Genomic DNA, 72089 nt, shown 5'->3' with positions numbered 1-72089 from the left:
AATCTAGCAAAACCTATCAATTGGCTATAATTTTCTATCCCTTTGCTTTACGCATTCAGCGCCTGGGTGAATAAAAGGAAACTTTTTTAAAAAATGTTCACACTATTTAGCATTTTCCTATATTATTTTCACCATCCTCTCAGGACCATATTCAACGTTACTCACAAGCATGTGAATTAAAACCAGGACAGATGTTCCACGGGGAAGAACGATCCACAGAGAAGCTTCAAGGAAAGAGGATAGTTAACCCTTTCCTTTCAATCTTTTTCTCCAAGACGATTCTCCTGATAGGTTCTCAATGTGGTGTTTGCAAGATTAAACGTGCATTGGACTGATTTGTGAAGAAAAGATGCCGAAGATGTTGCCAAAGGAGAAAGGGAACTGCACTTGGGGGGTGGAGACCCAGAGGTGGTTCTGGCTAGCCTTGTACAGAACACCCAGACTGGGAGAACTATCCTGCATGCAATGTTCAGGTTACCCAGAACTGTCTGAATTTCCTTCAGGGTGCACTTTTTCCTCTCTACCACCCATTTCCAGTAGACACATGGACATGGCTTTGTCTACACAATACTAGCTCCTGAATTTAAATCCCAGGAGGCAAAAATCCCCTAGAAAGGTGAATGGAAAAGAAGCAGAAGGCAGACTGAACATTGCACTTAGCAGCATTTTTTTGTCCCCCACTTGATGCCAATGGTGCACACCTGGGGCAGGGTGCCCCCCCCCCGCCCCATGGTAGCTATGTGACTGAGTCCAGAAACCAGGTCCCTCCTTTTCCACATTTGAACCTGGGGAGAGCCCCAAGCACATTTCACAAGCATGTTCATATTTGCATTTTGAGTGCTGGCACCTGCTCTGATTATATACGCAGCAAACCCTGCGTAAGTGCTCACATGTTGGAAGCAATTTATACCTTTCGAACTCATCTTGTCTGCTGGCAAGGGGGCCAACCATCACTAGCCAAATTCACTCATGTATTAAGTTTCAATGGGCCTTTTTCTTATGGAATGAGTGTGTGCCATGTCCTCGTATGAGGATGACTCACCAGACAACTGGCCAGTAACTGCCACCTGCCTCCTTCCCAAGGAACACTGCTTCCTTCTCTGCTTGACCTGGTATTTCCTGACTTGTATTGTTGAGGCAGCATGGTCATCCTCTGATGCACTCAAAGAAGCCTCCCAGCATGGTGCAGTGGTTAAGAGCAGGTGGATTCAAACCTGGAGAACAGAGTTTGACTCCCCATTCTTCTATCTGAGTGGCAGAGGCTTATCTGGTGAACCAGATGTATTTCTGCACTCCTACATTCTTGCTGGATGACCTTGGCCAAGTCACAGTTCTTTGGATCTCTTTCAACCCCACCTACCTCACAAGATGTCTGTTGTGGGGAGAGGAAGGGAAAGGAGTTTCTAAGCCACACTGAATCTCCTTACAGGAGAGGAAGGTGGGGTATAAATCCAAATTCTTCTTTTTCTTCCCTGGAAGGGGAACAGGGCCTCCTGCACTTGCCAGGCCCCCAAGGCTCCTGCTGGCCTGATGATGCCACATGACACTCCAGCTGGTCCATCCTTTCTGATGAAGACACCAAACACCTCCATATCACCAGGCTACTGGACCCCTTTTGAAAAGAAATCGGCTGTCATTCCTCAGTGGCTGAAACCAACATAACCCCCAGGCAGCCTGCCCCTGGTCCCCGCTTCCTGGGAGCCCATGGACTGGAAGGGCCTGCTGGTAAAGAGCCCCTAACACCCTCCTTAAACCAAACCCAGTGAGGAGCTACTAGCTGCACCGCTCCTCCAGGGTCACAGCTGCAGCTGGTGAATGCTCCCTGCTGGAACAAGCCACCTGCTTCCTATCGTGGAGGGCAGCTGAGCCTCAGCAATTCCTTTACCAAGAGAGTGGGGATAGCCAAGCAGGAAAGATCTGCGGATGAGAAGTTCTGGGAAGTCCACAGAGGTACTGAGCAACAGGCCAGAGGCCGGAGAGTTTGCTCTTTTAAGTCTTGCCAAGCCCAAGAAGGAGGAGGAGGAGGAGGAGGAGGAGGAGGAGGTGGTGGTGGTGGTGGTGGTGGTGGTGGTGGTGGTGGTTGGATTTATATCCCCCCTTTCTCTCCTGCAGGAGACTCAAAGGGGCTTACAATCTCCTTCCCCTTCCCCCCTCACAACAAACACCCTGTGAGGTAGGTGGGGCTGAGAGAGCTCCGAGAAGCTGTGACTAGCCCAAGGTCACCCAGCTGGCATGTGTGGGAGTGCACAGGCTAATCTGAATTCCCCAGATAAGCTTCCACAGCTCAGGCGGCAGAGCTGGGAATCAAACCCGGTTCCTCCAGATTAGATACACGAGCTCTTAACCTCCTACGCCACTGCTGCTCCTCCCCATCCCACCAGCCTCCCACAGGAAGACTGTTTTTACACATTAGATTTTTTATTTATTTTACTTATTTATTTATTTTACTTATTTATAAATAAAGCATACATAGAAAGATTAAGAAAAAATCCCGATCTGGTCCCCCCCTCCCTCTATAATAGTAATACAAAATGAAAAGAAGAAAAAACACATGCACAAACACCTGCACATATATCTGGTGACTTCCAACTACCTCACTAAGGATCCAAGCATAATTCTAACTCTGTGATTATAATTAATATCTTTTTTTTTCACTTTTAGTTCTTCTTATAAAGTTGTCTTAATCCAATATGCTGTTTTCATTTAAGTCTCGAATCCTGCCATTGTTTCTCTGTTTGTATATGTTTTCAATAAGTAGTCCACAAAGGATTTCTAGTCTTTCAAAAAACTGTCCATATTCTTGTCTCTGATAACCAGTCTCTTGACCAGCAAGCTGCCTCTAACAGTCCTGTGGGACAATGGGACTGGTACATTTGCAGCCCTTCTGCTCAGCTCCCTCCCAGATGGCAAAAATGGCTTGTGGGTGAGTTGGAGCCACCTTTGTCTGTCAAGCATGTTCATCCTGAGGTGTTTAATATACCTAGTTAACTTTCAACTGACATATTTTTGTTATTGAATGCAATTTCCTCATGGTGTAGATTCCTACCAAATGATGTTTCTTGTATCACTGTTGGGGGAAAATCACTTTTCTTTAGAATTTTTAAGTAATTTCAATTAGGTTTTCATTTACTAAAATTGACTGCAATTGTTCTGTCAAGTGATTTTAAAACTAATTTCGATGTTATATATGTATTAGAGGGGGGGGAGAGAGATTTCAGTCTTCATCAGATTTCATTGAGATGTCCAAATTCCTAAAAATTAATATAAAATATTTGGAATTTTCCCTGATAATCCCTAAAATGTATGACTACCTTGCACTGTGGATGCCTGTCCCGGTTTAGCATTGTGGGCCATTGTGCCTTGCAATATTTTTGAATATGAGAAGAGCTTTCCTTCCTTCCCAGCACAATTAAAGCTAAGAACAATTTTTTTAACTGTTTCCTGACTTAAAAATTTACTGGTCTTTCCACAAGGAACTCTAGGGGAATATGACTTTGGAGATGACAAAATTATTACTAAGCAGATTCTCAGGGCAAGTAGAAATGCTAGTTCATTGTCTTGTTATTTGCTATTGTACACCGCCCTGAGCCCTTCGGGGGTAGGGCGGTTTATCAAATAAATAAATAAATAAAATAAAAATACATACATTTTCTACTGTTCAAAAAAGGAGCACATAAGGGCAAAATACTGGGCACAACTTTTTGTGCAATATGATGGGTTAGTCGACAAACAGAAACTAACATTTCTTCTGGACAATTCAGATGCACATTATTCTGAGTGAGTTGCAAAATTTCTTTCTGAGATAACTGACTATTTTAAATAAGTTTATTAGTTGTTGTTTTATTGTATTTTGTGTTGTAATTTTATGACAAATGTATATGTATGTATGTATTGTAAGAGCACATGTCTGATCTACAAAATCTAAATGACAGGTGTCATATGACCACCTCTGTATGACAGCCTCTTTCTGGAGCTAATTGGAAAGGTATTCTGATTGGTGGATGAAATGCATATAATGCAGCAGTGTGCTATGTACTGTGAGACTCTTGTCTTCCTGCCGTCTGCCAAAGCACTTTGTCAGAGACAGCAACGTTGCTGTGAACCTAATAAAGAAGGACCGCTTCTGGGAAGCTGATATAGCTGTGTGTGTCTCAGTTCCTGCTGTGCACTGGCGTAATGCCCATTGGGCAAGGTGGGCAGCTGCCCAGGGCATCACCTTGTGGGGGGCATCAAAATACTGGGTTCGTTTTTGGGTATTTTAGTGGTTTTCCATTTTTGGCCTGCAGGGGGCGCAGTTTTTAGGCTAGCGGCACCAACATTTCAGCGTATCATCAGGAGACTGTCCTTATGATACCCCCCAAGTTTGGTGAGGTTTGGTTCAGGGTGTCCAAAGTTATGGACTCCCAAAGGGGATGCCCCTATCCCCCATTGTTTCCAATGGGAGCTAATAGGAGATGGGGGCTACAGTTTTGAGGGTCCATAACTTTGGCCCCCCTGAACCAAACTGCACCAAACTTGGGGTGCATCATTGGGGAAGTCTCCTGATGAGACCCTGAAGGTTTTGAGACTGTGCCTTCAGAAATGTGCCCCCCACAGCCTGCAACCCCCATTGACAGCAATGCAGAAAACTCAATGAAGAACAAAGATTCTTGGGCAAATTTCTAGGATGTTCCTGTAGTGGGTGCATTTTTGGATGTATCGGCACCAAAATTTCAGGGTATCATCTGGAGATGATGGCACCCCCCAAAGTTTGGTTCAGTTTGGTTCAGGGGGTCCAAAGTTATGGACCCTCAAAGGGTACCCCCCATCTCCTTAGAAAATAATGGGGGATGGGGCACCCCCTTTGAGAGTCCATAACTTTGGACCCCCTAAGCCAAACTGCACCAAAATTTGGGGGTACCATAAGGACAGTTTCCAGATGATACCCTGAAAGTTTGGTGCCAATACATCCAGAAATGCGCCCCCTGCAGGAACATATGTCTAAAAAGGCACCCCCTGCAGGCACCAATGTCCTGGTGCAAAAAAAAAATTGGTCGTGGTGGAGTGGCCGCCCATGGGGGGGGGGCATCCAACTCAGGTTTTGCCCAGGGCTACAGTTTGCCCAGGGCTGCCTCGTTACACCCCTGCTGCTGTGTGTTCCAGTGTGACTGTTGCGCACCTCTGCTATCTGGGGTGTGAACCCCGCTTCAGTACCGCACCCCTTAACATGTATTAAGCAGGTTCTCAGGGAGAAGTTAGTGTAAAAGTACATGAATACAAGCTGAAATTACAGCAAAGTTATAGAAATATTATGTTCAGGGCCCAATCATGTTGTTTGGGTTTTATTAACCATCATGAATGTTAAAAATGTGTAGTTAAAAAGAAGAAATTGCAATCACTTGCTTCAAATAAATATCTTCTTGTCCTTCTATACAAAATAAGCTTAAGGAACAGGTGTAGTGTTTTCATTAAAAGTCTCCAAAATTGTTCCACTTATGTATGTCCACCAGATGTCACTCAAAAGCCTACGGTCAGTATACAATGCTGTTATCGTTTAATTTACTCGGAGTTGCTGGTAGACCCTACAATTAAAATCAGAAGACAAAGCTGGATCTACATTTTTTTGAAGGGGGACAAAAGCACAAAATCATGCCCCAATATTGTATGCATATTTTTCTTTAAGTATATGTATATAATCAATGTATATAATCAACAACTTTAAATTATAGATTAAATTATGCTCACATCTATGAACAGTTAATGAATAATTATCTATAATGTTTTAATATTACCTCAATCCCTCTGCGCATTTGAAAACTGAATCTAAGGAGAAAGTTTCTCAGCCTAGTCTTTTCCCAGATACTTTTTAAAAACATAGCACACATAATTTTGAAATGGGAAACACCAAACATGCTGTACACTCCTTTGCAGCTGATAAAATACAGCCCAAGAAAAGCTTTATCTGGTTATTATGCTACTAGAAGCCAAAATGACTAAACAGAAGCCACTGTACTTTAGTCACTGGAAAAGATTCACTGGAAAAGAAAAAAATGCCAATTCCAATTCCAAAGCCTTTATTGGCATTATAAATTACTAAATTAATAAAAAGAATTAATAAAAAGGGCATTTGTCTATTGACCAAGACATTAAAATACATTAAAATCTACATTAACCATTTGCAACCAGACCTTGTAAACCGCACACATAAAAAATAAATTAGCCGTTACTACTTTGTAGGCAATGATTGCGCCTGACCAGATAGTGCCTCAAAAAACTCGCAACATTCTCACATACAAAATCACAAGAGCCATTGAGTAGAAAATTCATAACAGATGGTAACCTAACAACGTTTGAGCTCTCTGTCAATGGATAAATGTACATAGAGCGTAACTCGTATATAGGGCATTCCAAGTGTACATGTTGAACAGTCTCAACAATGGCCATATTACATTGGCACAACCTGTTCTTGTATGGAGTGTTATTATACCTGTCAAGAGTCATAGCATTAGGCAGAGCATTAAAACGAGCCAAAGTGTATGCTCTGCATTGTTTGGGATTGCTTGGAAACAATGCTTAGATACAGTAGGAAAAGAGGAAGACCCATCATGAAATGAATTGACTCAATAAAGGCAGTCAAGGCCCTTAGTTTCCATCTTCTGAGCATGGTTGTCAATGAGAGGACATTTTGGAGATCATTCACTCATAAGTCAGAACCAGCTTGATGCTACATAACACATGTGAACAGGCCATTTCTTCACATGTAAAATCAGGCTCTTTGGAAAAGACCAAGGCTCTCAGATGAGGGGGCAGACCTACTACTGGTCTTTGGCAGACCAAACAAAATACATTTCCAAGTTTTAAAGCAGCAGGGGACAAGAGAAAGCAGGGGGCACTTCTGTTCCCCTCCATCCCATTGGACTCCAGGCTGCTACAGGGCTTGTAGCTCCTCAGCAGAACATAAGGTGGAGGTGGGAAAGAGGGGCACATCAGCCATTATAAAACATTAACAGTCTCCAGCAGGGCTGAAGTGAGGGGGAACTGCGCCTGGTACATGTGTGTGCCCTGTGCTCCTGCCACGTCCCCACCTGCCCTGGAATGCCTCAGAATGCCACGCCCCTGCCATGCCCCCGCACCAGTGCATGCCCAGTGCATCACACATCCTCCACCCCCTTTCTGCTATGCCAATGGTCACCAGACCTCAAAACTCGTCTCCCCCAAGAGTGTTTAGAACACACCCTAAGCCATGCCCCAGAAGTCTTGTGTGTCCAAAGCCTCCCATGACCACTGTCAACATGTGGTCCTTGAAAGGGAAGATGAGGAATTGGGAGGTCCTTCAGGTGGAAGAGCAGAGGGTGCCTCCACAGAAGATGGAGGGAGATTAACAAGGCCAAAAAGGGTAGCCTGGGCACCTGTCTCCCACTGCATGGAGAATGTGATACCTTTGAAATCTTCTAAGGGGCTTCTAGCTCCCCTTCCCTGTTGCTCATCACATTCTCACCCAACTAACAGCCACAGCTTCTGCCTTACCAAGACTGTGACTGCCCTCTGAGGTCAGGGGTCTCCTTCTCCCTTCCTGTTACATCCTAGCAACAGCAGCCTAATCAGCAGAATGGGGACATGCACTGCAGAACAAGCTGTTTCGTCCATGCAATTGACCCTCCCTCACCTCCTAGCAACAGCCTAATTGGAGGGTGAACTGACCGCACATGTTAGAAAATGAGCCATCTTGTCTATCGAGCCTCCCCCATCTCCTAACAGCAGCCTAATCAGGGGAAGAGAAGACAGCCTGTAGAATGAGCCATCTCTTTTGGGCAAGTGAGCCTTCCTTACCTCCTGCCATCATCCCCTCTCCACCTGCTGCCCAGGGCATCTGCCTCCCTTCGCTCCCTAGATCCAGCCCTGTCAGAAGGTCAGCCCAATTAGCACTAAGTTTCTTGTCCAACCCTTGGGTGACATAGCGGGTAACTCAGTCATGATCAGAGTGCTCATAAACTCCTTTGTCCATAAGGAGTCCACTATAACAACAGAACACATCAGACACATCCATTTAGATAATGTTCACAATCCATGGAGTGAAGACACAATAATTTGTTGTCATTGTTCTTTTCATACCGAGCAGAATAGTACACTTTGACTACTGGCAGCAATCTGCTGTCCTAGCTATTATTTCTGTGTAATAAGAAAGGCTGGAACATTTCCCTCTGATAATGACAATCCTGGCAGAATTGGGATAGGCTTCCTAGCATATAGTCAAACTTGGTGACTCTCTCTTGCTACTACAGATCATCTCCTGAATGAATCCTTTTAGCCTGTGTATAATGAGCATTAAATTATTTAGTTAGTCCATAAGAACTGTTGTTTTACCTATTATTTCTTGCCTTCTGGTTCCCCTTTAAAGCATTAGTTTATTTGGGTATAGATTCTACTAGCTATTTTAAATAGAAATTTGTGTAGGATTTTGGAAAATTCTTCCCTGTACAACATTGTATCCACATTTGGAACCCACAACAGGCAAGGCAGCTCAATCTACAAGGGCGTAAGGGAGAGCGTCAGCTGGAGAATGCAGCTGCGCTTTCTCCCATCGGGTTCTCCAGTCGCACTGCCACTAGGAAATCCCACAGGGGAAAGGAACGTGCACCACAAAAATCATGGAGCAAGTTTAGGGCTGGCTGCAGCAGTGTCCGGGATCTGAAAGCCTGGGAGAAACTGCCTGCAGTCAGATCCATCCCTGGATCTGCTTTTGGAAGTGCATTTGTGTGCCTGCTTTGCATATATGCCAACAAAATATTCAGGAGTATTAACATGTGATTTGTTCACACAAATGTTCTATTTACACAAACACACTCCAGTCACAAATGATGCTGTTTTCACTCGCATTTTGGTCACAGCAATGGGTCCCCACATGAGGCAGATCTAATGGGTTTGAGAATTAATTATTTCCTGAGATTTGAGAAATAATGACAATGACACCATATCTGTTAACTGAGGTGATTTTCTCTTCAGGAACCCACCTAAATAAAAAGTACTCAACTGTCAATTGGAAGCTGAAAAGATAAACTCTGTGAACTTTTCTCTCACACGCCCTTCTCTGTCAAATAGATAATGTGCCACATCAAGCCTGCTGTGATTTAGCACATTATTTATTTCATCTCAGAAGTATCTGTAGTAGTGGACTCCTTTCCCTGTGGAGAGTTCATGAAGTTACAACACCCTTAGCAATACTGATCTTCTCAACCAAATGTTCAATTTTCTTTGTCAAAGTTTGCTAGCAAGAAAGTCATTTTTGTACATCTTTCTTTCTGAAAATATATCCAAGTGTGATGTGTTATCTACTATACAAGATAAATTATGTTAGGGAATAAAATGCATAGTTCTTATAGCAGGAAATTGCAGACAGTTGAGAAAAGTGATACTGGTCCACCAAGTACCTCCGGGATGCAGGAGTCCTTCCAGGTACAGAGGTCAATTGATACATCACCTCTTTGTGCTGCAGGATTGGGTTAGAGATTAGCTGGGTATTCACAGGTAAGCAGATCAAAACATAAAGTGGGCACAGAGTAAGCAATCAAATTATGGAGGAAGCCATTGTGCCCAAGCTGCTTTAACTATACAAACTCAAGCAAAATTGTCAAAGGGGAGGTGAGGGAGGGGGAGGGGTGGCATGCAAGGGAGGGGGAGGGAGGGGTGGCATGCAAGGGTGGGGAAGAAGGAGGAGGGGCCCCAGCATCTGGACATGACTCACCCACCCTAGTGGAGAGAGGGGGAGGGGTGCCATGCAAGGGAAGGGGAATGAGGGGAGGGAGTGAGGGGAGGCATGCAAGGAAGAGGGAGGGGGAGGGGTGGCATGCAAGGGAGGGCGAGGGAAAGAGGGAGGGGTGGCATGTAAGGGAGAGGGCCGGAATCACTAGGATGTTGTGGGTTTTCCAGGTTGTATGGCCATGTTTCAGTAGTATTTTCTCCTGATGTTTCGCCTGCAACCCAGCCACAGATGCAGGTGAAATGTCAGGAGAAAATACTACTGGAACACGGCCATACAACCCGGAAAACCCACATCTCAAGCAAAATTTTGTGTAAGTGATTTAATCCAGTAATGAAGTGCCAAAAATGCTGAGTGAATGCAATAAATAATATGCTGAATAAAGATTCCTTGCATAGTACCGACAAGATTTACCTGTAAACTGGTGAAGATCATCTGAAAACATGACCATACCGTGGATCATGTTGTTGCCAACTAACCAGGAGATTGCCTATTTCAACTTAATGGAAGATTGTCTAATTACTGGGAGAATCCACCTGGCCATCTTGCTAAGAAGACTTTTATGTCTCATTTGTGATGTGGACATTGTGGCTATCAGACCTGTACCGAGTGAGACCCTGACTCATTTATAGATTGTTGTATTGAAGCTGTATTTTGAAGGGATTGTTTCCCCCATTTAGCACAGTATATACAGCATATTATTTATTGCATGCACTCAGCACTTTTGGGTACTCTGTATTAAAACACTTACACTCAAATTTTGCTTGTGTTTCTATTGTGAAAGCAGCCAGTGCACAGTGGCTTCCTCCATGTTTTGATTAGTCACAGATCTGGTCTTATCTGCCTAGTCATTTAGCTCACACTTTGGAAACAAGGCAGCAGGGTAAATCTTTTCCATATGAACACCTGCAATATCTCCATTACTCATAATAGTACATACACATGATCACTTAACATGGCTTAGCAACTTAATACCTCTTAATCATATTCAATGTCAGAGTGGTGAAAAGGCAGATTTTCCTATTCTAAGTACATGTTGATTTTGATGTAGGAAGTCTAACATGCATTACAATTATTTCTGTAGAATCAAGGCTTTTAAATGTAATCTAAATTAACAAGTGTATGATCTTAAATGTGGTTTTCAACTACCTGTGCACAAGGTTTCTGGCATGGCTCGAGGGAGAAAAGCTGTTAGGAGATGAACAGGCTGGCTTCTGAAAGGGACGATCAGCAATGGACCACTGCTTGATTCTAAACCATCTGATTGACAAATATGTTAAACTCCAAAGAGGCTCACTATATGCAACCTTTATCGACCTCAAGGCAGCCTTCGATAATGTGCCACGTGATTGCCTATGGGCCAAACTAGCAAACACCAATATTGACAAACGTTTATTGCACATTATAATCCAACTGCATGAGAACACCTCTTTGCGAGTAAGGGTGACACAAGAGGGACATCTAACACCATCTATACCAGTACAGAAGGGGGTAAAGCAAGGGTGCCTTCTAGCACCACATCTATTCAACTTTTATGTCAACTCCTTCATAATAGATTTGCAGGATAAGGACGTTCATGCTCCTACACTTTCTCAGGGGAAAAAACTACCCATTCTAATGTATGCGGACGATATTGTCACCCTCTCACTAACAAAAGTAGGAATTAAGAGAGCCCTAAATGCAATAACCCAAAAATGTGCTGAGGAACATCTAATAATGAATTATTCTAAAACCAAAATAGTACATTTTAATGCCAGGTTCAAGAAGGAAAGATGGACAATCGAAGGGCATCCAATTGATCAGGTCAAATGCTTCAGATACTTGGGGGTAATTTTCCAGTATAATGGCAAACCTACAGCTCATATCCAATCCCTTGTCCAATCTGCTCAAAAGAGCGCCCAAGCGATACTGAGATTCTACCGTACCCAGGGGGGAGGATACATTCCAGCTGCTGTTAAATTGTTTACAGCAAAATCCATTCCACAATTAACATATGGAGCCCAACTAGGTAACATATCCAACTTTACACCTCTGGAAAAAGTTACAACAACATTCCTTAGATCTCTATTCAATACACCAAAATGTACGCCCAACACTGTATTGAGACATGAAGCAGGAATAGCTAAAGTGGAAACTATAGTCTGGAAGAGAGCCATCAAATATTGGATTAAAGTCCACCTACACCCACAGGGCCTATTACCAGCATTTCTGTCAACATCACCATATCCAATCTGGTCAGAGAAGATTATACTGAAGCTTAAACAGATTGGGCTAGACCCTATGCTGATGCTTGAATGGGACTTGCCCTTAGCTCTTAAGATGGTATATCAACGATTGGATGACATTGACTACCAAAATGATAATGCCTCATTTCCTGCTCTATATAGACCATTGAAATCTGGTAGTGGTACAGTAATGGCCCCCTACATTCAACATATTACCATAGCCAAATACCGATGGGCCTTTTCTAGAGCACAGTTTGACGCATTTCTATCATCTATGCTTATAGGCAGATTTGGGAAAACCCCTTGGCATTTGAGGAAATGTGTTTGTAATTCTGGGGACGTTGAGTCTATGATACATATCTTGTTACACTGCATGCTGCATAAGGCAGAAAGAGAGCTCTTTATTTTACCTCTGCTTGTGCAACACAGCTTGATAATTGCAAAGGATTCTGACCAAGAGATTAGGAAAATGCTGTTGGAAGACAAGGATGCAACCATCTCCCAGCAGGTAGCAAAGTTCTGTGCATTGGCGTATAAAAAACGCAAGGGCCTACTTAATCAGGGATGAGCTGAAAGCCAAACATTCATGTAAATGGTTAGCTGTAATAATTGTTGTAATTTGCTGTTGTGGATGTGTGCTGTTGTTTTGTTTTGTCTTTGCTGGCCTTTGGCCGTATTAAACTATCTATCTATCTAAATGTGGTTTTAGAAACAAGTAGAGTTTTCAGACACAAGGATCACTCTGCATTCTGGTGTGTTGAATAATGTATTAAATATAAGTTCACAAGGGATTCTGTTGTACATTTTTCACTTTGTTCTGAACTAAGTTGTTTTTGTTGATCTTACAGTCTGCCAGGATCTCATTTTTCCCCATGTTTAATAGTTTATCAATAGTAATAAGACTGAAACAAATACAAGTAGAAAGAGATGCAGTAGCGTGTGAATGGAAGAAGATACTTTAATTGGGATTGTGCTATTACCAGTCTACTGTATGGAGCAGGAAGAATGAACAGATTCCCTTATGGCTTTCATGGGTGCAGCATGAAGAATCAGAGCAACTGAGACTACCCGTGCAATCTTGTGGGGGGTAGTTGCACCACTGCTGGGGATGATGCACGGTGGTGAGCAAACTGACAGCGGTTCTACCCCTTCCCCCATAAAAATGGCCTGTACCACTGATTTTGCTAGCACAAGTCTGCACTGCAAATGGGGTGTCCCCAGGTTTAAAGAGTTCAGGAAACTGACTAAAGTCAGCCCCACTCCTGGGAACACCCTTTTGATGCTGGCTCCTCTGCTGGAGGAGTACTGCTGCCACATCTGCTCTGGCACCTCAGGCATTATGCTGCCACACAGCTCCCCAACACTGCCTTTGCACCAGCATAATTGCCCCTTACTCTGGCACAAGCAACATTTACACCAGCACTGGGGTCATGCCACCTCCTAAGTGGTCCCCCCCCTACACACACACACTATTGTACTGTAACAGAGTCTGTCTGACTAGAATCATCTCAGTAACCTAGTACAATGTCTGATTAACATATTTTCTTCCACTATACTGACTGAATTATTGCTTACAAGATGTTGTTCATTGTAACCATAAACCAGTCTCTTTGGGGGAGTAAGATTATTTAGTGATTCTGTGAAAAAACTGACACTGACGAAATTACCTTTGACCTTAAGTTATTATTGAGTAGGCTCCGCCAATATAGTTCCCAGACAGAAAACATCAGAATTGTAGAGGGAACCATTTTTGAGGTTCTGTATCCCATGAAATACGGCATGTAGAATAATAACTATGGTGTGAGATCCCATGATGCTGAGATTAAGAAAATCAATAACCATTTACATACCTCTCAAATATATTTACAATTGATTCTTCATAGTTTTCAGTGTTGTTTTTATATGTGTGGATTGTTAGGCTATGATTATGTACCAATGGTGGAAACAAAGTGTAAAATCCCATGTAATTGTATGTTGATTAATTACAATATATTTGACAGTATTTGATGTATTGTAGAAATATAACTCAGTCTTTTGTCTTTGTGGGTCCTGAATCACTATCACTGCTGTATTCTGGATGGTGCATCCATATACAACTATAATGGCTTGTATTCAATGGATACATTCTATCACTGGAAGGAAACTTCCACTGGCAGAGGCTAGGGCAACAAATACCATTCTGTGATCTCCAATCAATATTTAATTTAACTTGTAGGGGAAAGATGAAAACTAAGATTAATTTTTATGCCTACAAGTGTTTTGTAGTGGGGAAAGGAATGTATAACCTGCTTCAATGTTATGTTAAAAAAATCTGTTTGAACATGTAGTTTATCAAAGCACTGCACTTAAAGGTGGGTATTTGGGAAATATACACCACTATAAACCTATCAATAATCTATGCTAATTTACTGTGTGATAATGAAACATGGCACATGTTTTGGATTACATTAATGGTTTGCCTTTCTATTACATACAGTTCGGCAAATTAACCATAAGATAAAAGCCCAAATATGATGTTGTGACCTCATTTCCTTCATTTTCTTGGTTCTGCACTTGATAATCCTGAACGCCATTTATATTATATGTTCAACCTCTAAATGGGGGGGGGGCAATCTGCCACACCCCCACTTTTTCAAGTAAGGTGGATGAATAGCAACAAGTTCTTCTAGCTGTGGAACCAAATGGGAAGATGAACTGAAGGGCTATGACAGTAGTTTCTCCAGCTGTTCAAGACCCGTGGATGAGGACATCCTCACCAGAACATGAATGTATCATGTATCACAACAATATCAAATATTAGGGATATCCACTCCACCCCAAAATGCTTCATATATACTTCAAAAGCTATGAATGGCCAAGTATAATAAGGTAAAGCAGGAGAAAGCAGAGTTTCCTTCCTTTCCCCTGTGTTCTCAGCTTCAATATGATTGGGTTGTGCCACTCACAACTGCTTGTAGATGAGAGAAATACTCTTATGGAGAGAGATCTGATCCTTCCCTTCCTTTGTCCTATGATTATATCTCCGTTTTAATTTTCTATTAGTCTTGTCCTGTTCAATAACACAACCAAAATTTATAGAGGTGGAAGGCAAAAATTGTACTTTAAGAATAGAAACAACGGTGAGGCAGGAGAATGAGACCTGAGCTTCAGTATCGTTCCTCTGATTGTCACATGTGTGGCTTCATGAACTGAGAAGGTAGGCAAAGTTGCAAAGTCAGACTGGATCTGACAAATGATTGCACAAGGGCACTTAATCCTTTTTTTTCCTTTTGAAAGTGAAAATGTTAAAATACTCAGCCCTTTTCTACAAGCAGTTTTGTTATTTATTGAGATTTTTCTGAGTTCTCTAATAATGTTTTATCCAGCAGGAATGACCTTTACTCTTCCATCCACTTCTGAAATATCTAATTAATTGCAATCACCCTGCTAAGTGCTTGATGTTTTAGTTTAGCATTTGGTATTCATTATTATTTTCACCTTTAACCCAAAGTACCAAATCCATTGGTGGGATTCAGCAGGTTCACACCACTTCGGCAGGACCGGTTGTTAAAATGGTGGTTGTATGCAACTAGTTGTTAAATTATTTGAATCCCACCACTGACCAAATCCAACATTTAATAGCTTGTCTGACACTACATCAACGAAACTGACACATTTCATTACCAGATTTTTCCTTGCAATGAAGTGTACAATATCCCAATATTTTGTTTAGTTGTTGTCAAACTCTGTGACCCATATAAAATGTATTGTGGCAGATGCATCTCTTTTTGTATAATGGCCTTGATCACCCTACAACCAATAGGACCAGACAAGATGGGAATATTGAACTCCTTTATTTCCCAGTCATAATTTGCTTCCCTTTACTGTGTTCTTCCGGACACGTTTCTTCCTTTCCAGCTCATTTTCCATATTAGGGCTGTGAAAGGAGAAAAGTGAAAAGAGGAAAACAACTGGATGGGGCAGACATTTTGAATGACGACCTATCATGCCTAGTTTGGGGCTGGACTTTTGAAAACTGGGGAATGTACAAAGTCTTCCTTTCTTGCCTTACCAACTAATATGATGTAATTTCTGCAAATAAGCCATTCAAAGATTGAATTTATCTTGCTCATAAGGCCCATGTGATTGTATGGCTAATCTGTTCACAATTTAAATCAAGAAATCTTTTCAAAGGCCCCTTCTGCACACGCAAAATAATGCATTTTCAAACCACTTTCACAACTGTTTGCAAGTGGATTTTGTTATTCCGCACAGCTTCAAAGAGCACTGAAAGCAGTTTGAAAGTGCATTATTCTGCATGTACGGAATGACCCAAATGGTTTTGCATCTATGTAGTGGCATTCAGTATGGTGACAATGTACTGGTTTCATGAGTTATGTGGGATCAGGATCAATCTGAGCAGGTCATGCATTGTCTGGTACATTTTAAGTAGACATGCTGCTTTTTCATTTTTACACAGACAGAAACATTCATTGGTCAGCAGGAATTATTGTGTTATCAAAAGATCAGAATGTACTAGATTGAGGTATGGTTCCCAGGCAAAAGATCAAGAACTTGTGAAGTATTTGCACATCAGCTGAAAGGCAAACAGACTGAGCTTTTGGAGTCGCTCAAGGAAATGGGCTTGGCTGATAGGTTGGAAGAACAAGCCAAGTAGTTTCCCCATTCCAGCCAAGCAGGATCAAAACAAGCAAAGAAAGCACCTCTTGTCTAAGTCAACATTTTCTTTCACTGAGTAGGTTGAAAAGCGGCATGTATGATAGCATTTATTGCTGATCATGTTTTGATTAGATTTGCTCACTGTGGAATATTAACAGGCCTGGCCTAATATAGTTCTCGGTATTGATCACTTCTCTCTGTAAGAATTACAAGCAAGCATTTCTCACTGTTTCATTGCTCCCTGTTTAGTCTTGAAAAAGATACACAGCCAGAGTCAACCAGACCTGTTACTTATTATAAAAGTCTATTGTGGCAATGATTGGTGCTAGGCCTAGAACAGCGGTTCTCAACCTGTGGGTCGCGACCCCTTTGGGGGTTGAACGACCCTTTCACAGGGGTAGCCTAAGACCATCAGAAAACGGTCTTTTTATATTTTATATATACCAATTTTATGGTTGGGGGGTCACCACAACATGAGGAACTGTATTAAAGGGTAGTGGCATTAGGAAGGTTGAGAACCACTGGCCTAGAAGGTATCACAGCATTCTTAAGGGAATATGCTACCTTAGATGCTAAAAATGAGCCATTGAAATAGAATCATGTGTTTGCTGGCATAAGCACGGTTAATTAGTAACATGCTCTGACATAGTTGAATCTCTCAGGTCTGAAACTCGGTGAAAGCTATTCTATTTCCTTCCTGCAAAAAACTTGAGTAAAACTATTAAAATTCCAATTCATTCTCAAATTCTATTTAAATAGATTTAAAATGTCACATATAGTCATCTTTTCTTCTTTTGATCTGTGCTAGTTTATTCTGTATATTGGTGAACAGTAGTTACCTAAGTATATTGGTTTCAAAGAAAGGTTTTAACTAAACCACTGGCTGATATTGCTTGAAGAATTATTGACTGAGAAACATTTAGTTAGCATTCTGAACCCAGAATAAACAAATCTCGGCTTTTGCTCAGGTGCAGATCATTGGGTCCTTATCCTCACTGAGAAGGGAGAGAACTTCAAATCCAAAGATGTGAGAGATCTTCATCTGCCATGCAGTTTTATGATTTATAGTGGATAAGGTGTTCCTTAAATTCATTATGAGCATTGCCTTGGTCTTCTTGGATGGCAAAAAGATGTAAACAGACAAATGTGTCTACAGTCTTCATACGAAGAAAACATAAGCAAGCATCCCACCCATCCCCTGAGGGTTTAAGTACTGTCCCTCAAAATAGATCTTTTGCATGTCATTTTGCATCATGGTATATGTGTGTGAAGGAGGGTGCAATATGTGACTGGAATTACATACCATTATGCAGTTACTTCCTGCAGTTACTTGCAACACTTCTGGGATGTTTGGTTTTTTGGCAGAGGATGTGTGTAGCTCAGAGGCGTAGCTCCAAGAGGGCACATGCCCCTGTGGGGGTGTGGTGAGGGCATTCCGGGGGCATTCCGGGGGTGTGGTGGGAGTGTTCTGGGGTGGAACAGGGGCATTCTGGGGCACAGCGGGGGTGGAGGATGCACCAGTTCACTGGGCGATTTCCCCCCATTGCTACGCCTCTAGTGTAGCTACACCTGCAGCAAGTGTAAGTTGGTTACCCTCTTAAAAGAGAAGGTTCAGCAGCTTGAGGCACAAGTATCTGCACTTCAAAACATTAGGAACAAGGAAGAATTCCTCGACAGAGTGAAACAGACTATACTGGGTGAGAAACACATTGGGGATCTCTCCTAGGAAGACAGCAGCTCTCAAACAATGGAGGTAAGCAATTGGAGGAATGTGATACAAAGAAGTAGTGGGACTAGGAAGCATTCTGTGAATTTAAAACTACAAAATGGAAGTGAAGGATCCTCTTCTCAGTGAGGATAAGGAACCGGCACAGGAGCAACAGAGTCAGACCTCAGAGAATGTGCAAGCAATAGAAGGTTCAGCCCATAGAATGGCCCCTGCAAAACCTCAAAGGAGATGTGCTGTCATGGTTGGGGACTCTCTGCTGAGGAGAACAGAAGCAGTGATTTGCAGGCCTGACAAGATGTCGCAAAATGTATGCTGTCTCCCTGGGGCAAAAATTTGTGATGTCACTGAAAGGCTGACAAGACTTGTGAAGCCCACTGACCATTACCCCTTACTTTTGATCCACATGGGAACAAATGACACAACAAGACGTAGCTTTCGGGACATCAGAAGGGATTTTGAGGCTCTGGGAAGGAAGCTGAAGGATCTGGATGTACAAGTTGTCATTTCATCTCTACTTCCAGTTGAAGGACATGGCCCAGGGAGAGAAAGAAGAATAGTGGAGGTGAACGACTGGCTTCACAAATGGTGCCATCAGGAACAATTTGGGTTCTTGGACTATGGTCTGTGGTTGCATGAAGAAGGACTGCTTGCAAGGGATGGGTTGTACCTTACACCTGTAGGTAGAAACATCTTTGCCAGGAAGCTGACAAATCTGATCAAAAGGGCTTTAAACAGAGTTATGTGGGGGTGGGAGACAGTATTCAAGCAGACAGGAGTTCATCAAATGATAGTGATGATAGTCCAAAGGTTATAGAGAGAACTGAGCGAATGGGTCAAGAAGCTAACAGCGGGAGGGGAAAAACCTTAAAGAAGCAGGCAGAGGAAATGCACCATGGCCTTCAATGTCTCTACACCAATGCACAGAGCATGGGAAATAAAATTAACTCGAACTCTTAACACAGCAAAACAAATATGATATAATAGATATCGGTGAAACCTGGTGGTATGAGTCTCATGATTGGAAGATAAGAATTGAAGGGTATAACCTATTTCAGAGAAACAGATCAAAATAGGAAAGGAGTAGCATTATATGTAAAAGGTTATTACAGCTGTGAGCAGGTCCATGACTTGAATCCTACAAGTCAGGTTGAGAGCATTGGGTAAAAATTAAGGGGGAGAGAAACAGCACTGATCTCATTGTGGGGGTCTATTATAGACCCCCATGCCAGTCTGAGGAGATGGATGATGCATTCTTGGAACAGATGACCAAACTTTCAGAAAGAAGTAGTAGTAATGGGAGATTTCACTTATCCAGATATTTGTTGGGAGTCAAACTCTTCCATGGCAATCAGGACCAACAAATTTCTCACTTGCCTTGCAGACAATTTCATGGTCCGGAAGGTGGAAGAAGCAACAAGGGGAACGACTATTTTAGATCTGCTCCTAACCAGCAATAATGACCTGATTAGTGGAGTGGAAGTGGTAGGATCCTTAGGTGGGAGTGATCATGTTCTCCTGGAGTTTGTTATACAGTGGAGAGGGGATGCTAAGTGTAGTCATACACACTCTAGACTTTAAGAAAGCAGATTTCAGTAAGCTTAGGAATCTACTAGGTGCAATCCATGGTCAAAAATACTAAAGGAGAAGGGAGTGCATGATGGCTGGGAATTTCTTAAAAGTGAGATCTTAAGGGTGCAATTTCAAACAGTTCCAATGAGGAGAAAAAATGGGAGATGTCAAAGGAAACCAGGATGGCTGTCTAAAGAACTTTCAACTGAGCTAAGATTTTAAAAGGACATGTACAAGAAATTGAAAAGGGGGGAAATCGCCAAAGAGAAATTCAAACAAATAATTAGGATGTGTAGGGAAAAAGTCAGAAAAGCTAAAGCTCACAATGAGCTGAAGCTTGCCAGAGAGGTTAAAAACAACAAAAAAGACTTTTTTGGTTATGCCCATAGCAAAAGAAAGAAAAAAGATAGGATAGAGTCACTATATGGAGAAGATAGGAAAATGCTAACAGGGGATGGAGAAAAGGCAGAACTTTTCAACACCTCCTTTGCCTCAGTCTTTTCCCAAAAAGGAAACAGTGCTCATCCAAGGGAATATGAAACAGAAGATACTGTAAGAGAAATTCAACACAGAATAAATAAAGAGTTAGTGCAGGAACACCTGGCTACTCCAAAAGAACTCAAATCTCCAAACCCTGATGCACTACATCCCAGGGTATTAAAAGAACTGGCAGAAGTAACCTCAGAACCATTTGCTATTATCTTTGAGAACTCCTGAAGAACAGGAGAAGTCCCAGTGGACTGGCGGAGGGCTAATGTTATCTCCATCTTCAAAAAGGGGAAAAAGGAGGACCCTAATAATTACTATCCGTCAGCCTGACATCAATACCAGGGAAGATTCTGGAGCAGATCATTAAACAGATGCTCTGCAGCACATAGAAGGAAATACTGTGATCGCAAAATGTCAACATGGGTTGAAAAACAAAATGTCAGCATGGGCTGAAAAACAAGACTAATCTTATCTCTTTTTTTGATAGAGTGACAAGCTTGGTAAATGAAGGGAATACTGTGGATGTAGCATACCTTGATTTTAGATACTGCACTTAGGCAGAAAAAATGAAATGCACAGATATAGGGGGGGGGGGGAGACACCTGGCTTGACAACACTACATGCAAAAGGGACCTGGAAGTCTTAGTAGACCACAAACCGAACATGAGTCAGCAGTGTGATGTGGCAACCAAGAAAGCTAATGCGATTCTGGGCTGTATGAATAGGAGTATAGTGTCTAGATCGAGGGATGTAATTATACCTCTCTATTCTGCATTGGTTAGACCTCACCTGGAATATTGTGTACAGTTCTGGGCACGGCAATTCAAAAAGGACATTGCCAAGCTGGAATGGGTCCAATGGAGGGCAACCAAAATGGTAAAAGGTCTGGAATCCATGCCCTATGAGGAGAGACTTAGGGGATCTGGGTACGTTTAGTTTGGTGAAGAGAAGGTTAAGAGGTGACATGATAGCCATCTTTAGATATTTGAAGAGATGTCATATTGGTGAGGGAACAAGCTTGTTTTCTGCTGCTCCAGAGACCAGGAGTAATGGGTTCAAGGTGAAGAAAAAGAGTTTCCACTTAAACATCAGGAAAAACTTCCTGACAGTAAGGACTGTTCGACAGTAGAATGCACTGCCTCAGAGTGTGGTGAAGTCTCCTTTGGAGGTTTTTAAACAGAGGCTGGATGGCCATCTGTCAAGAGTGCTTTGATTATGTGTTCCTGAATTGCAGGGGGGTGGAGTTGATGGCCCTTTGGGTCTCTTCCAACTCTATGATTCTATGCCTTATAGTAATTAAACATCAGGGTGGTATTGTTGGGAAAGGGAGGGAAGGTGGCATGGTATAGCCTGATGCCATCAGAGTGCTGAAACGAAGTAGGTTCGGTACTTGGAAAGGAGCTTACCCAAGAAAACTCTGCAGAGCAAGACTAAGGCAAATTACAGCTGCTTTCCACTTCCCTTGAAAATACCTTGCTGGAGTCATTATAAGTTAGCTGCAACTTGTTGACACTTTACACATAGAATAACTTACTGTTCAGAACTACTACCAACAGGGCCCCAAATGATACTGCGGAGGACCGGCAGAGATGAAGATCTCTGGACTAGTTTCTGGGGCAGCAGGAGGGATGGGGGGATGAGGCATTTATCCCAAGCAAATAAGTTAACACGTTTGGGGAACTGCATTGTTCATTCAATCATTGCAGTTGTTTTACAGTGTTATTTGCCTTCAAATGTGGAGTCCAACCACCTTGTTTTCCCCCACTAAGAGGAAACATTAGGGAGGGCTGAAAGAGGTAGTGGCAAATGGAATTGCATATTAAGAGGAGCAGTGCACTCTGCCCAATCACGGAAGTTTTCATAAGCTGGTTTTCTTTCAAATTCTTCTGAACATGGGCAAAAAGCTTACAAACAGGTGCTGGAATGAACTAGACCCCCTTACAGTGAGAGGTATCTGAAATATACACTGCTACGCTTCAGGTGCTGCTCTGAGCCTTTGGAAGACTGCTGCTTTTGCCTGAGAGTCTCTGACTAGAGTTTCATTGGAGCCTGTCTGCCTGCCTGGAGAAGTTTATCCATCATCAACGGGTTTGAACATGCTGACTTATTTTAACATTATTTAAAATTTTCTCTTTACATGTATTCTTTGGTCCTGTTGATGGGCTTTGTGTGGGAGGAATACTGATTTATTAGTTCTGTCATTTTTTGTGTGTGGGGTGGGGGGCTGTCATCAAGTCACAGTCAATTTATGGCAAAGGCAAGAGACATTCAGAAGCAATTTGCCATTGCCCACTTCTGCATCATAACTTTGGTATTCCTTGGAGGTGTCCCATCCAAACACTGACCAGAGCTGACACGGCTTAGCTTCCAGAATCTGATGAGATCAGGCTCTCCGTCAGGACTCTGATACAGTTAACTCTGATTAATATCTCACACCTATAAGCTACCGCACTGCCTACCTGGAATCTCTTCTTGCTTGTTCTCTGTATCTCTGTATAATAACATCTCAATTCTAAACAGCTTTAATCAATAGCCACCTGCCCAAGGATGGCTGACCAGCCAGCACATCTTCCTCTAGATCTTTGGGGATTTGGCGGTCTATGAAATATAAACATAATTAAGGAAGGAAGGAAGGAAGGAAGGAAGGAAGGAAGGAAGGAAGGAAGGAAGGAAGGAAGGAAGGAAGGAAGGAAGGAAGGAAGGAAGGAAGGAAGGAAGGAAGGAAGGAAGGAAGGAAGGAAGGAAGGAAGGAAGGAAGGAAGGAAGGAAGGAAGGAAGGAAGGAATAGATTTTAATGATAATTTTAATTCATTTTACCCATCTAAATAGCACATACATAGAAAGATTAAAAAATATCCTGATCTTGTCCCCCCTTCCCCTATAACAGTGGTGGCGAACCTTTGGCACTCCAGATGTTATGGACTACAATTCCCATCAGCCCCTGCCAGCATGCCCAATTAGCCATTCTGGCAGGGGCTGATGGGAATTGTAGTCCATAACATCTGGAGTGCCAAAGGTTCGCCACCACAGCCCTATAATAATAATACCAAATGAAAAGAAAAGAAAAAAAACACATACACAAACACTTACACCAATACAGTGGAACCTCAGTTTTCATTGCCTTTGGTTTTCATCCGTTTCAGTTTTCATTGATTTTTTTAGTGAAAAATTTGTCTCGGTTTTCATCGATTTGCCTCAGTTTTCATCGATTTGCAGTAAAGTGCAGGGGTTTGTGGAGAAAAATCACCCGGACAAAGCTGTTGCAGGCCGTGTCTGTAACTTGTTTAATGATAATGTCTTGCCCCCTTTCGGACAAATCTTAAAGAGGCGTCAGAAACAGACCTCTTTGGACAGCTTTCTGGTGCGACATTGGTCCACTGGCACTGAAGCTGGTCCTACTGTTATTGTTTGTTACTGTTTTCCACATTAAATGCTATGTTTATTCACCAAAAATGTGTTTTTTGGAGTGCCTGGAAAAGATTAATTGGATTTACATTGAGTCCTATGGAAAAGTTTACCTCGGTTTTCATCGGTTTGGGTTTTCATCGATTCTTTTCGGATGGATTACCAACGAAAACCGAGGTTTCACTATATATGGTGACTTCCAGCTACCTCACTAAGGATCCAAGCATAAATCTAACTCCATGCTTATAATTAATATCTACATTTTTATTACTTTTAATCTTTCTTATAAAGTTGTCTTGATCCAATACACTGTTTTCATTTAAGTCTTGAATTCTCCCATTGTTTCTCTGTTTGTATATGTTTTCAATAAGTAGTCTGCGAAGGATTTCCAATCTTTCAGAAAACTGTCCATATTCTTGTCCCTTATAGCTGCTGCCAACCTTGCCATCTCTGCATACTCTGTGACTTTCAAGGTCCAGTCATGCTTTGTTGGAATTTTGTTGTCCCTCCTTGCTGCAGTTGCACAGGTGTAGCTAGGGAAAATGAAGTCCTGAGTTTTGCGGGGGGGTGGCCCATGGGGAACTGCTGTGATGCTGGAATCCACCCCCAAACAGCATCACTTTAAATGGTGTTTAACTTAGGGAGCCCAGATTCTCCTTTTAAATCCACCTTAAAGGGAGAATCTGGGGTCCCCAGTTAAAACAACATTGAAAGTGATGCTGTTTTGGGGTGGATTCTCCCCCACCCTGAAACAGCATCACTTTCAATGTTTAAACTAGGGACCTCAGATTCTCCCTTTAAATCCATGCAGAAGGGGGTGGATTTAAAAGGAGAATCTGGAGAAATTTTGAGGGTGCCTGCTGTCAGGCATGCAATTGTTAAGTTAGCAGCACCAAAATTTCAGGGTATCTTTAGTAGACTCTCTTGATGATACCACCCAGGTTTGGTGAAGTTTGGTTCAGGGGGCTCAAAGTTATTGACCCTCAAAGGTGTAGCCCACATCTCCTATTAGCTCCCATTGGAAACAGTGGGGGATGGGGCACCCCTTTTGGGAGTCCATAACTTTGGACTCCCTGAACCAAACCTCACCTAACTTGGATAGTATCATCAGGAGAGTTTTCTGAAAAATCTCTGAATTTTTGGTGCTGCTAGCCTAAAAATCACGCTCTCTGCAGGCCAAAAACTGGAAAAAAACACTAAAAATACCAAAAAACGAACAAACGAACCTGCAATTTTTAGGGGCCCCCCACAAGGGGGCGCCCAGTGCAACACGCACCCCCACCCACCCCGCCTGCTGGTAGCTTCACCTCTATGCAGTTGTCATATACATAAAAAGTGCTCTATATTGATCAGGAATACTTTTCCCATCAACCCCAACAGAAATGCCTCAGGTTTTTTTCAATTGTTATTTTCAAAATCTTTTGTATTTCTTTTAAAATTTTCCTCTAGATTTTTACCAAGTGCAGCAATGCACACCAATTGATGCACCTGCACCACATGAACAGTAAGAGTTGTGAACCGGACCAAACATTAATAGTATAATCATTTCATTGTTTAATTTTCATGTTATATTGCTTCACTGAAGCTGTTTTGTATAATTCAGTGTACCAAAGTATCAGACGGCAAGGTGGAAAGTACATAATCAAATATAAGTTTAAAATCCCAAATGGATATTTAATTTTCATTTGTTGGCAATGTTGATTCAATAGTAATTGCTATTCCTGGAATGAGACATTGAAAGAACATCAGTATTCCTTGCTTTCATTTATTTATCAGCCATGTGTTACTCTGATCATACATCTCTTTTTTCACATTAAAAACAGTGAAGTAAATCTGTATTGTTATTATTTTAACACCAATGTTGTGTGGCATATAAAAAGAATTAATCAGAGTCCTTGAACAAGAAAGCTTTCAAGTGACAAAGCTCAATTAATACAATTACACCCACAAGGACCTCCTTTGGAAAAGGATGATTCATTGCTTTCATATTTATGAATTAATTCAAAGCAGGCCCAGGTCTACTGTTCTTGAATATTAACAAAGCATTATCATGGTCTAATTAGTTTGAGAGGGTGCTTCACTTTGAACTAAATTAGTATCTAGCTACTGCTTGAGAAGATTATTGTAAGAATGATTACTTTAGTACTCAAGATGATGGACTCTTGTGAATAAAATAATTAATTATAATGCGAATACACACTACGTCTTATTTATTTGAAGACAAATGATATTAAGGGGAAATATATTTAACCATTATAGAGTCAAGGGTTTCGATCCAATTTAAAAACTCTGCTGAGAGAAGGTTTTCCATAAGTGGTGCATGACTTCTCCAGCTCTTCTGTCCTGCAACATCCCAAACTACCTTCCAAATTGCTGTTTCTGTGGGACAGGTGACTCCCAGGAACAGAAAGAGGAAGATATGGAGGTCTTATGTGGGGGAGATCAGTGAAAATTGCCCCCCTTGTGCATGCTTCTTCGCACAATATGGAAATAGTGAATTAATGTCTGTGTGTGTTGGAGTAGTCCAGGGTACAGCTCTGCTTAGGACTGCACTGTTGGTTGTGAGTTTTACATGGCATTGATATCAGATTTTTTTAAATTGTGCATTATGTGAACTTACAGTATTGCAGATATCATCATTAGGTGCAACCATGGTGAGACACTATAGCAGTGTCATTTCTTATTGATTTTGCATGTTGTCAACAGTTTCAGTTTCTGTTACTTTTATAGCAGCAGGTAATTATTCTTTTGTTTCCTTTACATCATTTATGTACCATTTACAGTTTTCACTTTGTCACCATTTATACCTTATAGCTATCCATGTTCAATTTCTGGACAAATAAGATTGAAAACTATATTCACTGTAACAGGAACAGTTCAGTATGATGGTGTGAAAATAAAGACTTGGCAACTTCAGGTCTCACAAATGAAATTAGGGTAGGTTTTGTCCCTTGCCCTGGCTCTCCACACAAGTGGATAAAAAAAATCTGAGTAAAAGTCCCACCGATTACAGGGAGCACTGTGAAAATAATCAGATACCCTTGTTCATGTGTGAAGCAGACCTTACAGGCTCAGGTCCTTATAACTGATTACTTGGCAGAGAAGGGAGAAAACCTGCACAATGAGAACTGGAAAAATGTATTTAAATCAGTCTATTATCCACCTACTGTTTCTAAGCCTTGCTATTGGAGTTCATTCAATTAAACATATTGGTGGCTTAACTTGGATCCAAATATATACAAAAGTATTCTACCAGGAATGGATCCCAAGGAATCTGACCAGCTATAACTGAAAATGTCCTGAAAGTCAGTCCTCATCAGAATCTCCAGATCTTACAGTTACAGTGGATAATGAACTGGTTAATAATGCCACACTGTGACAAAGGACACCAGCACTTTTGTGAAAATGTTCTAAGAGGAGTAACTGTCATGCCTCACCTGAAGAATTGCACTCAGTTTTGCTTTCTGACTCAAGAATGTTCAGATCCTCAAGGAAGGCAACTTGGCAAAATAAATTATGCATGACCTTTTAGAAAAACTGGAAAAGGCTATTGAGTGAATATAGGATAGGTTTCAAATGCATGGATGGAGCTGAGAAAGAAAAGGAAGAGCAACCACCACTGGTCTAGAAGCAGAGGGAACAAACTCTATTAAGAGCAACATTAAGCTCTAAACATTAAGTGAAAAAATTGTAGGAGTATTTCAGCAAATGAAAAAACTGAATAGAGATATAGGAGTGTCATTTTTGCAGACCTTTAAGAAGAGATTGAGGAGATGTCTGACAACCAGTTTTTTTGTATAATTATTTCTGTCTTATGGTAAAAGAATAGATGACCCACTGCGTCTATCTGATTTGCAACCTCTATTTTGGAATAAACTTTTAGAAATACAGGTCTTACTGTATAACCAATAAGGATTTATTGCTGCCAGTTTTTCAGCTGATTCATCCACTGAGTCACTCATTCACATAAAAAGCAAAAACTGTGTGGAGGACCCTGCTTACCAATAACTTTGCATTTGATTTTCATAGAGAAATGTCTCTGTGCAGAATATGCTGATCTATTCAGTTGTCATGGTACATTTTCCCCTGTACATCCAAATTGTAGTCTCTGATGTTACACCTGTCACCGCATTCTATTTGCTTTCACATAGATCAGAGCTAAGTTTGTTTTATATACCTCTCCTTAATAAAATTTGTTTGCCACTGTTCAAACACTTGCCACTAAAATCACTGACTTTATAGTGCTTGAGTTCTATTATTTTCTTGACCTGATGGAAGTTCATGCTGGAAAGAAATTAGTGATTTGTTGCATGGAATGATTTCTTCTGCTTGATTTGATTTTCCATTAGAAAAGACTGAAGCTGTGGCAATTGAAAGAGTTTGTTTGATTCCTGCTGTGCTGCTGATGCAGCTTTAAACCAACCCTGTGTGGCCACTTGAGTTAGTACTGAAACCTGGAGATTTTTTGCACTCAGATCTCAATGTACAGTTTTATGGACTTGTTTAAGCAAGTAGTCTTCACATACTGTTACATAAGGAAATCATTGGTTAACAACAAATTCTGCTTGATCTGAGACTCTTCCAACTCTGAGACCACAAAAGTTGTTCCTAAACAATGGCAATTTCTGCATGAGTTCTTTACAATGTATCTTGTCACCAAATGCTATGGGGTTTTTTTCTTTGAATTCTGCATTTTTCCTCCATTTGGTTCCAGAATGTTTTCCCTTCATTTTTCCTCTGTTGTCTTCCCCAGTTCTTTTACAGAGATGGTTTTCTTTCTGTTTGTTTTTGAGTCAGCTTTCTTGGACAGGTGATCGTCTTGAAATGGTCTTTATTTCTCCACCTCACCAAACACCTTATCCAATCTCCCAACCTCCCCATCAGCAGTAGTATGTGGAATGAATGCAACTGAAGAGACAAGGGGAGTCTTAAATATTTAGTAGGTCAGAAGGATAAGGAAGGATAAAGGAATATAAATTGCTTTTAAGTCCAAGAGATGTCAGAGAGATAAGGTCACATTATTTATGTTCTTTATATGAAATGGAACAGAAATCTGAGTAGTTTTTTAATACCTGATTGTCCAATTTACACATTGATGTTTTCAAGGAAGGGCTCATTGGAGGAAAACAGGAATTATTTTTCTGAACTAGAAACATAGGGCTAGACTCAAAGATCTGTGAGTAGAGTTCCATAAGTGAAAAAAAAAACTTTGCTGACTTGCACCTTTGTGCTGAGTTCATGCCCACTCCATCACTCCTGAGGATCACTCCTATGTCCAGTTCTGGGCACCACAATTCAAGAAGGATATTGACAAGCTGGAATGGGTCCAGAGGTGGGCGACCAAAATGGTAAAAGTTCTGGATTTCATGGTTTATGAGCAGCAGCTTAGGAAGCTAGGTATGCTTAGTAGGTATGCTTAGAAGAGAAGGTTAAGGGGTGACATATTAGTCATGTTTAAATATTTGAAGAGGTATGTTGAAGATGGAGCAAGCTTGTTTTCTGCTTCTCCAGAGACTAGGACAAGGATTCAAGGTCCAGAAAAAAAGATTTCACCTAAACATTAGGAAGATTTTCCTGACAGTGAGGTTGGTTCGACAGTGGAATACACTGCCTTGAAGGGTAATGGAGTTTCCTTCTTTGGAAGTTTTTAAACAGAGGTGGAAGGCCAACTGTCAGGAGTGCTTTGGTTGTATATTCCTGCATGGCAGAGGTTTGGACTTGATGGCCTTGGTGGTCTCTTCCAACTCTATGATTCTAGGGGACTTTGTGAACAGCATGGCATGAAGTACAAGAAACTGTATCAAAAATCTGATTCTGAACTTCCCTTTTGCTTTCAGCAGTAGTCATTCCAAATCTTCACTGTTTTCTGCCATTAATGTAGTATCATTGACATATCTCAAATTGTTAATGTTTCTCCCCACAATTTTCACTCCACTTCCATCTTAATCTAATTTAGCTTTCCTTATAGTAACTTCTGCATAAGAATGAAGAGACAGGGAGATAAAATACATCCTTATTTAACACCCTTGCCAATCATAAACCACTCTGTTTCTTTATATTCTGTCCTAACAGTAGCCTCTTGTCCAGAATACAGGTTGTGCATCAAAACAATCAGATGCTGTGGAACAGCAACTTCCTTTAAAACCAGTCATACCTTTTCATGATCCACACAGTCAAAAACTTTGCTGTAATCCATAAAATACAAGCTGATTTTCTTCTGTAATTCTCTCTTATACTCCAGTAACCAACGTAAATTCACAATATGATCTCTAGTGCCTCTTCCTTTTCTGAGTACAGTATGAACATCAGGCATTTCTCATTCCATATATGGTAAGAGTCTTTGTTGTAACAATTTCAGCATCACTTTATTTGCATGAGAAATTAATGCAATGGTCTGATAGTTGCTGCAATCTTTGATGTCTCCTTCTTTAGGAACTAGAATGTAAATTGACTATTTCCAGTATATGGGCAATAGTTTCGTTTTCCATATTTGTTGGAATATTCTTGTCAAGATTTTTATGGACTCCATTTCTGTGCCTTAGAACATCTTTATTGCTATCGTGTCTGCTCCAGAAGTTAACAGTATGCTGGGATCTTGTTTGTCATATGAGCAAAGGTCAGGTGCACTGAATCTATCCAATTACATGGCCATTATTCCAAGAACAACAGATACCTTCAATGTAATCCAAAGCATAACCTATCCACTACATCTGAGTGCACTTGAACTTGACCTCTCTCACTGGGTCCTTCAGTCTTGAGCTTCATGAGGTCTTTGATAAACTAACTAAAATGCCTTTATATTTAGTTATTGTGTTTGTTAATACCCTGCCTACTTGTGGTACATGGAAGAACCCAAATAGCAAAACAAGGTGTGATGGATCTAAGCAGCAGGCAGAGGCAGTACAGCCAGAATCTAAAGGGTTAATCCCTCACAGAGCCTGAGTAAAAGGCTAGATGGGGGTGGAGTTTTAAGAGGAGAGAGAACTTCAGACAAGCTTGGAAGGAGTTCAGCTTTGAGATCCAGAGAGTAGATAGTGTAGCATCTGTGAAAGACTTGTGGTTTTGGTGGGAACAGAGGGAGCAAGACAGACTAATCTAGCCAGGAAGGGAATTTACTTCTAGGGAGAGAAAAATTCCTAGCCCAGATTTTTAGAGTATAACTAGTCCATCCTCTGGACAGAGTGGGAAGAACTGAGTTAACTGATTTAGAAAGAGTTTGTTTCAGAGAGGAACCATTCTCTTGTCAGAAGGGGAAACCATATTGCATATAGGAGAAAAAATTCCGTTTTGAAAGACATTTTAAAAGCATTAAGAATTTTGTTTGTAACAGACTGATATCTTTTTGATTTGAACTTTGTTAACATTTTAAGATCTATAAACAAAAAGTGCTTCTTTCCTTGTTTGACTATATTCCCTCATTCCATGTTCCCCTGAAGTTTTATAAAATTCTATTATTTATTTGTTAAACTTTTAAAAGCTTCTTGTGCAGTATTCTGAGGTAAAATAAATCTTAATAGCTTTGGGGAACATTCATTGCCTTCAGGTATTGGGAGGGGGAAGATTTTTTTCTTTCATGATCCCTTCATGATTCCTTCACACAAGGCTAGACATTGTTTGCTCAGTTATGAGGTATGGAGGTGGGGGAAATCTGCCAGTGTGTCTACAGGAATGTTTCTTTCAGGAGCTCCTCAGAGAAGGAGGACATTTCTTTGGGTGAGGATTGTAGAAAAATGCACTACACTCTAGGATTCATGTCAAAGCTATAATAATTGGGTCTGCACTATTTACATATTCAAAGAACTTCTTACCCTAACTAACCCTAACCCTACATATTACCAGCTGGCAATGGGAAAGCTATGGGGGAATGTATCAGCTTCACAAGCATATTCAGGAACATAAATATGGAGATGCTCTAGGCAGAGGAAGATAAATAGTTTCAGCTAACACCTTAGCCTTACAATCCTACAAGAGGAGGGCCAGACAGGTTATAAAATCTTTAGACATGGAGAAAAAAAGTCTCTTCTCATTAGATGTGTTCTGTTTTGCTCTTTAGCTGTATCCAGGTCACATGAAGAATTAGCACATGAACATCAAGATGTTGCTGAATGAAGGGGAAGAAGCCCCAATCCAAAAAAGAAGATAATTTCTAGATTCTATAACTCCAAGGTATAGGGTATGAATACCATTAGGGTATGGATAGGAGCAGGGGAAGACAATTTGAGGTTGTATCACTTTTCATTTTTATTCCTATTCAGTTTGCGTGTACACAGACTCTGTGGGTACTTTACTTTACTAAACTCAATTTCAGTACTTGTAACCTGATCTCTGGCCCCATACCGTACTTAATTTATTCACATCCAGGAGAGGGAATGCAAGGTTGGCAGCTATAGATCCCTTCATCCCCAGAATGCACAATTGTCCAAGCAAAATCTCCATGATAGCTGATGTTGGGATAAGTGCTCCTGGTAGTTGGAGATTATCCCTTATCGTAGTTAGCAGAGCGGCACAGGTGGCTAGAACACAGCAGAAGCCCTTACCTCGTGTGCGTGCGTGTGCGTGATGGATCCCAATGTGCGGCAAGCTTACACAAAAGAAAGTCGGAGTCAGTTGTAGTTTCTAATCTAATAAAAAGAGTATTTATTAGTGAACTCCATTCTGGATAGAAAGGTAGGTAGATAGAGTCACTATGCTATCTTAATCTAGCTGGATGGAGATGGATGCGAGGAGCATCCATCCTCTCTCAAGGCATGGTAGGAAGAAGTGGGAGAAGGGGTCGAGGAAGAAGCTGGAAGGAAGGAAGTCCCTGAGAGTATCAGTCTAACATCAAAGGGATAGAACCAGCATGATAGAGTAAAGGTGTCAAATCCCTAGGTCCCTATCTAGCCACTAGCTCTCTAGTAAAACCCCCTCTGTAGGTTGAGGCAGGAAACAGCGGAACAAAGTCCTTCACTTCCAACAGCTGACATGTGCAAAGTATGAGACAAGACAAAGAGGCAAGACAAAGAGAACTTTAAGAAGTGCTATGGTAAATGGCATTGAAGTACTAGTGCTTCAGCAAGGCATACTCTTTAAGACAAGAAAGAGGACAGCAAAACTACAGAGAGAGAGAGATAGGTAATCTGAGGCCCCTTCCGCACAGCAAATGTATAACCAGTTGCAGTCTGGTTAAAGGAACCCGTATTCCTGTGTTCATGTTCACATGCATCCATGCAGGCAGTGATTGGAGCCCATGAAAACAATTTGGGTTGCTGTTATGCCTTTGCACTGAGACATGTCTGTTTTTTTAATACTTCCAACCCATGAGTAGCTATGCAGGCATGCACAAATGGACCCCCAAGCCATTCCGATGTCCCACGATAAGACCATCTGCACCTGCGTAGCTACAAAGGTGCAAGCCACAAAATTAAAAAGGAAAAGGAAGGGAAATAAAGCACCTCCTGTCTGGCTGTTCGGTCTCAAGCAGCTGCAACCTGGAATTTTTTAAAAGACTTGCTAGTTTAGCAATTTAAAAAAAACCCGGGTTGGTGGAAATAACATGGGGCAGACACGTTTTGGGGGCAGGATCTGTGCTAAGTACCCCCCCCCCCAAATGTTTTTAGTGTCCTACACTTGTGTTTATTGGCCCATGTGGAAGGGGCCTGAGTGTAAGGGGAGATGGATGTTCCCAAATTCCCACATAGTCAGGAACACCACTTGCCAGCAGCATTTCCCCACAGGGGCTATAGAAATTTATCCTGGTTCTCACCTATTTTCTTGGCAAGCTTTACATGCTGTTTTTTTAAAGTGATGTCATCCATGGTTTCACATGCTGATTTAAAGCTAACCCTGCAGGTATTCAGCTCCAACAGTTACCAATGTATTATGCCCTATTAAAGCAACAACTAAAACTACAAAAAGCTACAATATGCTAGTTGTTCTATAACAAATATAGTCTCCCAGCAAACTGTGGATCCCTGTCTGTCCCTACTGACTTTTCTTACATTCAAAACATAAATAACACATAATGCACCTACTCTTGGATCACCCAACAAATGCATTAAATCTCATTACTCCTGCACAAAGGCAGACGTTTTCAACTCAAAAGCAAACAAAATGGATCCTTTGACATCTACACAAATCAATGTATCTAATGGCCATTATGCTGTTGTCTAAACACTAGAAAATCTTCACATTTGAATTCACTTTTTAAGGACCCAGAAGGGAAAAGAAATTAAAGGCTTTCAGGAATGAAACGTTGTTTTCAGTCATGGCTTACTCTACAAGGCCATTTCTTACCATTAGAATTTTAAAAGCATTCAGTAGAATCAAAATGGAAAGGCTTTTTAAAATGTTGTTTTCCCCACTGATTGCTCAGTAACATTTATAAATTATGTGTACAGCAAGTGAACACCCACTTGAATCCATGAAAAGCATAATACTATGTTTTTCTCAGTTCTGGAAGCATGGGAACTCCCTATTGCTTTTGCTTTCATTGTTCCAGAAGATTCTCAAAGCTTTTAAAATGTGCATGTCATCCTCCCCATCAATTGCATAATTAGATATACAACGCAACTCTTTGCCATTAAATGATAATATCAAGTGCTTGGAAGTTTTGTTTTTTTTTAGAAAGATTAGGAATTTTTCCGGGTCTTGATTATTTTAAAAAACCCTCTTGGAGGTTGCAGTGAAAAAGATGGGTCAAACATGACCCCATGCATATCATTATCTGACATCCTTAGGCTAAACGACACAATGGCAACCATTGGCAAGTATATACTAATATGGCAGCTGTCCAAAGATTATTATTTTTACCAAGGGTGGCCAACAAATTCCATCAGCTTTATAGGTGTTCTGGGCAAAAATCGCAGCCCACCTTCTATATGGGGTCTCCATATGGATCTAAGCCTTTGATTCCATGCATTGTTTGATACTTCCAGATGTGTAGCTTCTTCAGTCTTGGCCTTGAAGCTGACATAAAAAAGCTTGCTCCCTCTGTTTAGATTGCTGCCTTAAAATTCAGACTTCTTACACTTTTCTTCTTACACTTTTCCCAGACAGGAGGTGCTTATCCCCCCACTTTTGATTTGGGTACATTCTATCCCTTTGCAAGTCCATGGTGCCAATTTCTGGATTCTAAGATGACAGGATTAGGATTTTCCCTCTCTGACTTGTCAGCACTAGTCTTTGATAGAGCTTGTGCTTTGATTAAAAATCACTTGGAACTATTGGACTGGAGTCATCTTCTATCAGATGCCTTCGAGCCTTTTGTCAGCAATAACTATCTATATTCTCTCATGGTTCCCAGCTTTTCTTCTTGACACATTTTAATGCATTACCTATTGCTGATCTTTATGGGAGATTTTCCAACATACCACACGGTCAAAGGATTTGCTCCTGTGGTCTTGAGGGGCCTGAAACCCTGTCATGTAAATTCTATGGCAGTTTAAGAGCTTCTCTGAGAACCTCCCTTTTTGAAACTTTTCATGGCCGTTAGAAAGATTATCACTTAATCTTTTGTCTGGAATGAATATCACATCTCTCTGGCAGTTGCCAAAAATATTTTTGCCACACTAAAAATCTGAGCAACTGCTATTAACTCAATGCCTAGTTAAATAGACTGTGATTCTGTGGCAATTTAACTGTAATTTTAATTTGCTACCTTAAAATGTGTCTTTAATATTTTTCTCAAAGTGACTAATTTTCCCTCTTCTGAAGGTATAGTTACTTGTTTAAGAAGCCCTACAGGTACCAACCCTAGCAGTTGGAACTCAGAGCTGTCAAGTACATTTTTATCTCTTTTACAACTATACTGCAAGGGAGAAGACTCCCACTCACCACAAATAATGCAATGGCAAAGTTCTACCTCGACAAATAATACTGGCTCTCTGACCTTGTGAAAAGAGCCTTCTTAGATCTGGTTCTGGGCCATCAAATGCCACATTACCCTTGCAGACATGCACATGGCAGGCTGGGACAATATTTGCAGCAGCAGGGAGTTGGAATCCTAACATAAGTAGTTCTTTAATATTAGCTACCTCAGACCCATATTCAACCTATGGGGAATACCTACCATAGACCATTTGGCCACAAAAGTCAGACCAAATGCATGCACTTTTGTTCCAGAGGACCAGGAGACAGACAGAGATGTGTTCCAGTTCTACTGGTCTATTGAATGCTTTCCTACCTTTCCCAATGTTTCCCAATGTTGCATTAAGGCCTCTTCCGCACATGCAGAATAATGCACTTTCAATCCACTTTCACAATTGTTTGCAAGTGGATTTTGCTATTTTGCACAATAAAATCCAGCTGCAAAGTGCATTGAAAGTGAATTGAAAGAGCATTATTCTGCATGTGCAGAAGGAGCCAAAGTTATAGTGAAGCTACAAGTATACAGAATGTCCTACATCCTCATAGCTCCATTTTGGTCAAGAAAGATGTGGTTTGCCACACTGTGGAGATTAGCAGGGGGCATTACATATCCCTGCCAATAAATTAAGATCTACTATCAATAGATTCATTTCACCACCATAACTTGACCCCACCTCACCTAATCTCATGGCATATTTGTCTGTGAACTGCTGGTCTAATAGGGTTGCTGATGTGGTGCTGTCATCTTGTCACCTTTTCACCAGATGTTAAATGCCTACTGACATCATTTCTCCCAGTGGGCTGCTCTGAGGGACATTAGGACTGATTACTGTTCTTTACCAGATGTTTTTGAACATTTGTTGTCCCTCATAGATGATGGCCTTGTGGTATCATCAGTTAAAGTTCATTTAGCTTCTGTTTCAGCTTTCCATGTACAATTACTCAACCACCCTACTTTTCGATATTCACTGCAAATGAATTCTCAAATATCCTACCTGTATCTCCTTAATCCCAATTGAGTTTATCACTGGTGTTATCCCACTTAATGCTTAAATCTTTAGAGTCTGTAGCCTCAGGTGACTTGTCCTTCCTATTGTGCAAGACTATTTTCCCAGTGTCAATCACATCAGCTCATAGGGTGGGGGATCTGGGTGCCTTAAGACATGCTCTATTTTTTGCTAAGTTTCATGGGGACAAGATGGTTATATACCCTCGTCTTGGCTTTCTAACTAAAGTAGTCTCAAAGTTCCTTGTTTCTCAGGATTTAGTTCTATCCATTTTCCCTAGACCCTCAAAATAGAACAGAACACACATAGCACTCACTAGACATCAAGGGAGTACTTGTATTTTATTTATACCTTACTTCAGTTTTTAAAAAGCACAATTTTTATCTGCTTTAAAGGGCAAAAAATCAAAGAATAGAGCAGTATCAGTATCAACTCAGTCTCAGCCCAAATGGGTTGCCTCAGCAATTAAGTTGGAATAAGATAGCACCAAGATTGACCATCTTTTCTCAATAAGAGCTCACTCTACAAGGAGTCAAGCATACTCCACTGCTTTCTGTTGATCTATGGGTATCTGTTGAGTAGCAACCTGGTCTTCACAATCTATATTCACCAAACATAGACTTTAGAAAAAAGGCAGCTGTGGGGAAATTGGTTTTTCAATCACTCTTTAAGTGAACAGCCTTCCTCACTAAGTCAGCTTGTTATTCTCCTATGTGAGACTGCACAGAAGACATGAAAATGAAAACAGGATTGTATTTACCTGCAATTAATGTTAATTGAATGTCTTCTGTATAGGCATACATTCCTCCCTCCTTTCCCAATGTGTACTGTTGGACCTTTGTGGCTTTATTCTGCTACACCAGTGATGGCAAACCTTTTTGAGACAGAGTGCCCAAATTGCAATCCAAACCCCACTTATTTATCACAAAGTGCCAACCCGGCAATTTAACCTGAATGCTGAGGTTTTAGCTTAGAAAAAAATGGTTGGCTCCCTGTTCCTCCACCCCAGCCGCTCGAGCAGGGGCCAGCTTGCTCTAGCCTCCAGCAAGTCCCACATGCACCGCTCTTTGCCACTCGAGCATCTCTGCCTCCTCTGTGCCCCCCCCCCCCCCCAGGCAGCAGCCACTTGAAGCACAGGCACCAGGCCCGCCATCCAAGTCCTCCCTGCTCACCGTGGTGTGCACATGTCATTCTCAGTGGCCCAAGCCAGCCTAGATGTGTGTGTGGGGGGGGGGGGATTCCCCATTATGACAGATGGAGGGGAGGCAGAACTCCACAGAACTGTTCCTTACAGAAGCTTTAAAAAGCTGGACTCTGTGGCTGGCAGTGCACCTATTCACATCCATGTGTGCCTATACAGAGGACATTCAATAGACCTCAGTTACAGGTAAGTGCAACCCTGTTTTATTGTCATAGTGCAATCCTACACAAAGTTACTATCTTCTCAAGCCCAGTAATTTCAGCAGGCCTAGAAGACTGTAACTTTATTATTATTGAGTATCCCATTGTGAATTGCTTATGGCAGATTGAGGTGACTTCTAACTATGTTTATATATATATATATACATACATACATACATACATACATATATATATATATATATATATATATATATATATATATACATACATACATACATACATACATACATACATACATATATATATATATATATATATATATATATATATATATATATATATATATATATATATATATATATATATATATATAATGTTTTATGTATATGTGGTTTATATATATGTATATGTATGTATATATGTATGTATATGTATGTATGTGTATATATATGTTTTATGTGTGTGTGTAAATATATACATATGTTTTATATGTGTGTGTGTATATATATATGCGTGTATGTGTATATGCCTTTGCTCCCTATCCTGTCACCCTCTCTCTGTCTCTCTCTCTTTGCCCCTACCCCATCACTCTCTCTTTTCTTCTGACTCCATGCCACATCACTCTCTTTCTGTCCCTTCTACCCCTTACCTATCACAGTCTCTCTCTCTACCTCTCTACTTCATCATTCTCTCTTTCTGCCTCCATATCTCATCACGCTATCTTTCTTTGTTTTTCTGTCCCCTGTTTTTCCATCTCTTTTTGCCATTACCAGCCACATTCAGCAACCAACAGCCAGCAACCTCCAAAATAAGCAAATAGTGAAGCTAATGGGTTTACTTACTTATTTTCACTAAGGGTTTACTTTCAAATAACTGCACAGAATAATAAGAGGGTGACAACAAATTCACAACTTCCCACAATATAACTCTTTCCTCGTCCAAAAAATGTGCTTTAGCCCATTTATTTCAGTTCGAAAGATGCTTCTTCTTCCAAGCAAGAATCCCAAAGAAAATCATAATATTCACATAGAACTTTTAGGATATTCTGCACATGGTTCTTAAATTTCATTTTATGTGAGGTGAGCAAATTGCACTTGGTATGTAATTATATTTGGTCGTAGCGCAGTGGTAGAGCACATGCTTGGTATGCAGAAGGTCTGTAATTAAAATGAACTCTGCATAGCCAAAAAGATGTTAGTGTATGGCCCTGACAATCCAAGCTCATTTTTTTTAATAAGGAAAGCCACTGCTAATCAAGGCAGTACGGGGTCAGTTGACTACTGGTCTAATTTGGTATTTGGCAGCTTAACATTTTAAAAGTGGATTAGACGCTTTCATGAAGAATACTTTGAGATGTCTAAATAGTGTCTCCAAATTCATAAGCAACATGTATCTAACTATAAGTTGCTAGGGGGAAACAGCTGGAGAAGGTTATTGCCCCTCCTAGTGTGCTTCCCAAAAAACAAGTACTGTATATACTGGCGTATAAGACTACTTTTGAACCCTGGGAAATCATCTGTAAAGTGTGAGATTAAGTCTTATACGCCGAATTATCACTATATGGCTGAGTATATCCCAAACTCTATATATTTTAACTGGAAAATTAGGGGGGGTAAGTCTTATACGCTTGAGATAGTCTTATCACGGCGATTATATAGGAATTAAACTAAATGGCAAATGAGGATATATTGTATGATAATGGTGTCAAATTATTCATCACTTGTTGGGTAGCAATCAGTCTCTGCAAGAGTCCTGTTTCGGGGGGGGGGGCTCCCGCTTTCTGGTCTCTCTTTGGTTCTTCTGCTTGTCATCCCACCACTGTCATTATTACTTCTACCTCTTCTTGATCTCCCAGATATTCTATGACTTTCCCTTTACTGGTCCTTACTTCATAATTTTACAGGAATAAAATGGCATTTCCTGTATGAGATTTGTTTTGACAAAAAGCAAAAGAAAGACACACCTGAATTTAAAAAAAATCTACAAAAATAACAGAAAACAAAACTTTGGTTCCATTTTGTTTATAGTTGTTAATCATTTATTATTAATTTACTTTTTTAGTATGTTTCTATCCCACTTTTCTTCCCAGTGGTGACCTAGAAAGGTACAGCTTACAAAATATAAATTTTGATCAAATATATGAACATTTTTAAATTTTATTTTATTGCATTTATACCCGGCCCATTCCTGACTGTACAAACATGCCAGCACAGCCCTGCACCAGTTTCTAAAGCTTTAAAATTTACAAAGCTGTGGTGTTCTTGTCCTGCCACCTGCTCAGAGGGAGGGGAAGTGGCACACTCACAGCCTTTCGCTCCCCCTTGCATGCAGTCAGTCAGGGAGCTCCAGGCACGGGCACCCAGCTTCCCTTCCCTGCGAGGAGACTGGCTGCCTGCTCACAGGGAAGAGAAGGGGCTGCCACTGGAGCTCCAGGCATGGGCATCCAGCTTCCCTTCCTTGCGAAGAGACTGGCTGCCTTCTCGCAGGAAAGGGAAAAGGCCGTCTCTGGAGCTCCAGGCATGGGTGCCCCACTACCCTTCCCTGCGAGCAGACTGGCTGCCTGTTCACAGGGAAAGGAGCTGCCACTGGAACTCCAGGCATGGAGTTCCCTTCCCTGCAAACAGACTAGGTAGGCATTAGGACTGGGGGCATCACGGGGGGCCGGGGGGGGGGCAGAAAACACAGAATGTTCACCGGGTGCACTTTGGCCCAGCTATGCCTCTGAGCTGCAGTGAAACACTTCACTTTCCCTCTTCACTATCAGCATTTCTCTTTTCCTTCTTTCATTTTAGTGACTGGCACAGCCCTCTTGTTATGCTGTTTCTGGCTATCTAGTAAATTCAAAATGGTTGTTGATAGCTTGTAAGCATTAGCATTGTGGTGTATTGTACTTTGGGTGCAAGTTGCTATTTTTAGACATTTTTAATATGCAATTACTTGAAATCAGTGGAGCATCTCCATGGGTAGGAAATACATGGAGCATGACCTTTTAACCTACCCTTTTTACCTACCCCACCCACTTCAGCCCAGAACAACTGCTCCCAAATGTTTGAACAGCAGCAACAAAAGTTAAAGTTCAGCTGCTAAAAATTAAAGGTCTGAATAAAAGGAAGTGAGTCATGAAAGTCAGTCACTCTATGGGGAAGGGTAAGTGACTTAAAAATATTTAATCAGTTTTCAAACAAATAAGGAATGTAAATCAAATGAATAAGGAATCAGAAATGCAGCAGTAATTCAAACCTGGCAATATTATTTTTTCCCTGACCTGGATAGCCCAGGCTAGACTGATTTCATAAGATCTCGGAGCTATGCAGGGTCGACCCTGGCTAGTATTTGGATTGGAGACCTCCAAGGAATACCAGGATCATGACACAGAGACAGGAAATGGCAAATTAACCCTGAATATCTGCTACCTTGAAAATCTCCCCAGGGGTTGTTCATAAGTCAGCTGTGACTTGACAGCAAAAAAATATATTATTCTTTACATTGTGATGACACACACAAAATAAAAATACTCCTGACTAGAAGTGGTTAAATACATCAGCTTGTCCCAAGGTAAGTTATTCTTTGCTATTATCCGTGCTTGGCTGACAAGTGCTTCCATTACTTTTTTGGATGTTTTGTCATTGACTCTCAGTTGATTGCAAAGCTCTACTGCCTTCATTAGAAGTACCTTCCACTTGTTCTATACACTTCCTGCTTTCTTGTGTTTTTTTGTCCATCACTTTGAAGCTCAATCGCACATATGGCCCCCAGTGAGATGAGAGCTGTGAGCTTGTTCAAAGACACTTAGCAGTGAAACTGACAGCTGAACTTAGCAATACAGAAAAAACAATTCAGTTGCAGAAAAAATGTCAGTAGCTCACTTAACAGTTTAGAAGGATGATTCATGAGGGACATATTAAGCAAAGGGAAAGGTCTTATGCATTTAAATAGTAAGTGTGAAGATGTTTCTTATTCTTACTTTGGAAGAGTAAGCAAAATCATCATCTCATCATAATGGTTTTAAAACACACACACACACACACACACACACACACACACACACACACACACACACCCCTCCCAGCTTTACATACACTTGGAAAATAAATGTGTGCATGCATCATTAAAAACACAGAGAGGAATGTGGGAACAGACCCACAGATTCTTTCCTCTTTTGCCATTTCCATACATTTTTCTTCTCAGACCTCTTCCCCAAATGCTAATTTTGAGAAAAGTAGATCTAGAATTCATCTGGTTAACAATTAGGAATTATCTCAAGCACTGAATGAACAGAAGGACTTGGTAGAAAAAGCAGTGGAGGCCAAGCAATAGCTATTAGAAGTAAAGAATATTCCCAGCATTCTTATTTTGCCATGCCCAGATGTGGACTTAACAATTCACATGTGTCCATATTATAGACATAAACATTAAATTCTTTATTGCGGCTGTAGACCAGTATGTAGCACGAAACAGATTTTACAATGCAAGTGATAAATCTAAAATTGTAAAACCACAAGTCTGAGATAAAATAATTAAAATTCTATATAAAACACAATAAAACATTTCTACTTCTTGAGAGGTTATGAAATTTAAAATGGTTCATTGTTCCTATCAAGGACCCTTATCTTACTTCAGACTTTAATCTCAAAGGTACAAAAAAAAATGCCATCTGCCCCTCTCCCTCCCCCCCTCTCTCTCTGTGTGTGTGAACTGTTTGTGAACTATATATATTTGTGAACTGTTTGTGAACTTTGGGGTGACATGCAGCATATTTCCTCACAGCCTGCCTGTGGACTGATGGGTTTGTTTTAGCATATTTTGCAGCAGCTTCCTGTAGTTGTCTTTTTCTAATGCAATGTGTTATTGCTCTCTTTCACCTGGTGGCTCCAAAAGACGTCATGTGGAAGCAGCCATTGTATTTTCAGGCTGCAGAAAGGAAGTGTTCTGCCATTGGATGCTGATGAGTGAGAAGGCTGTGAAGAGGTTCGGGGTAGGGTTGAAGGGCAGGGAGCTGGACTGTACCACCCCTGCAGCACATTCCTTGGGACTCATCCCGCCACTTCAGAGCACGACACCAAGCACAGGGTGATCGGAGGCCGAGAGCAGTAAACTTGTCTGCACAGTAATCAATCTGATGTCCATATGCAAAACCCAACAAATGTTTAGTAGTCCAAGGTGATAGTGTGGTTTGTAATCTGTTTTGATTGTATTTGGCTATAGCGATGTTGTTAACGTGAAGGTGGGTGGAGGAGTACTTTTTCACAGCCTGTCTGTTAACTTTGGGGTGACATTCAGCATGCTTTTTTGCAGCCTGTTTGTTGAAGCTGGTGGTGTTTAACTGTCACTCTTAGAATGTTCGTGCAGCATGTCTGTGGACTGAGGGGCTGGTTTGCCCTTAGAATGTTCGCACAGATGTCCAGAGATGAGCAGTTAAAACAGTAAATGTGTAATAACTTGAGTAAAACTGAATATTTTGAAAAATCCTTTCTTAGTGAGCACCTAAACCACATAATGAACCGGTGTGCCAAATTTCAACTTTGTAGGTTCAGTGGTTTTTGAGTTCTTTTGATGAGTCCGTGAGTCAGTCAGTGAGTCAGTCAGTGGTATTTCGCGTTTATATATATATAAGGAACTATATATATATAACTTTTCTACACATGCCTTCTCAAGTCAGCCAGTAAGTTTGGTTAGTAATGGGGGAGGGGAGAGATCTTATTTCTCAATCCACATTAATAGGACAAAAACAGAAAAATGTGCCCCATTGTCACTACTTCATCATCATCAACCTTTTATTGGCATGAGTTTAAAATACAACAGAGAGGTTGAGGAGAATCAAGTTAAAATAAGTAAATAAAATAAGTAAAAGACATTTCCAGCAGTTAAAACAATAAATAAATAAATAAACTAAAATCTGTGGCGAATCTGTTGTGCCAGCGCCAGGAATTTGGCAACGTCTAGGGATCTCTGAGGAGACTGATCACAAAGCAGATAGAAAGATTTGACCTGGTCTGATGAGTAGGCATAGTTCTCAGTGTATGGGTCTATATATTGTCTTCTAGATGAAGCATATAGTTCGCAGTCTAGGAGGATGTGCTCGATTGTTTCGATGGCTTTTTGTGAGCAGGGACACGTTCTTTGTTGATATGGGATCTGGAGAAATCTGCCGCTCAGGACTGCTGAGGGTAGGACGTTCAGACGGGCTAGCATTAAAGTGCGTCCAGGTACAGCGAAGATATATTGTAGAAATACCTTGGTAGCCCTTTACTGAAGGGGGGAAGGTAGGAGCCCTCTGGTAAAATGCCCTTCATGTGCTGAGTAGAAAGCAGTTGGTTTTCGGCGTCAAGTAGCCTTAGCGACAGAAGTTTGACTATTTGCGCTTCGTCCATGTTTATGAAGAAATCTAAAGTGAAGCCTAACAAATTAATTTTTTTCTTGATCAGAAGTCTCCAAGTGGAGAGATAGGAATCCGAAAGAATTCGCACATTAGGCTGTCACTGCTTCTGATTGAAAATGGAGGCTTATTATTATCGAAGCGAGGAGAGCCATATACGTGTTTTGAGAAGATTTAGACCTAATTCCGAACATAAAGAGAGATATGACACGGTGTTAGAAATTCCAGAAAGTTTCTTGAAAAAAAAGCTAGATTGTACAGACTCAAGAGGCTTTAGATTGTGATTTAGCCAGATTGGGGCACCATACAAGGTTTTTGGAATCAGTCTGCCATCAAAGGCTCTCACAGCTGCTGGGACGCATTGACCCCCTTGGGAGTAGAAGATCCGCCTAATTGCTGCCGCGCACTGATTGGTGGAGAGGGAGATGTGCTTGTACTGCTCGGTCCAATTCAGATTATATTGGAAACGGATTCCCAAGTAGTTGAAACTTTTGACTTGGTCAATTCTGTTCCCACTGATAGACCATGCTGATGGCTTCCACGATTTTGAGAATGTCACAATTTTGGTCTTCCCATAGTTTATTGTGAGTTGATTGTCACTACTTCTCCCATTGTACATGGGCAAAGTCTCTCTGACTATGGAATCTTTTTATATCTGCCTTCAAGTACAGATGAAAACAGGGCCACACCTCTAGCCAAAGTAAAAGCTCTTCTAATTGAATGGCTGTTGAATTGTGAAAGATCGTTTCCACACGGCACAATTATACTGGGTTTGAACCGGGGTCTTACACACTGCATCTAATTTATCCTTGTTTCTTCTTCCACACAGCTCCCCCCTTCTTCCCAGAAGCAGAGGTAGGACCAAGAGGAAATGTTCCAGTTTACTCCGCACAAGCCCTGGAATTCTGTATTTACTTCAGAAGCATATCTGAGCATGCCCGGTGTCCCGTATTCCGATTGACTGCTGCTTTTGAGTGGCAACTGCAAGTACCTCTGAGCATGCCCAATGTCCTATGTTTTGATTGGCTGTTGTTTTTGAGTGGCAGCTTGAATGAACGTCAGGTGGGGAGATCAGGTGGCTGGGTGGGAAAAATAAACTGGTCTTGCTCCCAATTGGTTTTTGCACAGTAGCAGGCACTATCAGGGTCACACTGGGATTTTTAAAAAGAACCTCCAAACTGGCAACTTTTGAAAATCCCGGGCTAAAGTAAATATCACAGAGCAACACTGGAGCAGGACCACATTAGCACCGGGAATCATGCGAAATTCTCGGCTGCACAGGGATATTTTTCTTGCTCACTCCAGAATATTTTGCCTCCGCGGAAACAGCCAAACATAAGAAACAAATGCCATAATTTAGCTAGCTTTTGTAGGAGACCTAAAACAAGGTGACTTAATTAAATCTTGCTGTCATTCTACATCTTCTATCCTCTCTTTAACTAAGCATTTTGCCTGTTCATAATTTAGTTCCAAAAGAGCACTAGGCAAAAGACTGTTGGATAATCTCCTCATAGAGATTATACCTTTGCACGTGAGCAGAGTGCACTGAGGCTTAGCACAACGGAAGCATATCCTGATCATGCACGTGAACTTTGGCACAAAGAAAATTCAGAGTCGTTTGTAGTTTCTAATCTAATAAAAAAGAGTATATATTAGTGAACTCCATTCTGGACAGAAAGGTAGATAGATAGGTTCACTATTCTAATTAATCCAGCTGGATGGATTAATCCAGCTCTCTACACACATGGTGCAGTAGAAGGTTTTGAGAGTAAGCCAGAAGGCAGTCCCTGAGAGTATCAGTCTAACATTAAAGGGATAGTGCCAGCGTGATAGAGTAAAGGTGTCAATCCCTAGGTCCTTATCTAGCATCTGGCTTACTAGTAAACCCCCCTCTGTGGTTGAGGCAGGAAACAGTGTAAAGTCCTTCTCTTCCAACAAAGACCAGGTTTTTTTAAAAAAAAATTGATACCTCTTACATATCCCCAAAGAAAGAACAAGGTTCAGCTGAAAGTGAATATAGTTTTAATGTAATCTTTAAAACATCTTCCATATTTAAGCAAGGATATAGGAAGTCCAAGAGTATGAACTTCCAGAAATGTATCAGTAAAGATTGATATAAAATTCCTTGTGAGGGGAGCCAGGAAACATGAGAACATTTACCATGCAAAGCATTCTGGAACAGTAGCAGTGTCACAATTGTATTCATTCATTCATTCATTCATTCCATTTATGCCCACCCTACACTGAAGTCCCAGGGTGGTTATCTGACTTTGGTAAACTTAGAAAGATGCAACACTGTTAATCTCTTGCAGGAAACACAAGTACGGTTGCACTTTTAGTGTGGATGCTACCTTTTGGTCTGGATGCTACCTTTAGGCCAACTAGGCAGCTGCCTAAGGCACAGACCTCAGAGGGGAACAGAACTTACCTGAGAGGCACAGTGCTGTGGAATATAATAAATTATAACATCTTGTAAATATTTTCTATATCCTGTGCCCCTCCAGCACTTGCAAGAATCTTGAAGGCACCAGCCACCACCAACCTTCTGAGATTACAAGTAAGCAAACAGGGCTAATGGCCAGGCAGCAGTGTCCTTTCAACAGACAACCAAGCAACTCAAAAGTTCACTGTAACATTTTTAATATTTCCCAATAGGTAAAACAAATACTAGAAAACTGTACCATAAATAGTCCAGTTGAAGAAATTATTAAGGTGGAAAAGATGCTAGTGAATTGTAGATATGTTTTTTGAATAATAGCAATTTGGTATGGCTTTGGGTAGGCAATATCAGACCATTACGTCTCAAAAAAAGTCAAACCTTATGAATTATATCATCCTGGTTTGAGATAATTTTGCCAATCATTGCTGCATCTCAAAATAATCTAGGAGACTCAAAGTTATTTCAGAAGTCTTAACTTAAGAGGAACCAGTTCTGGAAACTACTCTTTTTTAGCTCTCTAAAGAGCTGGCTAAAAGAGACAAGGAAACAAAATAACCAATTGCAAAGAGAAAGTATCTCCTTGTTAAGTCCAACAGAATTCTCCCTCCCATTGTCTCACAACAAGCTTGAGGAGGGGAGAGAAAAGTGGAAGCCACTCCATTGTTCCAGCCAGGAGGAAAAAAAGACAGAGAAGTGGCTTTCAGTGCTTCAAAAAGCAGCTTGAGTGAAAGAAAACAAAGGGGGAGGAAAAACAGGAAGCAGCCCCCAAAGCTAAGAAACTACTTCATACAGCAAACTGTACCCAGCAACACCAAGAGGAGAACCAGAATGCAAGACGCTAAAATCTCCATAAATATTCTGCTGCAATTGCAAATAAATGTATTATTCGAGTTCAGGTTTAAAGGCCTAAACATTTTTAAATAGTCTGAAAAAAAATCCAAACCCCTATGCCATTATGGGGGTTGTTTCTGGGGCTTGTGAGGGGGAATTAGTTTTTTTTCCAGGTCTATTAAACTTGATCCTGAAACATTCCAAGCCACCTCTAAAATCCATGTGGGTCTTGGAGGTGGCAGGTAGCAGAGGCATACTGGGGAAAAATGGCGCCAGGACAACACCTACTCAGGCAGGCCCACAGCAGGCTTCCAGCCTGGGAGGGGGCGCCTCTCTGCAGGAGGGGTGTGGGGGCAATTTTGCACACCCCGTATGAGCTAATGGGTGGTGCCTGGGGTCAATAGACCCCCCCATGTTCCTCCAGCAGATATGCCCCTGGCAGGTGATCCAGAGTTCAATGTGCCACAACTCTGTACTGTATGTCACCTTTGAGCTCATGGGGCTTTGGAAGTGGAGGCGGCATAGAGCTCAATGCTATACTAAGTCCCAGATTCAACTCTTCATCACCTGCCATCTCTGAGTCCATGAGAAATGTGGAGGTGGCAGTGCAGAGCTAAATGCTGAGCTTATGTTCAGCTGTGCAGTGCTGCTGACAAAGTCCACATGGACTTCCAAAGTGGCAGTGGTGGCATAGAGCTGAATGCTGGTCTCAGCTCAGCTGTCCCTAGCATTTAGCTCTGCACTGCACTACCTCCGAGCCCATGGGGACTTCAGAGGTGAAAAAGATCAGCAGGTAAATGAGGGGACGAGGAAGGGGGAGAGAGGTTCCCCCCCCCATCTTTTTTATAGTCCAGGAGATTGTGGCCCTCAACTTAAACAATTCACAGTGCTTTGCTTATAATAATACTTGACTTGTTTAAAGGCTATACCCTTTTTCATTTAAAAAAAAGACTGGGTTACAGGGTTAGCTTGTCACTTCAGATATTTCCCTCAGGCCCCTCTCAAGTCTCCAATCTACTATTTTCTTAAGGTAATATAGGAGATCTGCTCTATTCCTGTCACTGTATGAGTCCCTGAGCCCTATGTACCTGTACCATAGAGGTCTGAGTTCTTTCCCTTCACTTGACAAAACCTAACTGTTCCCCTAGTAGTTTTTCACTTTTTTTGGTTACTTCTCTAAGCCTTATCAGAGGCAATGACAGGTTGCCCCTCTCCTTAACTCTCCCCCTCCCCGAGCCAGAGATGCCACAGCCTCACATTGCCTGATGCCACTTAGTATTTGCCTAAGCCCTCCTGTAGGTAGGGATTTCCTGGGAGACCTGGAGGGTAGAACTAGAGGCTTTCCAACACAACATCTGATAAAAATTTCCTTCCCTGCCTTACCACAAATATATGTGTACAAGTAGGGGACTTGTGAGAGACTCACTGGGGACAGAAAATCTCATCCCACTTCTGCCACCCTTCCCTCCTTCCTCTCTCCACAGGCTCCTCCTACTTGCTCTCGTGCTATTGTTCTTTCCTTCCTCCATTCTCCTACCCTTTCTCTTCCTTCCTTCTATATCTACGTTCCTCTTTCTTACCTCACCAGTACCCACCACTGCCACTGCTATCTTGCCTTGGGCATTGTGGAAAGATAAGATTTAAGTATTTTTAAAGAGCTCCAAAAGGATCTTCAAACAGACTTTTATAGTAGGGAGCTGAAAGTGATATGTTTGATTAATTATGTCTCCTACTTTATACTTTCCTTTTCTGCCACCATCATTTCTCAGCAGCATTTATGTGCATGTGGCTGGAATCACTATGAAACCCTGTGAACAGAGATATTGTATGATTAGTGCACACAAACAGAATTATGGAATCATAGAGTTGGAAGAATCTCCAGGGTCATCTAGTCCAACCTGCTGTACAATGCAGGAAATTTACAACCACCTCCCCCATATACCCCCAGTGACCCCTGATCCATGCCAATAAGATGGCAAAAAAGCCCTCCAGATTCTTGGCCAATTTGGCCTGGAGGAAAATTGCTTTCTGTCCCCAAAGTGGTGATTTGCATTACCCTGGGCATTTAAGAAAGGACATGGAGAGTCAGTCACTAATGCAAACCTTCCTGTCCTTCCTCTAGTGATCTGCCTAAGTTCTCAGAATCAGCACTGCTGTCATATGGCCAGCTAGCCACTGCTTGAAAACCTTCACAGAAGGAGATCCCAGCACCTCCCAAAGGAGCCTGTCCCAATGAGGAAGTTCTTCTTAATGTTTAGCAGAACAATCTTTTGATTTAATTTCAACCTGTTGGTTCTGATCTGACCTGCGGCAACAGAAAACAATTCTGCACCATATTCTATATGACAACCTTTAATGTTCTTGAAGATGGTTATTATATCATCTTTCAGTTGTCTCCTCGCTAGGCTAAACATACTGAGCTCCTTCAGCCTCTCCTCAGATGATTTGATCTCCAGACCCCTCACCATCTTCATTGCCCCCTTCTGGATATGTTCCAGCTTGTCTACATGATTCTTAAATTATAGTACCAAAAACTGAACACAAGACTTTAGACAATGTTTAACCAGCGCAAATGTTACCAACACAATATGCTTCTTTTGATGCAGCCCAAAATTGCATTTGCCTTTTTAGCTACCTCATCACACTGCTGATTCGTGTTCAGTATATGGTCTACTAAGACCCCTAGATCCTTTTCACAGATACTTTCCAAGACAAGTCTCCCCATCCTATAATTATCACTTGACTTTTTCTTACCTAAATGCAAAACTACGCTTATCTTCACTGATTTCATTGTATTAGTTTTAGCCCAGCTAAATCATTTATAAAGATTGTGAACAACGCAGGTCCCAGGACAGATACCTAAGACACTCCACTTGTCACTCATCTCCAAGAGGATGAGGAACTATTAACAAGAGTTCTTTGGGTGTGATCTGTCAACCACTTACAAATTCACCTAACAGTAATAAAATCCAAAACACATTTTGCCAATTTATCAACAAGGATATTATTTGGAACTGTGTCAAACGCCTTACTAAAATCAAGATAAACTATGTCTACAGCATTCCCCTAATCCATGGTAGTAGCTTTCTCAAAAAAAGAACTAAGGTGAGTCTGACATGACATTTTCTTGAGAAACCATTCTGGCTCTTAGAAATCTCAGCCATCCTTTTTAAATGCTTAAAGACTGATGATGATTTGTCTAAAACTTTTCAAGCTTTAGATGTCAAGCTGATGGGTCAATAATTACTTGGATACTCTTTTGTTCCCTTCTTAAAGATGGGGATAACATTTGCCCATCTCCAATCTTCTGGCACCATATCTGTTATCCAAGAATTCCTTCAAATAATGGACAAAGGTTCAGACATTACATCAGCGAGTTCTTTTAATAGCCTTGGATGCAATTTATCTGGCCCTGAGCACTTAGTTTCATTTAATGACACTAAGTGTTGATGTACAACCCCTATGCCAATCCTAAGCTGTGACTCCCTTCCCCCCAGGGGCATAACGAGGAAAACTGGAGCCCTGGGCAAAACCTGAGTTTGATGCCCCCCATGGGCAGTGGAAGGAGGCAGAGCTCCCCCATCCTCCTCCCTTGGTGGCTTGTGGCTTCCCCCTGCTGGCTGAACTTAGGTGCCCCCTTACCAGTGAAAGGGCATGAGATGCAGGGTGCAGTGAGGCGGTGGTGGGCAGAGGCGGCATCCAGGGGAGTTGTGGACCCTCAAAGGTGCAGCCCCCATCTCCTTAGCTCCCATTGGAAACAATGGGGGATGGGGCAACCCGTTTGGGGGTCCATAACTTTGAACCCCTTAACCAAACTGCACCAAACTTGGGAGGTATCATCAGACAGTCTCCTTATGACACCCTGAAATTACGGTGCTGATAGCTCTAAAAATGCATCCACTGCAGGCCAAATGTGAAAAAAAACACCAAAAAATAAAAACCCAGGAACATGCTCTGCAAAATTTCTGAGCCCTGGGCAGCTGCCCATATTGACCAATGGACATTACGCCACTGTTTCCCCCATCATGTGTTCTATTTTTGTCATGTTGAACACCTTGAGGGAGCAATTCAGCTCCGTGAAAAAAGTCTTGCATATTCAAATTGAGCTCAACAAGTCACATATATACAGATGGCACACCAAATTGGTCATGCAAACAAACAAAAAGTAGTAAGGGGAGTTCATGAGATAGAAACAGTTTCTCTTCATGTTCAAGATAGTGGCCTAAAAAAAGCCCAAGCTGATCCTTAGAGGATAGGACTATCCTTAGAGGATAGAATGAACAGTAAAAACAGCATACTGAAGTAAATAGTGTAGGCAACTTACTATACTTACATAATATGATTTTCTGTATCTTCAAACCCACTGGAAGTGAATGCCATACTGTCACATTTCCACTCTGGGTTTGTGTGTTCCCATATGCATGTTGCTTGTTTGATTGCATGTAAAAAGCATGTTTCCTCTTCCTGCCACCACCCCAAGATATAAAACCCAGCCTCTCAGTAATCCTGGGCCTTAGTGAATCCTGATATGGCTGCCTCTGAGCACATGCAAAGGGTAGAGCATCCAACTACCTTCGCTGTTCCTGATGATGTGTGTCCTTTAGCATGTAGGAGCATCCTTTAGCATGTGGGTGTGATTTCCTGGCTGAGTCTGCATTCTTAAACATAAGAGAGCTAGCATGGCATAGTGGTTAAGAGCAGATGGACTCTAATCTGGAGAACCAGGTTTGATTTCCCAGTCTTCCACATGAGAGGCAGAGTCTTATCTGGTGAACTAAATTTGTTTTCCCACTCCTACATTCCTGCTGGGTGAACTTGAGCCAGTCCCAGTTCTTCAAAACTCTCTCAGCCCCACCTCCCTCACAACAGGGTTGTCTGTTGTGGGGAGAAGAAGGGAAAGGAGTTTGTAAGCCCCTTTGAGTCTCCTTACAGGAGAGAAAGGGGGGTTATAAATCCAGACTCTTCATAAAGAAGCTATTACAAAATGTTAAGCTAGAGCACAGATATGGAAAATAACTACTATAGTAAACGGTACAGATCAAAGGAAGTAAAAGTAAAACCATGTATCTAACTTAGTTGCATCTTGATAGTTACCTTCAGATGGATCAAGAACATTTCCCTCACCCCAGCATCAAAGATCAGTTTTAATGTACCAGTTGACCCTTCCCCTGTTCTCCCCTCACAGCACATCTCTCAATTTCTCACTTCGCTCCCTGTCTTCACTCTCCCAACCAAAGGAAGGATTCACCTTTTAACCCTTCTGCTTGCTGAGGGAAAAACTCACCCTTCCCAATCCAGAGTCAAATATCTCTTGCAGATGGGCTGTTCTTTCACCATGCCACAAGGGTCCTCCCATCACATTGCATCAGAATTTTATTATTCTCATCCATCGCTTTCTCCTTGGCAGTCTGCTTGTCCCACCCCAGATATGTATCTGTTGGCAGGCTCAGCTAGTTTCCTGTTTCTCAAGCTTCCCTCCCACTGGTGAAAATAAACAGTTTGCTATGAGTCAGGAAGCCCTGATCATAAGACATACAACCATGCACCTCAACTGTTATTAACAGAGGCATGTCAAAGCCAAATAGATATGCATGGCTTTGTACATCAAAGATTTACTAATGCAGGAAAACAATCACCATAAAACATAACATAGACATAACACATAAAATAAAAGACTAGTGTTCACTTGGAAGGAGTTTATATATAGTTCAGTAACAGAACTTGTGCCAAAAATACTAGAATTTGTTTTCAATTCCCTGATATTAAGTTAAAAAACAGAAGCAACGTGGGAGGGGAAAAACAGCCCAGGAAAATGGCCCTGCAACAGAGGAGGAAGGGAGGGAGAACGAGAAAGCCTGCCTCATCATCCTTGCACCATGTGTAGCTTGGTTGAGTATCTCCTTCCTGCATGGGACTTAGCTGTAAACCTCCTTCCCTATGTGACACATAGCTTAGTCAGCCTATACACTTCCTTTCCCATGCTGGCCCCTTCCGCACATGCAGAATAATGCACTTTCAATCCAGTTTCAATGCGCTTTGCACCTGTGCGGAATAGCAAAATCCACTTGCAAACAATTGTGAAAGTGGATTGAATGTGCATTATTCTGCATGTGTGGAAGGGGCCCATTACTGCCAGGAAAATATTTTTTAAAAATTTCCTAAGCCAATCGCCAGACTGCACTGGCTAAGGACCAGAGCAAAGAGGCCAGTGTTACCCAGAAGTCCCCATAGGGACACGTGTACATGGTTCTGCCAAGGTTTCAGATGATTCTCGCCCTGATTTTGTTTTGTAAGACTTATTGAAAGCTCTCCAGTGTTAGATTCACTATTTGCCTAATGTTTATGTTTGATGTCAACTGCAGAACTCAGCTAGGTTTTCTAATTGATTTAAGGTTTAGCAATGTTTAGGATACTAAAAATGTTATTTTAGATAGATAGATATTAGTAAGTCATAGTAACGTGTAATAGTTAACATTGGGACTCAAAGAAGTTGGTCTTGGAATTCAGTTTAGACCAGGGGTCCCCAAACTACGGCCCGGGGGCCAAATGTGGCCCCCTGAAGGCATTTATCCGGCCCACCAGGCATGGCGGCGATGGCTCCATTCATGTGCAGTGGGGGCTCGAGGGAGAGGAGGAACCGGCCCCAATGGCCGTTGATTGCAGTTACATGATGGCACCCCCAAATCTCCATGAATTTTCTGACCCAGAGTTGGAAACCTTACATGTGGCAACGCCTGCTCCGCCCTTCCCTCTCGACTACTCCATGTGTTGCTCTCAGGCTTTCTGTTCTGCCTCACTCCCATTGGCATCAGCCAGGCTGGCGAATCGCTCGCTGGCTGCTAGGGAGGAAAGAACCCAGGAAGATACCTGATCCTGGGTTAGATGGAATGCTTCATTGGGAAATTTCTGCTTTTTTTTTTTTTTACAGGGGAAGGTATTCCACAGCCTCCCCAACAATATTTGGAGCCCACCCTGTACTTGACATACTTTGGTCACTGTTCTAAAAATAGACCATGACAGAAAGGCTGAAAGGTGAAATCAAACATTTTACAATCATTTGTGCATAAGAATTTGTTCATAGTTTTTTTTAGTCCGGCCCTCCAACAGTCTGAGGGACGGTGAACTGGCCCCCTGTTAAAAAAGTTTGGGGACCCCTGGTTTAGACCAACACCCAGCCAAATCTGCTTAGCAAAGACAACAGACCCTCTTGGAATTGCAAATCAAATTTGATGATGGCAACCCAGACGCCCCAGCCATTGGAGAATGTGTCTGGACCATCGTTGGACCATTTGAACTTTCTTTTGTTGTGGGACGGAGGCGCAGGAGCCTCAGGACATAACTCAAGGAAGCAGCCCATCTGATAACCTGATACCTGGGTGCGCTAACAGCCTCACCCAGGTTTATGAATGGACACTCCTCACTCCCTGTTTCTGTGAATTGCAGTTTGAAAACCTTTCCAAATCCTTAACATAGTTAACATGAGAGAAATCAATCCTTGTCATGACTATTGCCAAGGGGCATGCAGCACATTTTCCACATTTAAAGTGACCCTGCGTAAGAGACGAACTTGTCTCTTGCCTATTTACATCAGAGCTAATAAGCATGTCATGCAAATTTTGTGTCCTCCTAAAGGTGACCAAAGGCGGGACCCTGCAGCCAGGTAAATCCTGAAGGCGTGGCCAGTATCTAAGGGTGATCTTTTTAATGTCTGGACCCAAATCAGTGTATTGAAAGGATTTGGAAAGGTTTTCAAACTGCAATTCACAAAATTTTGTGTATTTCATTGTGTGTCCTTGCAAAAATATTATATTGAAAAGACCAGCAGGATTCTGAAATCCCGAATTTTTGAGCACGCCTCACGCATCAGGAATGTTATCAAGACTGCTCCGCTCGTGGGTCACTTTGTACAGATGAATCATCCTTGGGACTCTTTACAGTTTGGAGTGTTGGCTACTGTTCCATATATTTCTGAGGATGCTGATATTAAACTACGACGACTTGAGAGTTTTTTTATTTACAGATTGGACACCTTGCAGCCTGCTGGGCTTAACTTAAACATTGACTTCAGACCCTTTTTGTAAGTTTAATTACTTGCACCTGCCTCCCTTGACTGTTCTTTATTGCTTCTTGATTTCAAGGGTGAGGTGAGAGGCATAAGAAAAAAACAATTTTACAGAGCTCGACCCCTATGTGGTAATTTTGGTGTAGTATTTGTTTTTCCTTGTTAACAAAAATACTGGTTGAACGCTGTACATATTGTTACTAATGTCTTATCATTTTCTGTAGATTATAGTTAGAGCATTGAGGAAAAAATTCCAGTTTTTTGCTTGTAAGTATTTCCATGTTTTGGAATTGGTGTTCCCTGTATAAGGTGATTTTTTTTTGTGTAACATGTTTTTTGTTTTGTTTTACAGAACAGCCTTGAAGTTTTTCACGAGGCCAGTAATTATCTAGATTCTGGCTAGCTGTTGCTGCTATTGTGTTGTAATTTGCTGTGTGCCTGTGTGCCTGATTGTACAAATTTGTTTTGAAATAATTCTTAAACATTGCCATGATGTTATAAAATACCTTGTGACTTTTTAGTCTTCAGCCTGGTGGGTACAAATTTTCTCTTATTATTATTGTGTGTGTACCTTCCCCTTAATCTTAAGTATGGTGTGTTCATAACCAAGCATATTCTATTGAGTAACAAGAACTGCCATCCTAACAACTCTTTTATGTGAGTAAACCCTATCATGTAGACTTGACAGTAGTATTCTGAGAAGCCCTGGTTAGGATTGCTTGTAAATACACTCAGTAAAAAGTAGTACATGAAAGAGAACAGCAGATTCAGCATAGCCAACAATTAAGTGAAACATAAATGGAGATTCATTTAGACACATGCAATCTATAATACAAGGGGGGCTGTTGACATTATTCCTCTCCCTCAAGAAAAAAAAAGATCACATGTGAAGGATACACATCTCTGATTCATATGCATGTGCTGGAGTAGCAAAGTATTACACTGAACTGGGCTTTTTGATATGCTTTATTCCCATGGGGTAGCCTGTTGAAGCAAAACCAGTGAGCAATCTTGTGGCACGAGAAAGTTCATCCCTGACATCTGACAACAAATCTATTAGTTTTTAAGGTGCCACAGGACTCCTGTTTTTCATATCACCAAAGATCGTTATCTCATTCTTCCACTATCTGAGTCATCAAATAGTCATAAACTGCTCTGCTTCTTTTCTATGTAAATGACGCACAAAGGTTCACACTTGAGATGTAATTTGACAGAGGCAGTACCATGACTGCAGGCAGAGCAGCAGGAGTTATACACCATCTTATTCACTCTTAGACTGATGAAACAATGGAATCAGAGTCAGTCCTCCTGCTGAGCCCTTATTTCCCACATTAGCAGTCAAGGGTTAGGAAGCAAAAACACGCTTCCTTTGCAATTTACAAACAAAGGCATGTAAACAAGCTTGCCTTCGTCATCTATGTGCAAGAGCATGTTATAGTCCAATGGCACAATTTCTTTGCCTATAATATCAAATGCAAGATGCTGACAGGCAGCTACAGTATGTTTGAATCCTAAACTTTTAATTCAGCATATATCCCCATCCAGGGTTTGCCTTTGCTGTTTATTTGAACTAGCAAGGAAAATAAAGCAGTGCAAGACACCCACAAGTCTCACATTGCAATTGTATTTCCTTCCTCCAGGCCCATTTCCCATTATTTTGCTCTATTTTTCTTCCTTCTTGATTCAGTTTTCCCTACACACTTCTCTCCTTGATTGCCATGTGTTGCCTTTCCTACCGTCCCCCGCTGACTTTCTTTCAGTTTCCTAATGGAATATTTGGTTGCCAAAATCTCCTGAGAGCTAATCTTAATAGAGATTTTTGGATGGACCAGGCAAACACAGAAAGCATCAGTGAAATTGTCTGTGGTTGCCAAGATCTTATGACATAGTGTTGCAAAATCTTGGCACCTTAAATATTTTCATTTATGTTTTCCACACATATACACACTTTTTTGGTTACACTGAACAGTTTTCAGTAAACCTAGAGGCTATGCACATAGTTGTCCTTATTGTATTTTTTTTAATTCACATGCTAGCAGCCAGGTTCAAAATTGGATGCCAGATAAACAGATGGGCTTTTAATGAGTAACATCTAGGGTTTATCATTCAGTAAAAGTCAAACAGAAAAAAAACCCAAAATACCTTAGTATTTTTCTCTTTTTTAACCCCCAAAAGGCAGCAATTTAAAGAATGTCAAAAAGCAGGTCCCAGATCCTGCAAAAAAAATAAATCAGTTTTTTATCCTTCCTTCCTAGGAAAAATCTGGCTGAATGTGCAGTGGGTGGCAGTGTTGTTTGTTGCATGCTGGGGTCATTGGCTCCTGCCTGCCTCACGTGCGGTTGGGCCTGCTGGTTTAGCATCGGCTTACACCTGTCTAGCACATACCAAGAACTGCCAGTTTTCAGTGGCACTTCCCACCTACCTTCACTGGCGTTCCTGCCTAGGGACATGGGGTACCCCTTGTCCCCGGGCGCATCGATTGAGGTCACGTGGGGGGTGCCAAAACATCCTCCTACACAGGGAGGGATTGAGCAAGCCCTAGCAAGCAGGCACTGAAGCAGCCGACTGCTCCCAGTGCCTGTCGTAGCCCCGCCCACTCTGTACGGTGTCCTGGAGTGTCCAGGGGGCGGGGGAGAAGTCCCACTGGGCTCCCAGGAGCAGGACTGGGGAGCTCCGCCTCCCCTCCCTCTAACCCAGCATGCCTTATTCGCCTTAAATGAAGTGTGGCATGACACAGAAGCCTTCTCCCCAGCAGCCGGGCGCCAGCAGGCACAGGAAAAGGCCAGCTCAGCAGGGAGCCCAGAAGCAGCAGCAGAACTGAAGATGATGCTGACGTTTGCTTGGTAAACCTTCAGATGGGGGGGGGGGTGACTTGTGAGAGATTTACATGCTTAAAAGTTAATTCCCACTTGCACTGGCTTGGAGCTGTTTCTCAGGCTCCAGGCAGCCTACCTCCCACAGGGTTGGTGTGGAGGAGCACAATAAGGAAAGTGGTGGGGAGAGAGTTTCATGCCCTGTTTTGCGCTGGGGGGGCAGTGGAGGAGGTGATTTGTGGAGGAGATAATGCTGGATGTTTTGCTTGAAGTAGAAGCCTTCCAGATGGGGGGTGACTTGTGAGAAGATTTACATGCTTAAAAGTTAATTCCCACACTTGCACTGGCTTGGAGCTGTTTCTCAGGCTAGCAGCCTACTCCTCCTCCCACAGGGTTGGTGTGAGGACACAATTAGGGAAAAGTGGTGGGAAGGGAGCCATGTATGTTTTGCTGGGGGGTAGGAGGTGATTTGTGAGAGATGATGCTGATTTTTGCTTGGTAAACCTTCAGATGGGGGGTGACTTGTGAGAGATTTACATGCTTAAAAGTTAATTCCCACTTGTACTGGCTTGGAGCTCTTTCTGAGGCTAACAACCTACCTCATAGGGTTGGTGTGAGGACACAATTAGGAAAGAGAGTTGGTGCGGAGAAAGCCATGTATGTTTTGCTGGTGGTGGGAGGTGTTTTGTGAGCTGGTGCAAAAAATCATTGTTTGGTCGTTGTGGGGGAGGGTGGTCGTCCATACCTGGGGTGTGGGGGCACCAAACTCAGATTTTGTCCCCGGGCTCCAGTTTGCCTAGATTCGCCCCTGCCTACCTTACATGAGGATGAGACCTCTAGCCAACTCCTGCCTGACTCATGCAAAGTGGAGGCCACTGTCTTGTACCCACCTTGCATTCATGGCACTGGCAGCTCCTGCTCACAGGACTACAATTTGTAGTTTGTCTCACCTCACTCAGTGCCCCTTCAGGCCTACCAGGATTTTGCCACTGACCTTAACATTTAATCCATTCCTGCCTAGAAGTGTAGAATAACCTAAACTGCTCCCACTCTATACCTTAGTATGATAGCAGTTAAAGGGCCCACAGCCTTGCTATAATTTATCTTCTCTGGCCAGGTCTTTCTTTCTTTCTTTCTTTCTTTCTTTCTTTCTTTCTTTCTTTCTTTCTTTCTTTCTTTCTTTCTTTCTTTCTTTCTTTCTTTCTTTCTTTCTTTCTTTGGTTTTCTATACTGACCACGCCTGAAGGGTTTTGGGCAGTGTACATGACAAAACAATTACAAGTAATAAAAAACAATAAAAACAGAATTAATTTAAAATACAGACAACAGACCAGCAAAAAACCTAACATTTGGATGGTAAACCGGTAAGACTCAGACCTTAGCAACAAAAGCTCCCTCATTGCACCATCCATTGTTTGATGACAGTAAAAAATATAATCATCGCAGACAATGGGAATCATTAGGATTATATAGGTTGACAGTGCTTTACTCAACTGGAAAAATGCTAAATCATTAGACCTGAATATTAGAAAGTAAATTGGATCAACCATGCAAGGATCTCTGGGGCACTATCATATTTCTATAAGACAAGAAAGGTAAAAAAGTACAGCTCTTTTCTCACTCAAGGGAGCTTCTAAAAGTCTCCCTTCCAGCTGTGGCCAGGCACCCTTCACTTTAGGTAATCGCTTCTAAGGTGATGGGAATGCCACTTAGAGAAGCAAGCACATTCTCTTGAGCTTTCCCAATCATCAGAAAAGAAATTGGCCTCTAGCCATTTTAACCTACACACCTGAAAATAATTAGTCTTCAGCTCTTTATTTTAAGGCACGGAAGACTGGTCCTAATTACCTTATTAAAAGACATGTAGCCAGGAATGGTGGCGTAATAATATTCAATAATACTGAAGAAGGTAATGAGTTCTTTGCTGTATTTTCAAAACTGTTTTTCAAGCATTTGGAATTCCAAATTTGTGCACAAATTGGATTTCTTTGTCTCCTGGCTAAACCAAATATTTCGATATATCAAGGACTCCAGTTCTCATTAACTCATCTCCCTCTGAATGTCCTTAATAGAAGCCAGTAAAACGAATGACTGCTTCTCTCACTCATTTCAATAAGGCTTGTACAGAATCCCCCACTAGATTTGACATGCAGCAGCTTCTAGGCTGAGGGGAAACTTCAAGCTTGTCTGAACTGAATTTTTTTAAGGATGTGTCCTGGAGCCAGAAAAAAAAGATACAACCAGTATTTGCAGGTAATGTCTCAAAGTATGGCTTCACTTTCAAATTCTGAAATGAAATACACTGTATACCCCCTTGCCACTTGAAATGTCAGACTGAGCTGCTTCCATCTAAATAAGTCTATTTACAAGCCTATTTGCCCCAGTTTGGATCAGCACATCAGCTCCTCGCCTTGTCTCTTATTTCTCTCTGTTCTTGTAAGAATCTTTGTACACATGAACTACAAACCAGCAAATAAAAGGAAAGAAGTGCAATAAGAGTCAACAAGAAATGTTTTCTGATATAGATAGATGCTGAGAAATCAGATCCCAAATTAGTGTCCTGATTGGACTTTACTGTGTGTTTTTCCTTGGGGAAAAGGATTTATATTACATTTTGGTTCAATCTACTTAGCTGAACAATAGTTGATGTCATTTTTAAGGCATCCACTGCAAAAAGGCTTCAAATTAATTCACTTCTCTGCATCATGAAAGGGCCTTAACACTTCTTATTTTATTATATTTGCAGTTGGTTTGTGAGGCTAACCCAAGGCTATTTTTTACTGATTCAAGATCACTGATCCTTTGGCCATTTCCACATGGTCCAAATATTCCAGGTTGAGCAAGAGAAATAACCCAGTTTGGCCAAGAAGTATACACGGTTCCCAGTTCTAAACCAGGTTTGTCCTGTGATATTTCCCTCATCCCGAGTTTTTCAAAAACCACTAAAATGTTGACCTTTTCCCAAAATTCCACATTGAATCGCTTCCATGTGAAGGCCACGGGTGCAAAACCACTTTATTTTTCCCACCCCACTGCCTGATCTCCCTGCTTTACATCCTTCTTACTCTGTTCCAGCTTGCTCTCACCAAGTGCCGCTTGGTATCTTAGTCGTAGCCAGCCCAGCTCATGGCTCACATTCCCAATGGAATCCTGGGAGGGGAGGGGTGGCGAAGTGCCTGCCTAATGGGATGCTCTCATTCTATGACAGCCCCAAAGACCAGTCAAATGTTATTTGGTATATTGGAGAGACTAATGAATGTCTCGTGCTGTGGTTTCCTGCACACCTTTAAATGTGGATGGGACATAATGCTCTGCCCAGTATTGGTCAATTTTTTTCTTCATTTAGCACAACGTGCTTGACGTGTTACTCGCTGCATCGACTGCTTTCCAAAGCTAGAGAAAAGGGGGGGGGGGGGTTGTCCTGCTTGATTTTCCTGCTATTGTTGTAGATCCGTCAATCAGAAGCATTGCCTTTGGGAGGGTGGGAAGAGCCTATCAGAATGCATCACATCAGAGATGTTTGAGCATGCGTGCTACATCTACATTGTAAAAACAACAAAAACTGGGCTTGTGTGAAAGAAATTGGAGTATTTCCTCCCGATCTTAACTCGACTACTTCACCGAAACAGGCACCCATGCAAATGGAGAAACTGGGATAACATAGACTGGGATTTTTAAATATCAAATGTAACCCAGTATAATTATGCTGTGCGGAATCAACCTTTGAATTGTGTAAGTGGTCTGCAGATTACTCTCAGAAGCTAGGAGGAATGTACATACCCTGCAGTAGTTCCATTGGCTACCAGTTAACTACCAGGCTCAATTCAAGGTGGTGGTTATCACCTTGATGGTCCAGAATCCAAATATCTGCAAAACTACTTCTCCTGCTGTATATGCTATACTCTGCTGTAGAAGCTATGCTCATCTCAGCAAAGCTGTCTTAAGGTGCCATCCTACAAATGAGTATGGTTCACAGCTGCCTACACATCAGCATTCTTTGTTGTGGCTTTGATCTGGTGAAATTGCCTGTCTGATGATGTCAGGAAGACTCTCATGCTTCTGCCGTTCCACAGAATGTATACAATGGAATTGTTCAGAAGTGCATTTTTATAAAGGAAATACAGCTGTAATTATATTAATTTTATATCATTATATTAATTATCTATGCATTTTTTACTATTGTCATTGTTTTGTTCAATGTATGTAGTACACTATTTGGTTTTGTTGCATTGTTCTGTTATTTTTGAAGTCCAACTCTGTAGCATGCTTGTAGCAGTATAATGCTGTTGCACTGTATTATTATACTGGTTTTGGAGGACTATTCTCTAATTTTATAAACATTGCTGTTTTATAAAATACTTATTGCATTGTTTTCAATGTGTGATACACCTTGAGTTTAAGCAAGAAGTGCTGACTGTAAATGACATATAAATAAATACATCATGCTAAATGTTCTACTGCATCTGAGACAATTAAACAATCACAGAAGTAAGATATGGTATTGAATTGCCCCTTTGTTGCTCCGGAGGCTTGTACCACCATGCAAAACTCCTCCGTAGCAGAACCAGGGCCAGTTTTCCCGCCTTGCCGCTCAGGCCCACCCCGCCAATGGACAGGCGCTGCAAATCAGCACCTGTCCCCCTCCCCCAGTGAAAAAAAACGGAGGGAGAAATCTTGGTTTTTAGAAAGGAGGGAGAAACCTTGGGTAGAAAAGCCTAATAATAAATAATATTTTATCACAGTCCCTACATGAATAAGAGTCTTAAAGTACAAATGCTACAATTCCAGATTCAGCAGTTGATGTAGTCTCTTAAATTCCAAGCAAAAAATGGAGAATCTCATAGTACCCACTTGTCAACTAAGCAGTGGTCCCCTGAGTTGTTGTAAATGTAGGCAGTGTACTTCTCCTGGTTATATAGCAATGTAAAACAGCAAAAAAAAAATCCATCCAAAATGCATTTTGTGATAGTCAGCATTTCCAGGAAATTCCTTCCTCAGTGCTATCACATGTTTAAATTCAGGGCTCTAACAATATGTCAATATGAACTATAATAAATAGATGTTGAAAACATGATTAACATTTTAAGCATAAATATGGCAATAAAACCCATTCAGTATTCAATAAATACAATAAAAATCTTAATATAACACTTACACATAGGCAATTTAATGCATAAATTCCTGATCTGACTAAGACACTCTTATTCATACAAGGACTGAGATAAAATATTATTTCTGGGACTTGGGTTCTTCCTGTCTACACTTGGACCTGGCATGGATGCATTCAGTGAGTTTTCATCCAGCCTTTGCTGCTGGAACACTGATGTCAGCGGCTTGGGCTTACATCACCCATAGAGCCCAATGTAGGGGTTTATGGTGGTGGGAAGGCTTTTTCAGTTTTACTTCCTGCACGACCAAGAAGCCGTCTTGGAGGTGGTGGGGCAGCACAAAAGTGGCACTGCATCTCACCACCAGGGGCTCTGGGTCAGGATGCCTGACTTGAGTATTGCAAAGCCAGGAAGAGAAGCTCCATTGCTGCAGGATTCAGGGCCACTCCTCACTTCTAAAACTTTGTTGGACTCATGCTGATCTCAGTCTCGTACCAATGATTAATGTGATAAGTGATGTCCATTATTTTTGCTGATTGCAATTGTTCTTGCTCATACAGGAAGGCATTTTCATCATTCAGAGCACGTACACAGGAAATCATAAGAGCTTGTGTTAGTAATTCTGATGACAGAAATTTAATATGGAGCATATAAAAAAGACTGAAGGTACATAAATTCGTCAGAGTGGCCACTGGGGTCAAACAATATGTAATTTCATCATGTATTACCGAATAATACATAATCCATACCAATATTTTTCAAATATATGTGCTGGGATTCATAGTCATGCTGTCAACTGGTTTTATGTATAAATAGATAGTTGTTTCAAAAGTCAACTGGAAGATGTATTGTTGAAGGCTTCCATGGCCCAATTCAACTGGTTGTTGTGGGTCTTCCGGGCTATGTGGCCATGGTCTGGTAGATCTTGTTCCTAACATTTTGCCTGCACCTGTGGCTGGCATCTTCAGAAGTGTATCACAGAAGTCTGTTACATACTGTGTCTAGTGAGAAGGGAATGTTTAGTGGAGTATATATTGTCCATGTCCCAGGGTGGGGAACCAATCAGTAAGTGTTTGGGTGGAACTTGCTATGCAAAGGTGTGGTTGAGTGCATTGTATTGCGGGTGGGGTTATCAGTCCATTTACATTTGTAGTCGCATTTGCATTCCCAACAACAGCAGCAGTATTGGTGAATGCCAATACTGTGCCGTCTGACATAGCAACCTTACGCAGCCTGGGACCCTTGCATTACTCCATATGTCCCTACTCGACCTCTGCGCTTGGCAGAGGCCAATTTGCTGGTGGTTCCTGGCCCCTCAATGATGCGGCTGGCCTCCACAGGGGCCAGGACCTTTACAGCCCTGGCCCCAGCATGGTGGAACACTCTTCCTCCAGCTGTCCGAGCCCTGCGGGACCTTGGTGAATTCCGCAGGGCCTGTAAGACTGAGTTGTTCCGCCAGGCCTTTGGAGTGTCCCGTCGCTGAGGTGCGTCCCCCCTTCCCCTTCTTTGCTTTGCTCCTTGGCTCTTTTGCTCCCTATCTTTTATAATTTATTTTTGCATATTTTGTTATTTTTAGGGAGGAGTCCGGCCACTCCCTCCTTTTTGGGGTGGTTTTAAAGGAATTGGGTTACGGGACGCCATTATTATTGTTACTGTTTTTGACCGCTGTTTAAATGGTTTTAATGGTTTTAATGGATTTTAGTATATATGGTCACTATTGTGACCCTTGTTATATATTGTATATAGATAGTGTTGTGCACTGCCCAGAGCCCCTTGGGGATTGGGCGGTCTATAAATTTAAATAATAAATAAATAAATAAAAATAACCTTCCAAATTGTCCAGAATTTCAGACATACAACAAGGGAATTACAGATCAAATAGGGAAACTGATGAAAAAACATAACCTACAAACCATCTTCAAACCTACCAGGAAAGTACAGCAGATGTTATGCTCAGCAAAGGACAAAAGAGACCCCCCCCCCCATTTCTGCAGGAGTCTATCACATACCCTGCAGCTTTGGAAAGATCTACATAGAAACCACAAAACGCAGCATTCAGACTAGTATTAAAAAGCATGAAAGACACTGTCAGCTTAACCATCCTGAAAAATCTGCAGTACAGAACATGTTCTAAACAAAACTGGACAACATGTTATTTGAAAACACTGAAATTCTGGACAATTCAGAAGGTTACTATGTCACACTGCACAGGGAGGCCATTGAAATTCACAAACACCAAGACAACTTCAACAAGAAAGAAGAGACTCTGAGAATTAACACAGCTTGGCTACCAGTACTTAAAAACACCAGAATCAAAGGCCAAGGGCATGCTAAATTCATGGACAATGGACTCCACCCAGACACAGGATTTGCATTCAACAATACTGATGCTGCGGGGAATACAAATGAGACTACAAATGTAAATGGACTGATAACCCCACCCGCAATACAATGCACTCAACCACACCTTTGCATAACAAGTTCCACCCAAACACTTACTGATTGGTTCCCCACCCTGGGACATGGACAATATATACCCCACTAAACATTCCCTTCTCACTAGACATAGTGTGTAACAGAATTCTCTCTGTGATACACCTCTGAAGATGCCAGCCACAGATGCAGGCGAAACATTAGAAACAAGATCTACCAGACCACGGCCACACAGCCCGGAAAACCCACAACAATCAACTGAAAGAGATTTGATTCCCATCTCTAAGAAGTCTTTCTGCCTTGGGCATTTTAATGTCTTCTGTGGATCTCCATCTAGAGCTTGTAATGTTTTCCACTGTCACAAACTGCAACACTTTTTATAAAGCAGCTGTTCTGGAAACCAGCGTAGTTTACAAATGGTTGAGAGATAAGGGAAATGTTTAAAAGATATCCTTTTATGGGCCTTTCAAGATCTAAAGCTTGTACCATAATTATCAAGCCATCAAGCAATCTCTTTTTGACATCATAAGATGTTCATTTTATAGCCAGTTCTATGAAAAGACAGATGCAAACAAGCAGCACTTCAGAAATTAAATAATTTATCAACCTGTATGTATTTAAGGGAATTGAGTTAGCAGTCAGAAGTAGCTGCAATTCAGAAAATAACAGCTTGGTCAATTCAGGTTTTATTGCTGTGAATTGTCAATGTCAGGGTCATATAGAAATTACCCTTAGTGATTAACCACAGCTATGAAGTTATTTTCTCATGCTATTTATCAGTCTTGCAATGTTTCATACTGCATGTATGAAAACCACAAAATGAGGGAACAGAATTCATGGCAAAGTACAAAACAAATTTATTTAGACTTTAAACAAGTTTTTTAAAGACTTCAGATTAATTAACAATTCAATGTGAAAAGGACATTTCTCCTTAGGTACTTATGAAAATATAATATAGAATCTGACCTTGATGGACTGGTGGAGAATTGTTTTAAAACAAAACTCTAAACTTATGTTATTCTCCCCTCTTTTTGAGATAACAGCATTTTCTTCATGGTTTGTTATTTGTTGACAGACTTTTCAAGCAAGCACAATGTTCCACAACATGTGGTTAGCTTTTCCATTTGTCTGCATGAAGCCTTATCAAGAAACTTGGTAAAGTATTTGTATGGAATGATTTTAAAACTGGAAGGAGTTTATTTGGATACATTTTGATGCACATATAGCAGCCAGCTTCGTGTAGTGGTTAAGTGGTTAAGATCGTGGATTCTAATCTGGAGAACTGGGTTTGATTCCCCACTCCTCCATATGAAGCCTGCTGGGTGACCTTAGGACAGTCACAGTTCTCTCTGAACTCTCTCAGCTTATGCAAAGGCAGACAATGGCAAACCACCTATGAATGTTTCTTGTCTTGAAAACCTTACTGGGCTGCCATAAGTCAGCTATGACTTGATTGGATTTCCCCCAACTACATGTACACATATGTTCATTAATATGTTATTCCCAAAAGTAAAAAGCAGAAAGTTTATTCTCAAGCAATGTATTATCTCCACAAAACAGGATGTTTTTCCAGCCAAGAAAGGTACAATTTTCTCTCCTATACACAGAATCTTCTCTCCTATACACAGTTATTGCCCTCAATGTGAGATTTGTCACTGAATTTCTGGGAAATCCAAAGTCTTTTCTAAAATTTCTAAACATAAAGGATGGAGAACTAACATGGCAAGTGTTTTAAAAACTCTTTGTGGTGTAACAATGTGCTGAAGTTTGGATGTGCTTCCCCCTGCAATATTAAAAATGTCAGATGGTTTATATTTTTTTCATTACTTTCTACAGACAAAGTATAATGATACAAACAAGCCCTATTCCCAGCTTGCCTGCAAGTATGTTACTATTTAGATATATCTATCACTGTCTCCACCTTCCGGTGTATAACAAACAGCTATCAACTTGTGATTAGATTTAAAGCAGTTAGCAAGTTACCTTTGGAGTCTGAGTTGTTGGACATGCGTCATTCTTCAGCACTCAGATGATCAGAAAACAAATAACCAAGAGTGAATAGAACAAGAGCGTGTCACATCAAATGCTTTTTGCACATCAATAATAACGATAGCATATGGAAAACATAACCTTTATCTACTGCTCACTGAATAATCAGATGAAATATGCCTGTTGTTCTTCCATTAAACACAGCATGGCAGACAGAAAACATAATTGTTAGTTATTTAAATCATCTTCTGAGTAACATCCGCCAACATTTAACCAGCATCTATTACCTGATTATCAAAATTATACTGACATAGCTTTCTGTATCATAAGGTCCATCTCTATATTCCATCTTTACATTCCTACTTATTCCGTTGCCTTTGTGGGCTCTAAGCAAAAGAAAGATGAGGGTAGTTAGAATCCCTATAGATGTATGCACTAAATTTTGTCAATACCTTCTCTCTTCCAAAATCTTTCTTCATGATTTTAAACTATGAATCCTTTATTCCCTTTGGAGAATCTTCCCAGAGGGTGGGAGGAACTGTTTTGGTTTTGTTTCTGTTTTTTGATCAAATGGCATCAAAATTGCAGCAGAGCTGCTAGTGCCTGTCCACTGAACAATCCCCATGTTTCAAGTGAATTGGACCAAGGCCCTTTCTTTATGGGCCAATCAACCCAGGATAATACTGGTAAAAAAACCCATATCAGATGGGAACTTCCTATGGCTCCCACCCCTAAAGCGAGGCTGCCCCACGTTTCCCCCCACCCCCTAAACCAGTTATTTGAGAATTGCACTATTCACAATTCTTTCATTTTAATGCATTTGGCAGCCACTCGTGAGTGAACAGCTGCCCAAGGAAGCCCTTTACTTCAGCCATGCTTCCCAGTTTTTAAAGGTCCCCACCTCATGGCTGCATAGCCACGTGGAGTTGCAGGGATGTCTTGCAGCAGCACGAGATGTCAGCATGGCTGTGGGGGCCATGGCTGCCATCCCCTGTGACTACATGGCATAGGAAGTGAGAATATTTTTAAAAGCTGTGCCTCCATGCGAAGGAGCGTTGGTGAACTGTATGAGCTCTCGGGCTGCCTGCACAGAGGTGTGTGAACGGCCCAGGGCTGCACTGGGCTCATGTACCCCAGCTGCATCTTGCTTTATTTTGCCCATGCAGAAAAGATCCAAGAGATTCAATACTATGGGCCCCTGAACTAGATGTCTCTAGCCTCCATTTTTTCCTAACAGGGATTAAATTCCATGCTTTTTCCAAAGCAAAAAACAACTGAATATTCAAAATCAAACAAAGCAACCACTGGCTACAAGCTGCCCAAAGCAGACAAAACCAACAAGTCCAAATAACCAGTGCAGAACCAAGAGATCCAATATTCCTGGTTACTCCTGAATAATTTCTGGGATTTTTCGGGCTCATTTCCTGGTATCTTGAAAAATCCTGGATACCACATGGAGATTTAGACATATCCAAAACACCAGTAAGATTTTTGGTACATCTACTCTGACTGGAAATATCCCTCTTCTGTATGCTCTTTCATGATTATCAGAAACAAATGATAGTTTCTTTTGTCCTTATGCCTTTAAATTATGATAGAAATACAGGGGAGGGAAAGGGTCCTTAATTTAAGGTATAAACCACTAATTACATGCCTTTCTAGAATGCCAACTAGTTCTTATTCAAAATAAACTATTCAAATTAAAATCCCATAACCTTCAAATTACATTTATTCCTCCCTTACATGTACAACACACTCTTTACTTTCTTTTTTTACTGAGAAAAAGCAGTGAAACTTTGGAAATGTAAAAGAAAACAGTGGTGGATAATTAAATTTTATTTCATTTAAATTTGTAATAGCACCTGTTTGTATCAGGATATGATTTTCTAGGGACATGAAGGACAAGAAGTTTGATGAGTGGCCTGAATGATGTCTTGTGGTTCAATTTCCTTATTTATAAAATTACTGTTTCATCAAAGCTTCCGTAAGAAGTCATATGAATCTGATAGAATACAGGAATCTGGCAGAGAGTAACCCCACTATATTTAATGAGATCAATTAATAGGAAGCTATTTATCTTCAACAATTCTCCTCTTGTCAGAACTTTCTAATAGGAGAGTATCAAGAAAAACTATCACCAGGATTGAAAGAACATATAACTGGCCATGGCCAATTATGCACATGCATCTGCTGTGTGATGGGGACAAATGTGTGCTGTAGAAGATTTCTTGAACGGACATATTTCCTCAAGGCCTGCTTTCATTTTCTATTCTCTCTGTGGCATGCAAGACCACTTGCAGCATGAATTTAATTTTTGCTTTGCAGCCAGATTTGTCAGTGGGCACAGCTTTGCCCTGGACCTCTTTCCTCCACCCACAGCTAGCCTACCTAGTCTCACACCATCTCTCCCTCGTGCTGCTTTGCACACTTCACCCTCACCTTCCTCCCAGTCCCTGCTTGTATCAATACATCAATACAGTAATAACAGAGAGTTGGTTTTTGCAAAGGAACAGCACAAGCATCTCTTTCTGGCTCCATCCCACCTTCTCCACTCTGCTTCTGCCCTCCCCAATGATCAAGAGGGCATTTTAAAAACTGTCTTTCAGACAAATGTCTATTTTAAACAAGCCTCTCTTGCAGCAGCAGCAGCAGTAAGAGATTGAGTGAAAGGTGTGCGTTTGTGTGTATAGAAAGGGAGGAGAAAAGGATACCAGTGAGATCTGTGGCCTTAAGGCTTTTGATGAGTTAAGAGAAGCAGTAAAAGGAGAGGCTGGTTGAGACTTCAGCTGCAGGGCAGGCACTGGACTGCCTCCTCGTGGGTAAACACAGAGATGTGAGGAGAGCCGTCTGCAAACCCACAGAGTAAAAAGGGTCCTGAGGTAAGCACTCCCTGCATAATTGGCCTATGTCGGCATGCCAAAAAGACCTTTGAACTTAAGAGGACTTTTAAAAGAAGCACAGGGCCTTTCCACATGAGAGCTCTTATTCTGTGTTTTCTCAGCTGTCAGTTCAATAGCAGCAGAATCACATTGAGCACTGAACTTCTGCACCTCTTCCTTCCTTCTGAAGTTTTCCAGCTGCTGCACTGGTTTATTTTCTTACAGACATGCCTCAATTCAATCAGATTTTCTGATCCAGGATGCTGTTGTCACCAGCTGTTGCACAGTACCTCCACTTTTTAAAAAAATGTGAATGCACTGAACTGATATGTCAATCTACTGCTAGAAGAGGGAATAGGCATACACATGCATGAGAATCACCATATTGCCCCTGTGGAGAAATATCTTTCACTCTAAGGTTCACACCAACATTTGAAGGTTTGGGGCTACAAACTGATTTCTTAAAGTTTTTCTGTTGAAAAACAGTGGACAAAGAGAGAGGAGAATTGCTCCCCCATCTAGTCAATTGTTTTGAAGTAGTTGGTACTTAATAGTCATATAACATCAGGCAGTGAGGAATAATCATGTAATAGCATGTAATAGCATGCAATCATGTAATATTATTATGAAGAGAGACTATGACAGTCCGTATCAGAACAGAAAGCTGTAACAAATATTTCCACCCCATACAATGTTATATTCCCTTGAAAAACAAACATAGGGGGAATCCCCGCTGGGAAACTGAACCAGGTACACCTGGTTCCAAAAGATACAGCACCTTTTTATCGCAGTTTCTCCCTCCCCATTGCAGCCTACCTCTATTGAGGACCTCAAAGTTAACCCATGTTTTAAGCAATGCAACATTTCCCACGAATGTGCGATCTGCTCAGCGGATTTTTTGTTCCTCGTTGTGATTGGCTGTTGTGTTGGGGTGGGGTGGGAACAATTCCCTTCCCCCTTTTTAAAATTCACATTGTTATTATTATTCACATGTTTACGTTCAAATGTAGCCATGCATAAACAATTCCATCAAGCTCACAGATATAGCTTCACATTCACGTTCCTTTGTAGCCACAACCAGCACACAACAACAAAAGGCTGTGTGCACTTGTAACCCCCATGCCCAGAAT

This window comes from Sphaerodactylus townsendi, linkage group LG03 (assembly GCF_021028975.2).
Source record: "Sphaerodactylus townsendi isolate TG3544 linkage group LG03, MPM_Stown_v2.3, whole genome shotgun sequence".
Taxonomy (NCBI): Eukaryota; Metazoa; Chordata; class Lepidosauria; order Squamata; family Sphaerodactylidae; genus Sphaerodactylus; species Sphaerodactylus townsendi.
The sequence above is the reverse complement of the archived record's forward strand: the minus strand, read 5'-3'. Positions refer to the sequence as shown.